Genomic DNA, 72,089 nt, shown 5'->3' on the forward strand with positions numbered 1-72,089 from the left:
TATTATTGAGTCATTTTTAAATGTTTCATGTCATTTATAAAACTTTTTCATGTCATTATTGGTATGTTTCATATCATTATTACTGACTTCTACATCATTTTTCAGGAAACTTGTTTCATTTACCCCAATTTCATTATCATTTCACAACTCTTTATATACCTTATTGTTATTTCACCAACTTATATCATTTATAAGAGAAATGATGTATTATTACTCCGGGTTCTTTTACCAAATACCCCTGACAAATCACTAAATTCACCATATACTCTCAATGTTTCAGATATTCACCATATACCAATGAGTTTTAGAAAACGTTCACCAAATACCCTTTTTCTAACTGACGTTAACTTACTGTTAGCTTTGTTTACCATTTTTCATTATTAACCCTAATCTAACCCTAACCGTAATCTAACCTCCACCCCAGCCCAGCCACCCCTCCCCTCCACCCCAGCCCAACCACCCCTCCCCTCCATCGTCGCTGCCCCCCACCCCCTCCCCATGCTAGCCCATTCCCACACCCCCGGGATTTCCCGCATCCCCCCACCCCTCCCCTTGCCAGCCCAGTCCCACACCATCGAGATTTCTCCCACCCTCGCAATTGGGCCCCTCGATTTTCGCGAAACACAACCTCTCCTCCCCCTCGATTTCCGCATTGACAATGAAGATTGTTACCGCGAAACTTACCGGAACTTTGCTCGACGAACCGCACTCGATTTCCTGTCCTTTAAGATTTTTACGGCAATTTCAATAATCCTAAAACCACAATACTACAAGAAAATAGGTTTTGGGCGCATGATTTTAAACTCAAGGGCAACAAAACTCAATTTTATGGCCCATTGTTGAAAACTAGGGTGACGAGCTAAATTTGTTGCCCCAGTGTACATTATTGGGCGACTAAAATTTTTGTTATTGCTCAATTTCATATTTGCGCGACAATTTAAGTTTGGGTTTCCCATTATCTTAATTAGGCGACAAAACGAAGTATTTCGTTGCCCTTGTTTAGTGATGGGCCAGTTCAAAATTTTGATTCGTTGCCCATACCCAAAACAAAATAGCGGAAAAAAAACTACTCCAAAAATTTCCCACAAAATCACGTACGTTTTTCCTCCTCTCACACCTTAAAGAATTTAACTGCTCCACTCTCTCAAATCACACTCTCTTCGGTTCAACCCTCATCTTCTCTTTTTCCAAGTGAATTGGTGACGCTTCCGGCGAGACCTTCGACTTTTGTCAGATGACGAGTTTAATTATGATGGCCAATTGAGTATCTCATGAATCAAACTGCGACGATTGACGTATCTGACTTTCCTCAGGCTTCTCAAAATTCTCAACCACCTCACGCTTCTCAGCATCTCGATGTTTCTCAGGTGATGAAAATTTTGGTTGATGGTCAATTGTTACCCTCTCTAGCTCTGCCCTAACTTTTTAAAATTATGTAGATGGTGATGTGGGTGGCTGCCGGAGATCAGCGGTGAGGCTAGCGGCAATTTCGGCGACAAGGTTGCTATCTTTTATTATTTACCCTAAGTCACGAATCAACCCCCTTCTTGTCAAGCAAAACAATTGTTTATTCTTGAATTATTGGTATGAAATTGTCTTATTTTCTTGAATTTCTTAGGTTTTTTTTGTTTTAAATAGGTTTTCCTATTAAAGGAATGGTGCCACATGATACTCTCACATGTATGTTTTCCTATTAATAGGTTTTTTGTTTTTTTATTTTTAATAGGTTTTTTCGTTTCAATGCAAAACTTACTAACACCTGCCTTCGAAGGTGTTTTACATGAGAATGTTCTAAAGCCTTTACAAGAGCTCAGTCTTTTTTTCAAGCAATTGTGTTATAAAACCTTAAAGGTAGAAGAACTAGAGAAAATCAAAAATGAATATAACAATCACCTTATGTAAGCTGGTGCGAATTCATTCCTACCTTCTTTGATACGATGATACATCTCCTGATTAACTTGGCTACTGAAGCTAGAATGGTCGGTCTTGTACATTATCGTTAGATGTATCGCTTTGAAAGGTCGGTTGTCAGTAGTTATGGTTATCATAGGATTATATACATGTAGTGTGTTTTACTAATATTTCTCTTTTAGGGCAAGGCGAACTTTCAAATCATTTGTGTGGAACAAAGCTCGCCCAGAAGCTTCAACTGCTAGCGGGTACATTGAAATGGAATGTCTGACATTTTGCTCAAGATATATGTATAAGATTGAGACGTTACACAATCGTCCAGATCGAGATGATGACATTAACCATCCTCAATCCTGTAACTTGTCCGTCTTCTCTAAAATAGGCAAGCCTTTAGGGAATGCAAGTCTAACAGAAATGACTGCTAAGGAGAGACGCGAAGCTCAACTTTATGTCATGTTTAATTGTGATGAAGCACAACCTTTCTTAACGTAAGTGTGATTCTATTTGTCGTGCATAATTTTCTTTTCATTAATATAACTAATTAGTTGCTTACATTCTAATATCTAGTGAGTATGAGCATGCACCGATTTCTCAAAGGATTAACCTTTGAAAGTGGTTTGAATATTGAATAAGTGAACACATTAGTTTTATTTTTTGTATCTTTTTTTGTTTCCGTGGTTAACTATGAATGATATGTAGATTTGAAATACAACCTAAACCATCAAAACATCAGAGCACATGAGGTCTGAACTACAAAAAACTGAAAGCCAGCTTCACAAGAGCTCAACACAGTCAACTAGCATATCTACTGAATAAGAAAATGTCATTGCTTCTAATTACAATTACAAACAGTGTTAAAATAATCTCCCTGACAAGAGACAAGTCAGTAGTGTTGTCCTACTAAAAGATTTTCCTATTTCTATACTTCCATATTGTGTAGACAGTCTCAGTGAATAGCATCACTAGCACTTGTTCTTCAACCTTCTTACTTCTAGCCTTGTTCTGCATTATCTTGCTAACTTCATCAAAATCTGCCAAATAGGCACTCTCTAACCTGCTACATCACCTGAGTCCAGATACCAACAGAGAAAATGCATTGGAAGTTTTGAACAGATTTATTTGTTGTAGTACATAGACAGCAAACTTGATTGCAGCCAGACATCCATCTACTAATTCTATTATTTGTAGAGCTAGTCATAAGATAAATTTACTTTTAGGACTAGCTTTATTGTTGCAAATAAGCTTTCTCCAACTGACAGCCTCAAAGTCTCCCTGAATAACTTTATATGCCTTCTTGATACTAAACTTGTCATTATGCACAACAGCCTCCCATCCACCTATCTCTTCTAGAGTAGTCGTGGTCTTGACAATCTTTCTTAGAATCCATGAAATGTTGTTAGTTATAGCAACATTTAGGAATGTAGCATGTTTCAGATAATAAGCATCAATCCATTTTACCCATAGCTTATCAACTTTTGAACTTAATAGCCCACAAGAGTTCAAGCAAGGCAGCTTAGTTCCACACTGCCATGTTAACAAGATTCCATCTTCCAACCACCTTGGGATAGAAAAAAGTATGCCAAGCTATTGGAGCTTTCTTAGACTCTAGCGTTTTCCCGGTCCAAAGAAATCTTCTACGCACCATTTCAACTGCTTTGATAAGCTTTTTGGACAAGGGAAAGATGTGAGCCCAATAATTCTGCATACTACTAAGGATACTTCTTATAAATGGCATCATACCAGCATAGCTTAACAGTGTGCTCTTAGTGTAATCTTGTCCACTAGAATTTTGCATTGTGAATAGTTCAGTTTCCTAGCTGCTAAAGGAACACCCAAGTATCTAAAAGGTTAAACACCCATTGGAAGAGACACAACAGAAGCAATATCAGTAGCTTCCTCCATCTTAAACCCTGCAAAATAGATACAACTTATTTCAATGCTAGCTTCAAGGCCTGAAGCTCTAGAAAATTTTCTAAAAGCCTCCATGATCTTAGTAACTAAGCTATTATCAGCTCTTGTAAACAGTAGCAGATCATCTGCAAACATGCGGTGTGTTAGCTTAATTCTTTCACATTTTGGATGAAAGTTGAAATCAGGATCTTCCTTTAGCTCATCAAGACATCTACTCAAGTACTCCATGCTAATTGCAAGTAGAAAGGGAGAAAGTGGGTCTCCCTGTCTGAGCCCTTTATTAGCTTGGAAAGGCTTAAAAGGGAGTCCATTCAGTTGCATTGAATAGGACACACTTTGAACACAGGCCATAATCCATCTCACCCATTGACTAGGAAACCCTAGTTCCATCATCATTGCTTCTAAAAATGGCCATTCAACATAATCATAAGCCTTCTTTATGTCCACTTTTATCACACATCTAGGATCAGCTCAGTTGCAAGCAGGATATTATCAGTTATATATCTCCCAAGAATGAACCCAGCTTGCGATGGATTGATAACCTCCTAGATCACTTGCCTAAGCCTGTTAGTGAGTACTTTGGTAATAATTTTATACATCATTGTGCAGCATGCAATAGGCCTGAAATCTTTACCATGAAGAGCCTGATCCACCTTTGGTATGAGTATAATAAGTGTGATGTTCATAGGCCTGTAAAGGTCTACCTTCTGAAGAAATTCTTGCTCTCCTTGGTAGACATTTATCTTTATTAAGCTCCATACTTTCTTAAAGAAGAGAGCATTGAAACCATCCACTGCTGGAGCCTTGCTATCATCAATATGGTTAAGAGTTGTATCAATTTCAGTTGCATTACTGGGGAAATTAAAGCCCTTCTTGCCTCCAAATTCAGCACACTACCCCTTCTCACTACAGTGAGATCAAGAGAAGGTAAACTACTAGCATAAAAGCCTAATAGCTTCTTATGAAAATCAACTAACTCCTGGTGAATCTCTTCAGGATTAGTAATATCTCCCTGCTTAGACTGCAATAGGTTAATGTTATTTTTTGCTTTTCTGATCTTTACTGCAGTAAAGAAAAACTTGGTATTACTATCTCCTTTAGTGAGCCAGTTAATTCTTGACTTTTGCTGCAATATACTCTCCTCAATCTTAGACCAATATCTCAATTTTTCAATGGTCTCTCTCTCCTTCAACTGAGTTTCTTCATAGTTTCTCACATTGTGAGAGAGTTGCACTTGGTCCAGTTGAGACCTAAGATCATTTACCTTCTTGTGAGCCTGTGAGAAATGCATAGAATGGAGAGCTTTTAACTCATGCTTTACATGCTTAAAATTTTCCCATATCATCTTCAACTTGCTACCCCTTTGGTTTCTTTGCCAGGCTTCTTTTATAATAGGGACGAATCTATCATCGGTGGTCATGATCCTCAGGCTGGTAATTTACCATGATATCTGGAAACAACATCAACATTTCATCATTTAGAAATGCCTTGTCAATTCTGCTGCAAATCCTATTATTCCCCTCACCCTTGTTGTTCTAAGAGTAATAAAGCCCACTACTTGGTGCTTCAATCAGATTAGCATCAAGTAGAAATTGAGTGAAGTTCTGTATTTCAGCTTCACTAACTTCAGCTCCATTTATTCTATCTGTAGTTCTAAGGATTGCATTAAATCACCAATATAAAATGGGCCCTGTTCTATTGTTCTTGATTTGCAAGAGATTTCCCCATAACTCCAACCTGTCTCTAGTGGTATGTAAACCATAGACAGCAACAAATATAAACACTTTATTACTCATCATAACTTGGAAAGCCATACATTGTTCTATAGCCTCTTGGCATGTTACATTTGTCTCCCCTAGTTTGCATCCAAACCATATCCTACCTCTTAGAGAGTGATCATAGTTACTACTCCAGCTCCAATGACTACCAAACTTCTTCTGTATGAGTTCCTTCTTTTGTCTTCTGTAATATCCCAAATTTTTATAACTATTTTATAAAATTAATTTTGTTATAATAAGATTTTATATATATATAATTCTGAAAAATAAAGTAAAATCATAATAAATCAGATTTTTTTTATGAAACTGTTTTTATGTATTAAATCAGATTTTTATAAAGAAATTTCGAAATCAAAATTTTGAAATTAAATCAGATTTTTATCTTTTGAAGAAAAAAAAAATCGGAATTTGATTTTCTTAGTAAATCAGATTTTTCGTCCAAAACGAAAAATAAGAGAAAAGAAAATTCTGAAATTATAATTTGAGTTGGTTTTGGAAAAGGATTAGATTTTTTGTAAATACTTATCTTTTAGTGAAACCCTAGATTTACATATATATATATATACCCCCAAAACACCAAAAAAATTCTCACATAATTCACTTTCTTCATCTCTTTGGTAAGTTCCAAATTTCAGATCTAAAAATCCAACATTGTTGTATTTCGAAGGTTTCAACCAGAAAATAAAAATATTTTTTTAAAAGAAAAAAAAAACCCCGACTCCGGCGAGTTGAGTTGGCCGGAGTACGATGCTGTTGATCTTCTTTTTCTTTTCTTCTTCCTTCTTCTTCTCTTTTCTCCTTTCTTCTTCTTCTTTCCTCTCTTCCTTTTGGTTCCTCGTGTGCACAGTAGAAGGAACTTTAGTTCCTTATTTTCTGAAATTCAACCTTTAAAAAAAAAAAAAAGAAAAGAAAAAGAAAGAAAAGGTGTATAGGTGTGCAGCAAGTCCACGTGTGCTGTACTTGCTTCACATCATACAAAATTTCCTTCCAATTGTGACTTACGTTTTTTTTAGTAAAAGGTTTTAAAATTTTTTTTCTTTTTCAACTGTAATTAGTTAACTTTGTTAGTTAATTATTTATTTTGTAACTTTGGTTAATTATTCTTCCGGGATATTATATCAGATATCTAACTTTAGGTAATATTATTTGTTGTAGACGGAAACTTCGTAGAAAGCGACTTTTAGTTGATATTGCTATACTTGGGAAGCGTTCGAGGTAATTCACAATGTCCATCAACAACTAGAATCCCGTTAGGAATTGTATGTGCTATGTGTAATACATGTGATTATATGATTTCATGTTTATATTAGATGTATATATGTGGCATAAATAGTACTACCTCTGTTTTTATTTAGTTGCAACATTTTGACTTTTACGCTTGCCAATGTACAATTTCAAATCGTTTTATCTCTAATTGTATGTAAGTAAAAATTATAAAAATTTGATATTATGAAAACTTACATCGAAATGAATCAAACAAGACCCCACATGACTATATTTTGTTTAACATATAAATCAATAAATGTGGTCAAATAAGAGAACATGAATAGTGCAATTTGTCAAACGTTGCAACTAAAAAAGAACGGAGGTAGTATTAGTATGTGTTATGACTAAAATTATTATTATTATATTTATAGTACCTATTATTCCTACGTATAATACATATGTATCCACAAGTGTTTTGTTATTACTTTTGGAATGTAGTGTACATATGTAATTACCAAGTTTAAGAAATTATATTAACATTGGTAATGTAACTTAAGGGGTAAAATTAGTGAGTTAATGATGTTTCGAACGGTATAAGTTGATATGGTGACTCTTTGAGGCTCTAATGATGGATATATTGGTTACTATGAATTATGGACGTTGTTATCATAATTATATTAAGTGGTTAAGTTGTGAAAATTATTTATTGAACTGAAGATGTTCCTGCTAATGTTAATGTGATGTTTGATGTGTCACAACTTTTAAAAATCTATTAATCACGTAAAGTGGAAATGAGGGAATTATCCTGTGGATTTGGATCCTCCATAGGTGATGAACAGTACTTGATTTTATTCTGTTACAACTCTTTATTGTCTTCCTCCTAATACTATTGGTGCGCATTGCGGATACCCATTAGATTAGTGAGGGGTGTGCACACTAGGGACGTTCTGCAAAACGATATTGGCCATTACTCTTAATTATCTGGGTGACGACCCATGTTGAAGTAGGTGGTTACTGGGATTAGTCCCGGCCTACTGACGTTCAATTCCCTTCTAATAAATAAAATTGTTGTGTATGACTCATATAAACTTGAATAATTGAAATGGTTAATCATATTATATACTTGTCTGTATTATGTTATACTTGTCTGATGTATTATATTTGTATGTATGTTAAAAAATTATTTTTAAAATATAACTATTATTATATTATTTTACGGGATGGAGTTGTAATTACTTAGCTTTCGCTAATTTTTGTGTTTTGTTTTTCTTTGTTCTTTCCTATTTATTTGTCAGGTTGGTGAAAGGGACTACGTTGCAGGAATGAGTGAATTTATAGTTTTTAAGTTCACCTAGTTTAATAACAGTACTGTCATTTGAGATTGTTTAGTTTTGGTTTGGTTTAAATTAGACAACTTAGTTTGGTTTATTTTGATACTTTGGTTTGTAGTTAATTATTTTTATTTCTAATAATTAGCCTTGCATTTATTTTGAACAATAGATGCGGCGGTAACACCCTAAAGGTTTGGTCAGATATTTTAATGAAAAGTGAATATTTTATAAAGTTTTAGAACCAAAGTTTTGGGGTGTTACAAATTGGTATCAGAGCTTAGGTTATAATAAATTAATATAAATTAGGAGTTAATAAAATTTGATAAATAATTACGAGTCTAAGGTTAAATAATATAGGTATTAATAAACATTAAAATAAATTGTGAGAGTGGGATCGAAAAGGGTTTATGTGCCTTAATGTGAAAACACTTATTTCAGTGCTTATTAATTGTTTCTTTTCGTTCTTGTATGTTTAGATGTTGTAACTACAAGAAAATGTTGCGTATAACCATAGGATTTAGAAATTTTATTTTAATAAGTTGTTACTAAGTTCTTTAGTAGTATTGGAAATTCTCTAAGTTCCTATATGTGTTTTTATTAGGAATTTATTACTTGACTATTTTATTTTGAGTTGAATAGAGTTTAAGTTCTTGTTGTAATTATTGCTTACTTGTCAAATTGATGTTATGTGGAAGCATGCAAAGGTTGTCTTGAAATGTTATGATGAAATATAGTTTGGTTGAGTCATGTAATTTTCTTATATGAAAGTTGTATTGAGTAAATAAAAGATGTGCAAGACCATGTATGGGTGAATAGATGTAGTAATACCAATGCTAATGTGCAGGAATTGTATGCAAACCTATCAAGTATACACTAGATCTCGTAGGAGGACTTTTGAACAAATGGCTGAAACCCCTGAACAACTACTTGAGAGATTGAGATCTCTGAACAACTTTCGCAACGTATGGGTTTAGTGTTACAAAACCAATTAGGGAATAATGGTGGAGAGGACCCACAAGCTGCTATGGCAAAGAAGTTAGCAACCCTTAAACCTCCAATCTTTGTAGGAAAGGAAGACCCCTTACTCTTAGAGAACTGGCTAAGAGACTTTGATAAGTTATTCACTGCTACTGGGACACCTGAAGCTCAAAAAGTAGACCAAGCTACCTTTTATTTGAGGGAGGATGCAGACACTTGGTGGGAGAGTCAAGGACCTATTGTTAGAGCTCAGGAAAACTTTAATTGGAATGCTTTTAAGGTTGCTATTAAGGATAGATTTTTCCCTGAACATATTAGGAGGCAGAAATACAATGAGTTCACTAGATTTAACCAGGGAGGTACTATGTCTGTGCAAGAGTATGCCCAAAAGTTCAATGAGTTAGCTAGATTTTGCCCTAATGTTGTGCCAGATGAGAGAGCTAAGGCTCAAAAGTTTGAGGATGGTTAGCATTTAGAATTCAGACCAGACTTGGGGGAGCAACTTCTGCAACTTTTCAGGAGCTTATGCTAAGGCTTCTAATATTGAGAGGATTTTGAGGCGTGAAGAGGAAGTTATGGGGAGGAATAAGAGAAAAGACCCACCTACAACCAAAATCCATGGAAATGACAAGAAACCTCGATATGGGGGTAACAATAATAATGGGGCAATAATCACACTAATGGTGGTGGTAATTATCAAGGGAATCGTAGCAACTACCAAGGTCAGGGGAGATCAAACCAGCAAGGATCCCGTACCCAGAACCCTACTTGTAGAAGTGTAACAAAAGCCACCCAGGATTTACCTGTCAAGGAGACCCAATAACTTGTTATGCTTGTGGAGAGAAAGGCATAAGGCTAATCAGTGTCCCAAGCGTCAGAATAATGGACAAAATGGAAACAATGGGGGAAATAGGAATGGTCATGGGCCTAATCAGAACCAGAAATAACAATAACCGTCCCTACAACAACAACAACTCCCAGGGTCAGACTTCGAATGCTCAAGGGGGGAACAATACTCAGCATAATGGTCAGAATAACAATCGAGCAAATGGAGGAAACAACAATCAGAACGGCAATGGAAATGGTGCTCGAGGCAACAATGGAAGAATCTATGTTATGAACCAGAATGAAGCAGACACCAACGCCAATGTTGTGACGGGTACTTTCCTCGTAAACTCTAACCCTGCTTACTTGCTTTTTGATTCTGGGGCGTCTCATTCTTTCATAGCTAGTTCATTTGTTGAAAAGTTAGGTCTAAAACCCTCAATCTTGTGTCAAACTTTCATTACAATACCTTCAGGAGAAGTAGTTCCTTGTAGTTCTCTATACCAAGACATACCCATTACCATATTAGGATCTGATTTGCCGCTGATCTTATTCAGTTTGACTACCCGACTTTGATGTAATATTGGGAATGGATTGGCTTGCTAAGTATAGAGCTAGGATAGAGTGTCATACTCAAAAGGTGTCTCTTAGGGGGCCAAAGGGAAATAGAATATCCTATCAAGGAATTGTTTCTAAACCTGGAGTCAGTATTGTGTCAGCCATGTCATTCAAAACCTATATTAGGAAGGGCTACCCCATATATTTGTGCCATGTGAAGGATGTGAGTGTGGAGGATGGAGAGATATCTCAAATACCTGTGGTGAGTGAGTTCCAAGATGTTTTTCCAGAAGAAATTCCAGGGATGCCGCCAGTGAGAGAAATGGATTTTAAGATTGACCTAGTGCCTGGAACTGGAGCTATTTCTAAGGCACCATATAGGATGGCACCTGCAGAGATGCAAGAGTTGAAAGTGCAATTGGAGGAATTATTGGAGAAAGGGTACATTAGGCCAAGTGTTTCACCTTGGGGAGCACCAGTGTTATTTGTTCGAAAGAAGGATGGAACCTTGAGGTTGTGTATTGATTACAGAGAGTTGAATAATGTCACAATAAAGAATAAGTACCCATTGCCTAGGATTGAGGATTTATTTGATCAACTTAAGGGTGCTGGAATTTTCTCTAAGATTGATTTGAGGTCTGGGTATCACCAATTGAGAATTTCGGAGGAAGATATACCAAAAACAGCTTTCGTACGAGGTATGGGCATTATGAGTTCACAGTGATGCCATTTGGACTTACTAATGCACCTGCAGCATTTATGGATCTTATGAATAGAACATTTCAGCCGTATTTAGATAGATTTGTGGTGGTGTTCATAGATGATATATTGGTGTATTCGAAGGAAAAAGAAGAGCATGAAGGTCATTTAAGGAAAGTTTTGGAGATACTTCGAGAGAAAAGGTTGTATGCTAAGTTATCAAAATGTGAGTTTTGGCTTGAGAAAGTTGCATTTTTAGGTCATGTGATTTCGAAGGAAGGTGTTGCTGTAGATCCATCAAAGATACAAGCAGTAACAGAATGGGTGAGACCTAGTAATGTGACTGAGATTAGAAGTTTCTTAGGACTTGCTGGCTACTATAGGAGGTTTGTGCAAGATTTCTCAAAAGTAGCTCAACCTTTGACAAATTTGATGAAGAAAACAACTCGATTTCAGTGGGATGAGAGGTGTGAGAAAGCTTTTCAGGAATTGAAGCAAAGACTTACTTCAGCACCAGTTTTGACTTACCATCTGGATTAGAAGGTTTTGAGGTGTATAGTGACGCTTCTAAGAATGGGTTAGGATGTGTATTGATGCAACATGGTAAGGTGGTAGCATATGCTTCGAGACAACTTAAGCCTTATGAACAGAATTACCCTACTCATGATTTAGAGTTAGCTGCTGTAGTATTCGCATTGAAGATTTGGAGCATTATTTGTATGGTGTGTCATGTAAGATTTTCACTGATCATAAAAGTCTGAAATATATATTTACTCAGAAGGAGTTGAACATGAGACAGAGGAGATGGCTTGAACTATTAAGGATTATGATTTAGAGATTTTGTATCATGAGGGTAAAGCGAATAAAGTTGCTGATGCATTGAGTAGGAAGACTAGTCATTCGATGAACATGATGGTGTTATCTGAGAGATTGTGTGAAGATTTCAGGAGCATGAGTTTAGAAGTCATGGAGCAAGGGCAAGTGGAAGCTCAATTGAATGCACTATGGTGCAACCCACCTTATTCGATGAGATTCGAGAGAAGCAAAGTAGTGATGAGTGGATGGTGAAGATAAAGAAAATGAAAGAAGATGGAGTTGTCATCGAGTTTGACATTGATGAAAATGGTGTTGTGAAGTACAAGGGAAGATGGTGTGTTCCTAAGGATGAGGAGTTAAAAAGAAAGATTTTGGAAGAAGCTCATAATACGCCATATTCTGTGCATCCTGGAGGAGATAAACTTTATAAGGATTTGAAGCAGCATTTTTGGTGGAAAAACATGAAACGTGAAGTGGCAGAGTTTGTTGCAAAGTGTTTGACGTGTCAGAAAGTGAAGATTCAGCATATGAGACCTGGTGGAATGATGCAACCTTTAGAAGTGCCGAGTTGGAAATGGGAGTCTATTTCAATGGATTTTGTGATGGGATTACCACTTACTAAGTCAGCTAAGAATGCCATATGGGTTATAGTGGATCGATTGACAAAGTCGGCCAGATTTATAGCAATGAAGGATACATGGAGTATGCAACAGTTGGCTAGTGCATATGTGCGAGAGGTTGTTAGACTGCATGGAGTACCAAAGGATATCGTTTCAGATAGAGACTCAGATTTTTGTCCAAGTTTTGGGAGAGGTTACAACAAGCCTTTGGGACATTGCTCAAATTTAGTACAGCTTTCCACCCTGCAACAGATGGACAGACAGAGAGAACAATTCAAACATTGGAGGATATGTTGAGAGCATGTGTGATAGACTTTGGAGGATCTTGGGATGATTATTTGCCAACTATAGAGTTTTCGTATAACAACAGTTATCACTCAAGCATAAAGATGGCACCGTATGAAGCATTGTATGGGCGAAAATGTAGGAGTCCTTTGTGTTGGAGTGACATAAGTGAGACGATGACTTTAGGGCCTGAGATGATTGAAGAAACAACGAAACAAGTTAGGCTTATTCAGGAGCACATGAGGGCAGCTCAAGATAGACAAAAGGCTTACGCAGATCAGAATAGAAGGGAGATGGAATTTGAGGTTGGGGAGAAGGCTTTGCTAAAAGTGTCACCAACAAAGGGGGTCATGAGATTTGGTAGGAAAGGAAAGTTGAGTCCACGTTACATTGGACCATATGAGATCTTGGAACGAATTGGGGAAGTAGCCTATAGATTAGCCTTACCAATGGAGTTAGCTAATGTCCATAACGTCTTTCATGTGTCTCAACTTCGAAAATATGTCCATGATCCTACCCATATCATTCAACCTGAAACCATTGAACTAGATGAACCTTATCCTTTGAGCAACGCCCAGTTAGGATTCTTGATACCAAAACGAGAAGTACCCGGAACAAGGCGGTAAAACTAGTCAAGGTGTCTTATGGTCAAGTCAAACTTCTGAAGAGGCTACTTGGGAAGCCGAAGATGATATGAAAAACCGATATCCCGAACTTTTCCAGCAGGTACGCTTGAGTTTCGGGGACGAAACTCTTTAAGGGGGTAGAATGTGATACTAACTTTTTGTTTGCATATTAGTAGCGAGCGATAACGTTAAAGTTCGAGGACGAACTTTCTTTTAAGGGAGAGTAGATGTAATATCCCAAATTTTTATAACTATTTTATAAAATTAATTTTGTTATAATAAGATTTATATATATATAAAATTCTGAAAAATAAAGTAAAATCATAATAAATCAGATTTTTTTATGAAACTGTTTTTATGTATTAAATCAGATTTTTATAAAGAAATTTCGAAATCAAAATTTTGAAATTAAATCAGATTTTTATCTTTTGAAGAAAAAAAAAATCGGAATTTGATTTTCTTAGTAAATCAGATTTTTCGTCCAAAACGAAAAATAGAGAGAAAAGAAAATTCTGAAATTATAATTTGAGTTGGTTTTGGAAAAGGATTAGATTTTTTATAAATACTTATCTTTTAGTGAAACCCTAGATTTACATATATATATATATACCCCAAAACACCAAAAAATTCTCACGTAATTCACTTTCTTCATCTCTTTGGTAAGTTCCAAATTTCAGATCTAAAAATCCACCATTGTTGTATTTCGAAGGTTTCAACCAGAAAATAAAAATATTTTTTTAAAAGAAAAAAAAAACCCGACTCCCGCGAGTTGAGTTGGCCGGAGTACGATGTTGTTGATCTTCTTTTTCTTTTCTTCTTCCTTCTTCTCTCTTTTCTCCTTTCTTCTTCTCTTCCTCTCTTCCTTTTGGTTCCTCGTGTGCACAGTAGAAGGAACTTTAGTTCCTTATTTTCTGAAATTCAACCTTTTAAAAAAAAAAAAAAAAAGAAAAAGAAAGAAAAGGTGTATAGGTGTGCAGCAAGTCCACGTGTGCCGTACTTGCTTCACATCATACAAATTTCCTTCCAATTGTGACTTACGTTTTTTTAGTAAAAGGTTTTAAATTTTTTTCCTTTTTTCAACGTAATTATTTAACTTTGTTAGTTAATTATTATATTTGTAACTTTGGTTAATTATTCTTTCCGGGATATTATATCAGATATCTAACTTTAGGTAATATTATTTGTTGTAGACGGAAACTTCGTAGAAAGCGACTTTTAGTTGATATTGCTATACTTGGGAAGCGTTCGAGGTAATTCACAATGTCCATCAACAACTAGAATCCCGTTAGGAATTGTATGTGCTATGTGTAATACATGTGATTATATGATTTCATGTTTATATTAGATGTATATATGTGGCATAAATAGTATTAGTATGTGTTATGACTAAAATTATTATTATTATATTTATAGTACCTATTATTCCTACGTATAATACATATGTATCACAAGTGTTTTGTTATTACTTTTGGAATGTAGTGTACATATGTAATCACCATGTTTAAGAAATTATATTAACATGGTATATGTAACTTAAGGGTAAAATTAGTGAGTTAATGATGTTTCGAACGGTATAAGTTGATATGGTGACTCTTTGAGGCTCTAATGATGGATATATTGGTTACTATGAATTATGGATGGTTATCATAATTATATTAAGTGGTTAAGTTGTGAAAATTATTTATTGAACTGAAGATGTTCCTGCTAATGTTAATGTGATGCTTGATGTGTCACAACTTTTAAAAATCTATTAATCACGTAAAGTGGAAACTGAGGGAATTATCCTGTGGATTTGGATCCTCCATAGGTGATGAACAGTACTTGATTTTATTCTGTTACAACTTTATTGTCTTCCTCCTAATACTATTGGTGCGCATTGCGGATACCCATTAGATTAGTGAGGGGTGTGCACACTAGGGACGTTCTGCAAAACGATATTGGCCATTACTCTTATTTATCTGGGTGACGACCCATGTTGAAGTAGGTGGTTACTGGGATTAGTCCGGCCTACTGACGTTCAATTCCCTTCTAATAAATAAAATTGTTGTGTATGACTCATATAAACTTGAATAATTGAAATGGTTAATCATATTATATACTTGTCTGTATTATGTTATACTTGTCTGCATTGTATTATATTTGTATGTATGTTATAAAAATTATTTTTAAAATATAACTATTATTATTATTATTTTACGGGATGGAGTTGTAATTACTTAGCTTTCGCTAATTTTTGTGTTTTTGTTTTCTTTGTTCTCCTCCTATTTATTTTGTCAGGTTGGTGAAAGGGACTACGTTGCAGGAATGAGTGAATTTATAGTTTTTAAGTTCACCTAGTTTAATAACAAGTACTGTCATTTGAGATTGTTTAGTTTGGTTTGGTTTAAATTAGACAACTTAGTTTGGTTATTTTGATACTTTGGTTTGTAAGTTAAATTTCTATTTTTTTCATTTCTAATAATTAGCCTTGCATTTATTTTGAACAATAGATGCGGCGGTAACACCCTAAAGGTTTGGTCAGATATTTTAATGAAAAGTGAATATTTTATAAAGTTTTAGAACCAAAGTTTTGGGGTGTTACATCTTCTCACTCTTGTTTCAAACAGTGCACAACATGCTGAATTTTGCTTCATTAAGAAGTTTTTAACTTCTTTTATTTTAATAGGGTTATTAAGACCCCTAACATTCCATCCTACCAAATTCATCATGATAAATAGGGGTTTGGTCCCCTAGCACCCCTAGGTCTACCTGAGTCATTACACCCATAAGTAACCATTCTAGCACTTTGTAAAGCCACCTTCTTCCCTTTAGATTTCCTAGTGACCACCTTCCAAGGCTCTTCGAATTCTTCAACTTGAGTAGGTGTGTTAACTGGAGTGACATCTAAGATAGGCTCTACTACCAAGGAAGGATCACCGGCATTGCTTAGATCTACTTCCATGGGAGGAGCACCATCTACAGATGTATTATTAACCACCTGAGCAACAACCTGTGAGACAGGCTCCACCAGAATAGGATCAATGCTTAATTCTCCCTAAATAGTTTGAGTTGTTACTTTAGGCACCCATTTTTGGACAGGCTTGCTTTGAATTTTCCTTTTAACTTCACAATTGTGCCCTATCTTCTGACATCTATTACAAAAGGCAGGAAGCCAGTCATATGTCACCTTTTGTGCAAACTTCTTTCCACTGGAATCTTCCACCATGATTTCATCATCAATAGTTTTAGTCACATCTATTTCTACCAGTATTCTAGATTGGAAACCCTTAGCACCTTGGTGGTACACTCATCAGCATAAATAGGAACACCCAAAACACTCCCAATTCTACTTAGAGAGTTATCACTCCAGCAGTTGAGAGGGAGATTTGGGAGTTTCACCTAAATAAGAACCACCTTAAGTATTTCATTATGGAAATCAAAGTTAGATTGTCCACTGTTTAACTATCATAGGTTTCCCATGCATAGAATAAGTGAGGGCATGAATATAACACTGAGTCCCTTTCTTCTCTATTACACATTTGAATCACAAAAAACCCCTCATCATGCCTGAATAAAGAAGGTGAACTGGTAATGCCCCATTGAGCTTTAACATATGCATTCATAGCTGTAATAGTCGAATTTTGACCCACAACATACATTATAATTGCATTTTCCCACTTGGCACTCATTTTCTCTACTTCATTTTTATCAAGTTTAGTTGTCATAGAGCCATCTATAATGGTAGGTGCTACAAAGCTTAATCCCATACCTTTTTCAGACATTCTATTCTGACCCGTGAATCCTTGCCATCGTTTTTGGGCTTCTTCGACATGGACAGAGGTATTCATCAATGGGGATTATATCGGATTCTCCTTAGTTACTGTTCCATTGTCCTACAATTTTGCGATCCTTCACGAATCTCTCCTCTAACTTCAGAACTGGATCTTGTAGACGACCATGGTTCCGGTGAACCTCCCACCGGAGCTGTCATCTTCTTCTTCCTCCCCATAGCACCAAGAGGTGCATGATAGCATACACTCCTAAACATGCACCTCTAGAGGGTTTTAGGAGGGTTCCTACTGATATTTCGAAGCTAGTCAAGATGAGGATATTCCTATAGTGAGAAATGTTGTTGAATATAACTTGGCTGAGGCTCACGTCGAAGAAATTTGTTGAGTGAAGTGGATGATGAACATGAGGTAGATGAAGATGATGAAGAGATCAAAGAAATTAAAGTGAGGATGACTTTTTCGGACACGGAAGATGAGCCTATCTTGCATGATTTTTACAATTCTTTTGAAGAAGAGGGGTCTCAAAGTGATAGTTCTAGTGATTCATCTACTAGCAATTGATTAATGGTTTTTTTATTATTGAGATACACTATAAAATCACGTTTTTAACCTTTAATTTTAATTTTCTTAAAGTAACCTTTAAGTGTACTTTATTATTAACAATTTAATGCTTTGAAATAGCGAAATTTTTTCTTCTTTTACAGTGTTTGAAGAGTTGCGATAGTAAGAGTTACGCCAATTCTAGGAGCAGCCAGATTAAGGAATAATATTAAAGTAAGCTATATTTCTTTTTGTTTAATTTACATTTGAGCAAATATCGAGATACCATATTTTTTGTAACCATTTGTGTTTTTTTCCAGTGAGTATTTTTGTTTGTTTGAGACATAAAAATATTAGCAGTTGATGATTGCAGATTATAGTTCAGGGTTTGGAGAATTTATGTTCGTGTGTTTATTTGTCTAAACTATAAGGAAAGATATAACTTGGATTTGTACACTGATACTAGAAAACACATTACTATATCAAAGCTTTTTGTATAATACGATGTTAAGAACAACAATACTAGAAAACATAATACTTGTTGCTTAAGCATATTAAGAACAACGATACTAGAACAACAATACTTCTAACTTGTGGTGCTTGTACTTTGATATCTATATGTATTTCTATTATTATATTTCAATAATAATACTTCAAATTGGTAAGCATCAGTTCATCTCCTTTCTCGTAAAAATGTGTTATGTTATATATCTTCTTTATCTTTTCATTTAAAGTCAACTAACTTTTTTTTAGGAAAATGTCAATCGTCCCAACATTATCCGAACAAAATCAACCTATTGATGAACCACCAAAGCTTACTTAGCGTGAGCAACGAAGACTTAATCAAGATGAGCTTCGATAAAAAATTTCCTGATCGTAAGAGATATGGGCCTACTAGGGGCATGAAATATTACACTAAAAGGCTAAGAAATTCTGAAGAAAAAGTCACAATCAGTTTCATGAATGAGTTCGACGTGTGATATGTGAAAAGGCATATGAATTTCTATGTGATTGTAGCAAGTGGGTAAAGGAGTTTTGTCCCGTGAATACTAAGTATGTCTATTTTTACTCAAATTTATTATTTATAGTGTTTCTTATGCGTAAAACACATCTCTAAGCTTTGTAATGAATGAAATTTTTTGATAGGAATTGAGCTAAAATGGACCCAGATAAGAAGCAAAGGTTATATGACAAGATCTTGGTCAGTCATTGAAGAATTATGTACACTTCTAACAATATTCCACTCGTAACATAGAATGATGCTTTCTTGAATTTTATTGGTTTATCATTTATGGTGTTAGGAAAACTATAATTTACCTAAAAAGGTTAGTGGAGAGGATATTGTTGAGTCATTGAGATTTCAATGTTCATCTTTATATAGACATTGGAGATTTAGGCTCAAGGAAAGATTCTATAAAGGCTACACAAAGTCACAAGCAAGACGCAATAGACCCTTAACTATTGATGAAGACCAATGGGATTGGTTGATTGTCAATCATTGGAGTACTTAAAAATAAGAGGTGAATTCCTTTCTCATGTTATCTGTTTACTTATTAAATTTGATATACTGATTACATTCATAATATGTGAGGTCTTAAAAAGCAACAGTTGGTTTGACGCATTCCCCCTTTTCAAAACAATTTACGATATTTGTGTTGGTAGCAAACTGTCGTCTGTCATAGTGCACTATAGTGACTTTCAAAAAGCAAATGTACACCCGAGTTCTCCTGAAGAGAAACCTACCAGTTGCAAAAATAATCTAACCGATCTTCTTTTTGCTGATGTGTTTCCTTGCGTGAATTTATAATAGTGGCATTTTTATGTTGTCAATAGAGCCTCTCTTATCATCATATACTTCGGTATCTCTACATATGAGTTATAACTAGTTATTGGCTCATCTATGCAATTTAACCTTGCGATACGTTGATTAGTATGTTGTTATGTGTTCATATGTTGGCATAATCATTGGAAGGCATTCACCCTTCTGATTGTTACCGTTCAGATTGAAGTTGATACATTTGTTCAGGTAGTGATGATTGATGATGTATTAAATTGAACTGCAGAACATTACTCTTCTGCACTTCCGTTGTCAGTTACTAATGACCTTATTTGCCTATTAGCAAGCATGTGTTGGAGAGTATATTGGTATTCATGCATAGCAGTTGTAACAGATTGAATTTGTAGGTTGGACGACTAGCAAATACTGTTAGAAGTTCTAACAAATGATGTCACATGTAGGTGTCTGGTATTAGGTGTAACCCTTTGATAAGAGCATTTGGGAAGTAGCATAAAATCAATATGCTCTCCAATTAGATACTTAAACATATCATGTCAGATATGCTGAATGGTTCATTATGTTGGCACAAATTGAAGAGTAACCGTATGATATAGTTAAAAATTACTTTGATGGCAGAGGTTTTGGATCAGCCTAATTTGGGTTTGGGTTGACAATCTCTTAACCTTACTCAAAATCTAAATGTTTTATTTCTGGCAGAACCATATGTCTAAGGTTCTTTCACTATTTCTTTTTTTCTGGCAAGTGTAATCATATTGCTCATTTTATGATTAATGCATAGTCTTGTACAAATGCATAGAGGGATTGATTTTTACATATGAGTTATATGAGTTAGTGGGCCTAGGCTATGTAAGGAAAATTTTAAGTTATCATTATATTTCAGTATCTCTACATATGAGTTATATGAGTAAAAATCAAATTAACCCAGTTCTTCTTATCCCTATGCAATGTGATCATATTGGTTTGATCTGTTATGCTTCCCCATCTTTCTTAAATTGTCTTTTAGCTATCTTATGTGAGATTTTCTTTCTTCCGAAAGGAGAGGAATATGTATTTTTTCACCCTTATACTATATCCACCTTGAACTCAGACACGATCTTTCCTGTTGGTTCGCTTCCTTTAGTTGTTTCCATCAACTAGTGTCCATTGTCCTATTATATGCACCTGAATCTGTACCTTAAGATTTAATCATTCATCTTAATATACTTCGTACTACATCCATTTACTAAGATTTTTTCCCAATTGATTACTTTCACATGAACTTGTAGCGTATGAGCAAAATTAATATGGAGAACAAGCTAAAGCTGACTGAAACACCAGCCAATGGTTCAAGATCTACAGTAAGAATGATGTATGACATGGTCCGTAATCTTCTTTGTCTGTAATTTTCGCTTTCCTTATTATATGATGTACCATATATATATTTCTTTTGGTTTATATGTAATCATTTGTTATATTATATGTAGATGAATGAGCCACCCGTTCTTCCGACACAAAATCTTGAAGGATCATCTGAATCCATTGAAATGGAACGAAAATCCATCTATGATAGATTATTTGACAAGACCAAAAAGTAAGGTTATTCAACTTTTTTTTTGTTAGTTTTCAGCATTGATCCTGCTAGTACTTCAGAACGACACCATCTTTTGAATCTAAAGTGTCGTGTACTTGAGAACGACGCCATCCCCCCCCTTGCTGCCCCCTACTGCCACATCCCCTGCAACCCCCCCTCCTTGATCCCCCCCCCCCCCCCGCATTGTTGCCATTATTGACTCATCAATGGTGTCATGGGAAGCTAATTCTAAAAAATTGTAAATTTCATGTGCTAGGCACCCCTACTGCCACCCCCCTCCTGCTCCCCCTGCTGCCCCCCTGCAGACCCCGCTGTTCCCCCTGCTGTCATTGTTGACTCGTGGATGATGCCATTGGTAATATTAAATGTAGTTATCATGTAGCTCAATAATCTGAATGATACTAGCTAATAATATCTGAAACAATCCATGTCTCCCTAATCTGCCTTTTCTTCATTTAATAGAGATGATAATAGCCAAGTCTTTATCTAAGAAGAGAATTATGGGAAGCTAATTCTAAAATTGCAAATTTCATGTGCTAGGCATAAAAATAAGGATGGGACTACTTGCTGGGAACATATTGCTAAACAAAATTGTGAAGAACTCTTAAAACTTCATGAAACTCAGATTCAAGAGCATGGTGAGGATATCCTCAATGTGAAAAATGCTTACATTAAAGCGTTAAAACGTAAATCTGGGTATGTGAGAGGACTTGGCCCTGAAGCTCGACCATTGAAAAAAGGTAGAACTGAAAAGAACAATGAACGATTGTCTATCCAAGTTGACACTCTTGCTGCATCAAATGGGGAACTTATAGTATCAAATGAGCAGTTTAAAGCATCTAATGAAGAGCTTAAAGCATTTAATGAAGAGTTCAAGGCATCCAATGAAGAGCTTAGAGCGGAATTTTCTAAAATGAACAAAGAAGCTATTGAACGTGAAAAGAAAATGAGAGAAGATATGCTGAAAATGTTTCTAGACATGAGGTATAGCTTTTTTTAGCTTTTTCATTATTTTACTCAGTATGTGAATGGAAAATTAAATATTTGTTTCTTTTTAAGTAGTGCCCTGCTTGTTATATAAGTTTAAATTATACTATTTTTGTAATTGGCTCAAGGAAACGTGTCGCTCGTCGGCATATGTACTGCCCTGCATCTGGTATTGCCCAGCTTGTTGTATCTGAAATAGTGCCCTATTTGTTATACAATTCACGGCCCATTGCTTATAAGTAATTCTTCATTTTCTGCATCTGGTATATTGCCCACGAGCTGAACTATTTGCAGATGGATTGGTTAGGCATTTTCTTTGGGTAAGTGTTATAATTTAAACATCTTCTGTTGATTTTGTGAGCCCAATACAGTGTGTTACTATTGACTATTTATAATTCGAGTAAAATCTATTTTTTGACGATAATTCAGTACATGCGCACCTTAGTCATACCATTTACTTCTGTTTTAGCTATCATTATACCATTTACCTCTATTTTATATGTTATTATACTATTTTGGCTCCTTTCCTTGAATCATCTGCTTTCATTTCTTTTGGATGATTCTTTTGGTTATCGAGTTGTTTTGACCTTTAACATATGATGGTTATGAATTATTTTGGACCTGTATTTCTTTTGGATGATTTTTACTTGAAGTTTTTGTTGCGATTGTGGTTAATACTCACTAGTAGAAAAACCACGATTTGCGTCTCTTGATGTGCGTCGCACAGACACGGAAGTGACGCAAAAAACCTATTTGCGTCGCATGACAAACAGAGTACGACCCAAAACATCAAAAACCATATCAGGAAACGAGCAATATGCGTCGCACCTTCAATAAGTGCGACGCATATAGCTCATGTGCGTCAGACACTTAGGTCCATCCGACGCACATTGCTGCGTCTAGGTGACAAAATTGAAACCTTATCTGCGTCGCACTTAACTTATGTACGTTGCAATAGGCTAATTTGCGTCGGATGTCAATTAAGGTGCGACGCATATAATTCCACTCAAAATAATGATTTGGGTTGATCTGCGTCGCATGGTAGGTATGTGCGACGCAGATAAGGGTTAAAAAATGCAGAAATTAATGAGTTGGGCTTACCTGCGTCACATGAGCTATCTGTGCGACGCGATTAGGCTTCATATTCTTATATTATCAAACCCTAACTTCTTTATCTAGCTTCAGCCGTTCTTCTCTCTCTCCCTCTCTCCCTCTCTCCCTCTCTCTTTCTCATACCACCATCTTCAACAACTTCATTCTTATTTTTCTCTTTTTCCTTCGCATGCAACAAATAACAACAAAAATGCAAAATAGAAAAGCTTAGCATAACACATAACATACCGCGAAGATGATAATATCGATCGAAAAGATTGTGGAGCTTTTGCACAAAGTTCGAAACCAGAAACAGTGAAGAGAAAATAAGGCCCTCACTTATGAAATCTCTCTCTCACCTCCATCCCCTTATCCTTCGAAACTGAAATGTAGATTCCTTATGGTCATCCTCATCTTATTTTTCTCATACCACCATCTTCGCATGCAACAAATAAGGCAAGTAAATGTCATGCTCATCCTCAGACAGCGAAGAACGCCATAGAATTGGTGGAGAAACGCCTAGCCAAAGACATGCCGCCTGGTTGCCAAGAAGGTGATTGAAAATCCAGATCTGGTGGTGTCGAACAAAACGGAAACCGAGGCTTTTCATTTCAGGTATTTTTTCAGTTTATGGTATTTTGTTGAAGTAAAAAATCACTACTACAAAACAGGGCAAAGATAACACCCCTAAATTAACACTTATTTTAGCAACTGTTACGTAAAGCCTAAATTTAACATTTTAACATCAGAACTGTTATCTTAACTTGTATTGATAATATATTCTTAACAATTATCTTAATATGTGTTATCTTTGCTATAAAATTAGTATGTGTTGTTCTATTATTAATATTAAAAAATATGTCAAAATAATTATATTATAGACCGTTTATTTGGCTAGAAATTAGGATCACTTTCTACACGTAAAACATAAAATAGAAACTGCAAACCCTTTTCTTTTACAAACCGTACTTTTCATTTTCTGTAACCACTTGCTCGCACCTCTGATTTCCCCTTCAGTTTCCAGCTCCGGCCCTCATCTCCGATGAGGCTTCGTCCCTCACAGTCTCAGTTTCATTCTAGAAGACAACGTGGATATATTCATCAAAATTCGCAACTTCATCCTGCCCAGTAATTCAGTAAATCGTTTTGGGAGAAATCGACAACCATATTTGCCATTCTTAACAACAATTTACAGGTAATTCTTAATTTTCAAGCCCTTATGTATTCCTAATGCATAAAGAAATTGATATTTGTGGATTTATTGTTCAAAATTTTGATAATTTAATCAATTTTCTAGTTTCTTAGATTGGTAATTTTGCTTTATTAGTGGTGGTCGATTAGGTGGAGAAAAAAACGAGACGAGAAAATTTCACTCCGTTTTCATACAAATATTACTAATGAATGATAGATGATATTAGTTAATACTGAACATTAAATTTCACTGTTTGTGGGTTGTTGTTTCTCGTGTTTTCCTCCCTTCTTTGTTGATGCTACTCTGGTGTTGTGTTGTTGTGGCGTCGTTGTTCGTCGCTGATGTTGTTGTGGCGTCGTTGGCACCGTTGTGTGCAGGTGGTGTTGTTTATCGTTGTTTCTTGAGGTGGTGTGCACCTTTTCTCTAACCTTCCAGTCAGTTTTAGATTGTTTAGTATTGATTGAATTATGATGTTGTGGTGGTGTTGTTCTTGTGGCTTTGTTGGTGTTGCTTTGCTTGTCGAAGCTCTAGTCAATTGCCTTAGGCATTGTTGCTGTTTTTTTTTTTTTTTTTTGACAGTGATTGTTGCTGTTGTTTTTATGTTATGTTCAGCTCCGTGATAATCCCTACTTGAGTTCTTTAATTTTAATTTCTCTTTGTCTCCACCTGCTTTGTATTGCTGATTGACTTTCATGACACAGGGACACTTGTTGAAGCTTTAAGGGACTTTGATGCTTGCAAGCCCTGAAGATGTGGCTACCATCCAAGCATTGAGGTTAAAAAGTTCCAAAAAGAGCAAGTTGACCCGAGATCATAATGCCTTTAGGAAGTTGCTAATAGTGTTGTCTAAAGCAGACAAAGTTTATGCATTGCATACTGGAGATGGACATGTTGTTTGGTCCGTTTTTTTGCCTAATTTGCGAAATTTCTTGAGCTGCCAATTATGTGTGAAAAGTATGTGATCTATCAGTCAATTAAGTTTGCTATCATTTAAAATTGATTGTTGTTTTTTTACTGTCATCACCAATTTCAGCTCATAAGAGTCCATAATCTTCTCTCTGTTCTTTTTTCTTCTATACATTCTTATTGCTAACGATTTGTTGTGATTTACCATTAATTGCAGGCTCCCATGAGGTACAAGCAACTCTGGATCACATTGAAATATGTGATAATCATGAAGAATGCGCTGCTCGCCATGAGCAGATCAAGCTGACAAAAGGTTTCGTAGCCAAGGAGCCAGTGAAAGGGCACATGGCGAGTTCTTCTTTCGAAAGTTTAAAATCTTTTGGTTAATAGACTTATATATCTTAGAGAATGAAAAAATGCTATGAACGAAAGGGGTTCATATTGATTTCAAAGTCTGAACTAGGCATTTCTTGCATGGGCAGTGATGCAGCTTTGCCAAGTTCGTGGTGGATATAAACAAATCGTGTTTAGATCAACAAAGTACAACTAGTATTGTATAGTAATATTCATATTATATTAAAATGGAAAGGTTGTATATTGAAATAAAAAATTATCATTATCTCAACATAACTTATAAATGTTTGTTATGAAAAATGTAGTACCAATAAGTTTTATTGTCCTCAGAAGCTTAGCTTCTGAATATACACTACATTTACTAATGACATAAACTTGTAATTGGCAGGTAAATGTTGTTAAAGGACTCAAGATGTACGAAAACATATTTACTGATCCAAAACTTTGCAAGCTGGATGGCTTTGTTCATGAACTCCTAGCTGCTGGTCAAAATGGAGAACTCCTAGGTGTGGCTTCTTTCCAAATCTTCAATACCTTTATAACTGATAGTATCAAAGTATGTAGGTCTTTATCTGGGTTTCTAAGTAGTTTTCGTTAATATGCAGGTGGTACATATGTTTTGTTTAACAAACAGATGAAGGCGAATAAAAGGGAGCAAATTCAGCTTGGTGTTCCAATATTTGGACAAATAAAAGATGACACTATGTGAGTGAATAAACTTGAAATTAGTCAAATTAAATGCTCTTTTACTCATTATTTTTAGATACTAATATGTGAGTGAATAAATTTGGACATCTAATACTTTCTTCGTTTTTTAGATACTACACTTTTTAAAAATAAGTGTTTCAAATTAGATGCATCATTCTCTTTTTTTGGAAAATAAATCCTTTCCATCTATCTTCGATTACTCCCACCGTCCCTTAATAGAGTGCCCATTTCTTTTTTGGACACTATTCAAAGGTAAAGAAAGCCCTCAAAAAATATTTCTAATATATAAGAAAAAACATAGTCATGTGGAGTTTTGTTTGATTCGTCTCATTACATACATTAAGAAAATCAAACTTTTATAATTTTTACTAATATGAAGTTAAAGATATTAACGATACAAAACGTGCATTGGAGATATGGGCACTCTATTTAGGGACGGAGGGAGTACATGAGTTTTCATTTTTCTTTATATCTAACTTTCCCTTTTCTAAAAATTACATAGAAGTCTGTAATTTTAAGAGTGTATCATATAAGAGAAATAGAGGAGTAATTAGATATTTAGATGATTTACATTGTTTATTTTGGGGGTGTATATTTTACATTTCTAGCTTACGAAATGCATGTTTGTAAGTTGACGTTTTATGGTTTTTTTTAATTTCTATATGATTACGAATCTTTCAGACTGTAGATTTGTATCCATGTTATATTATATAGATGAAGAGTAGTTTGGCTAAATTAGTTGAAAACACTTGATTATTATTTTATATCTGAATGATCTTGCTACAACTATGATAAATTAATTTGTGCATGATTGATTATAAAGTTTCATTACTTTTCATGTTTTTATATATGAATACTTATTTTGTAATTACGATACATTTATTGTAGTATTAACAAGGCATTGGTCCAACCTACTCTCAGGAGAAAGTTGATGAACTCAAGGAGTTGTGGATTACATATGTCGGAGATCAACACAAAGCACAAATGATGAATGAGTTCTAACTTTCCGCCTAATTTTTTAACTTAATCCACTTTTGGACATACATTATATTTTTGGATTTGGATATTGATATCATGTAGATGTGGCTATAGGATAGATTTGATCTTGTTTATGATTTAGATTAATATTGATATGTATATATAGTAGTTTTTTTTAGAAGTTTAGACTTATGAATATTAGTTGAATTATTTTGTGATATAAAGAATTTTTGAAGTTTGGAATATGATATTCAATTTATTTGTTGTAATATCTTATGGGTTGAGCCTTAATTATACAACAGATACATGTATTGTACTGTCTTGTAAAAAAAAGGAATTTTGTTGTACGACATTGTTGTGCTGCGTGCTGCAACGCCTACGGCCAATAATATATGTGTGAAATGATAATTTGATTATTTTTATAAAAAAAATATCATAGATAACAGTTATAGGTAATATATGTTATATATATCATAGGAAAACATAACAGTTATTCAAGATAAGTGTTAAATTTTTCTTCTTTCACTTTGTCATATAAATAGCAAACATAACACTTATTTACAAAATGTGTTATCTAGTGGCATAACGTGTATTAGAAATGACTGTTATGTTTTCTCTGGCAAACATAACACTTTCGTCAGGTGTTATGTTTACTTTACATTACATTGACTTGGATAACACCTCAAAACTGTTATGTAAAGCCTAATTTAACAGTTATCTTTGCCCTTTTTTGTAGTAGTGAATTGAACCGTCAAAAAATCAATTTCTGGTATTTTTTCAGTTTATCAACTCAATTAAAATGTATTGAATTTGCAGATCTGGTGGAGAAAGAGAAGAAATTGCAGACAAGCTTTTATATTTCGATCATTTTAGGATGTTTCTCTACTTGTTGTACGAGTGATTTGGATTTTTTGGTTAATTCATTTTATTTTGTATGATTTCTATAATTTTTCATTTTAGATTTTGGTTTATATTTTTTTATTACAGAACAATTGTATACGTTTTTCATTATGGATTTTTGTTCATGTTTTTCATTCTACTCTAATCAGAATAATCACATAATTGTTTGCAATTTCAATGTGGAATTGTTTTTTAATATAATTGCAGCTTTTAGAATGGTGAAAGCTATTTTTTTTTAAAGAAAAACCTACAATTTGCGTCGCATGTGGCGTAATGTGCGACGCAAATGGTAGGTTCTGGGTTGCTGGCCTCAGCCATCTGCGTCGCACATGGCTCATCATGTGACGCAAAGAGCATTGTCATGTGCGTCGCACCTCGAGACCCGTCCGACGCAAATAGCTCTTCAACTGCGTCGTTTCTGGGTCCGACGCAGATCATGTCTCTGTCATCTGCGTCGAGACCTTTGCCGTCGGACCCATGTCCGACGCAAATGGACGCCTCGCATCCGACGCAAATCGTCAATTCTGTACTAGTGACTTGTTATATTGGTGCACCTATATCTGGAGAGAGTAAATAGATCATTAATCCCTCCCCCACATTATTAATCATAGGGGTATCTAATTTAACGTTTTTGATTTTATCAAGAATAATGGGTCGTGAATATTTTCCGAAATTCGCAGAGGAAAGCTATGATAAGGCTTGGATTATGTGAATTTCATCGTAAAATATGGGTACTGCTAATTAGTTTTTTTAGATTTACTTTAAATCATTCAAGTTACATCGGATGTCAAATTTGAAGATTATTTTGTTGTACTCTATTATATATTATTTGCTATTCCACAAATACTTCTTCTATTATATCATACTTTTGTTTTTAATAGGTTCAACTAATATATATGAACAGGGAAAAAGCTTATAGATTACACGATAATAATAATTCGTAGTCCATACCAATTGGGGCTACACAATAGGGATTGCACATTGTGATTTCAATTTAGCACGAGATTGAAAATTCTGTACAACAATTCTTAGCCTAATGTATTTTGGGCGATGAAATTGGTGTTGCCGATAACATCATGCATGTAAGATTCCAAGACATAATGGGCGACAAAAAAGCCGTAATTGTTGCACAATGTTTGATAATATGAGCAAAGAAAGTTAAGTTGTTGCCAAAAAGTCAGTCAAGTATAGGCAACAATTTAAAAAACTCATTGCCCAACTGTTCCCTTAAATGTGCAACGGATAAGATTCTCGTAGCATAAAACCCATTATGGGCAACAAATGTAACTCGATGCCCAAGAATCAGTTTGTGCGACAATTATAATTTTCGACGCCCAAGTTACAATAGGTGTCACCATAAGCGGCAAAATCGAGGCGTCAATATCTCGTCGCCCAAACATTTGTGCAACGAAATTGGCTCATTAGGCAATGAAATTGGCTCATTAGGCAACGAAAATATATGTCGCCCAAAACCTATTTTCTTATAGTTAATTGAAGGGGAAATCAACTGGCTGCAGAAAATCGCGAGGTTGGGGAACTGGGCTGGTGGGGGGAGGGAGAGGGGGCTGCGGCAATGGAGGGAAAGGGGAGGGGTGCTGCGGTGGTGGAGCGGAGAGGAAGGGGGTTCTGCGCTGGCCTAAGGTAGAGGGGAGGGGTGGGGGCTACGCTGGGCTGGGGTGGAAGGGTGAGGAGGGTGTGTTAGGGGTTAAGGTTTATAATGGTAAATAAAGCTAACGGCAAGTTAACATCCGTTAGACTAAGGGGATTTGGTTAACGTTGTCGGAAACTCAGAGGTATATGGTGAATATCTGAAACATTAAGCGTATATGGTGAATTTCATGATTTGTCGTGGGTATTTGGTGAAAAAACTGCTATTACTCACTTGTATATCATTTTTCAGTAAACTTGTACCATTTCCCCCTATTCCGCTATCATTTGTCTACACTTTATCTACCTTATCATTATACAAATTGATATCATTTATAAGAAAAATGATATCATTATTATACCTTTTTATGTCACTTTTCAGCAAACTTTATATATTAGAAGTTCGATATCATTTTTCAGCAAACTTGTATAAATTGATATCATTTTTTAGAAATTAACATTGTTAATATTTTCAAATCAGACGACAAACATGTGTATTAGAAGTTTGAGAAGATGAGTGTCACGGGGCACATACATGTGAGAGTGTTATGTGGCACCTTACCTTTAATAGGAAGGGATAAAACATAAAACCAAAGGTCAATGCCGGAAAAGGTAGTCAACAATCATAATCCGGTAAAAGGTAGCTTCTTACAACATTTTTGTTTAAAAGGTAGTTTATGACAATATTTTTTTTTATGAAGTAGTTTATCACAAAAAAACATGTTTTATAAGTAGTTTCTCACAAATAATCCTTATTTTTATTGGCTTATTCATAGTTTTAAAATATTTAGGGTATATTTTAGTTTTTCGTGCTACATAATGGTTCACTATAATTCATTATTAGTGTGTGAGATAGAACTTTTAATTTTCAGAGTTAAGATTGTGTGATTGATGTAAGCGAACACAAATTCTTTCGTAGTACTCTTAAGAGTTCGCTTAAACCCTTTTCATTAATTGCTTGCGAGCATCAATGTTTATCTCTTTTATTTTCATTTGGGTCTTGTAGAATAATATCACTTCATTGGTTAGACGAAAATAAATTATCAATTGCAAGTTCAACTAGATTTTTTTTTCTTTGATTAGTATATTTAGCTCACAACAAAAGTAAAATGTCCCTAAATTTGACGATCTTGTATACAATATGGAAAAACATAGAGTGTTTAAAAAGATATTGTGAATAAAAAAAATAAGGGTTGAGATCTCTGGGTTATGTGCAGTAAAAAAAAAGGCAGCGTTTAACACTCCCTATTTTGCGATGGTAAGAGATATTATACCGATAACACTCTAACTTACAAACTAAGAGTTGCTAGTTAACATACCTAGCGGACAAACACACAAACTGCCAGTGCCACAAAAAAGACAAAATTAATTACTTTCAAGCCTACTCCTATCCACCTCTTTAACTTTTTTTCCTATAATTTGTACAATTAATTATCTTTGACCATGTATGAAATCTCCTAGACTACTCTATGTATAGGCATTCATTGCATCCTCCTAGACCGCCATATTCTTATTCTTCCAGATCATGTAGACAAGGCTAGAAAAAGAAGCTAGTACAACTTGCTTTCTGAATTTAGGGCCCATGTACTTGTTATTGATCCATCTACACGGTTGAGAAAAGCCCTTCTCTGCTAGTGGATCCCCAACCAATGCATCACCTCCTTAGCATAATGATTGCTAAAAGCACAATAAATAATTGGATGTTTAGGACTTGCTGACAGATCACGCATTAGTCATCAGCACAAACTCCCTTTTCCACCAATCTCACCCTTATTTTCAAGCGATTTTGCATAGCTAACCACATAATCATTCTATATTTTCGATGAGCGTATCTATTTCAAACGCTTTTATATTCAATTGAATTGAAGCATCCACATCAATCACACAAGTGTATTACTTTTTAGATGACAAACTGTTTTCCAAGACCGACTAGCCTAGTTGGAGCCACATAGATGCTCTAATACGGATCTTTAATATTGATATTGTGGACCAATTTAACCCATAAATTGTCGTTATTCTGAGCAATAACCTGTACCAACTTACTAAGCAGTTTTGCTGTAATTATGAGTCTCATACCATAGAAAGCTCTTACACGCACTATTCACCTCATGAAGGATACAAATAGGATTATAAACAACTACCCCTAGTGCACATATGGATACTTACTAGCACACTATTAAATAGTTAAGCTTAGTGCCTTTAGCTCTAGCGTCTGATCTACTTACCATCTTGCTAATTGAAACCTGGCAGTCTGTAGCTTTTAACTTTTAAGTAGAGATACGAAATTCCCAAATATCTGGAAGGTAGAGCTCAAATAGCAAAATCACTCACACCAAGTTCTCTTCTGATTTCGTGGTAAGACATACCAACATAATAAACCTCTTAATTGTGTTTGTTAAACTCCAATTCCGAGGCATTATATAACATCTGAAACCCTTGGAGCAACACATTATGGAGCTGAAGTCACCATTGTAAAAAAGAAGTAGGCCATCTGCAAAACATAAGTGCGAAAGCTTCATCTCCTTGCATCTATAATGGAACTTAAAGTTATCTTGGTCCCCCCCCCCCACATAATTAAGAATTCGTGATAGGTAGTCCATGCATAAAGCAAAAGAGGAGGAGATACATAGGGTCCCATTGCCTTAACCCACGCTGAGAACCAAAAATCTAGTAGGTGCTCCATTCAACATGATGGTGAACATGGAAGTCTCCACAAATATCATAATTTGTGGAACAAACATTGTGGAATTTCCACACCTTCTAGCATCTGATGCAAGAAGTCTTAGTTCGCAGTCGCATAAGCCTTCTTTAAATCCTGCTTCGTCATTCAATAAGCTCTTGTAGGCTATCTTTTTTTTATATATATGTTCACTATGTCCTAACACATCATGACATTATGCAGGATAATCCTATCAGAGACAAAAGCACCTTGACTAGATAACACAATATATAGCAAAATTCTATTAAGATTTTCACTAGCTAGTCAACTTAGTAATGCACTTATAAAGCACATAACAACATGTTATTGGCCTGGAATCAACAATAATGTCAGGGCATTTAACCTTGGATATATTAAGATTAAAGTGGTGACATTGATGACATTTAGCAGCTTCACCGTCTAAAAGAATTAAGAATGTATTCAAAGACCTCTTATCCAATGACATCCAAGTGTATGCTTGAAGAAACAGCTGCTAAAACATATGTTCTAGGGTCCTTCTCATTAGGAATGCTAAAAATTACCTCTCTTCACACCCTCTATAGTAAAGGATTTATGGACAATCTCCACATGAGATCATTATTGAGCTTCTTCCTTCTGTTAACAAGGTGGCCAACAAAGGTTGTTTCTAATCCTTGCAAGTAAACAATGCCTTGTGAAAGCTACGGAAAGCCTCTCCTATATGCCCCTTTTAATTCACATGTCTTTCATCCATGTCATGAATATCATGCACTTTATTCTGGTTCTTTCTGGTTTTAAGAGCTTGGTAGAAAAACTTAGTGTTTACATCCCCACATTCGAATAACTGTAACTTTACTTTTTGTTATAGGAAATAATGATGATTCTTTTATGCACCCCTATAATTCTCCAGAGCAAGCTTCTCTATATTAATCATCTCTTGATCATAAGGATGGTTGTGCATATCTTTTTGGGCTATATCAAGCTCATTTTTGCCTTAATAACAACTGCCTCCACATCCTCAAACCCTGCCTTATTCAACTCTTTTGGCACATTTTTGGAAGATTTTAACTTATGACTCACTCAAAACATAGCATAACCATGAACATGCTCACCCCAAACTTGCCTAACAACTTGAAGAAAAAAGGGATAGTGACAACACATGTTGTAGAATCTAGCTGGAGATTGTAACTAGTAACTAGTAACTAGTAAGGAATTAAGGAGAGTGACTCACATTAAACAACTGGCTACACATCCTAAAAACTGCCATATATATAAATATTAAGTACATTTTCTAAAATGATAATAACTAGTAAGCTAGTAATTTACTTATGAGATAATCACGTATATTCGGTATTATAAATATCTAATAGTTCTAGTATAGGAAATATATTTTACGCATAATCATATCTCTATGGACTACATTTAATATTTTCCTTATAAGATATGTTGAAGTTTTCCTATGTTAAGTTTTAAATCTACTTGTTTACAGATTCCTATGCCTATTTGGGCATTTCCATAACTGGGTATGTTCGGTGTCATTATGGTAAATTACATCTTGGAACACATTTCGCTAATCTAGTGCACCATGGAACCCCTAACCCCATATAGTTGTTAAAAATCAAACTTAATCACTTCGAAAGAATAGGAAAGAGGAATAGGTACGATTTCTTAGAGCAGAGATCCCATTTGAAAGAATCTTTCTCCTTGTTGTCTATTTGTTTGCATTTTGAGACCCAATATAATTCTTGCGAACCTTCTCTCGTTCTCTCTTTGCAAAACTAATAAGTTTGGAGGGAAAGAATATAATAAACTGGTTAATCACTTTTCCATTAATTCAGTATGAAATACTTGCTATCTATACGGTACAATTTCATGGTCTCCAAGATCAACTCAAATCCCTAACAAACATAATTTCCAAGAAACTAATTGATTTCTCACGCATAATATTTTTATTAAATGATATATATATATATATAAGTTATAACACATCCTAAATACAATAATGTTGATCACAAGAATAATTTCATCGAATTTCTTCACCAGCATATACCTTAACACTTTTCAAAATTCATTATATAACCCTTAATATTTTCAAAATCTATCGTGTACCCTTAATGATTAACAACCACCAATATTTTTAGTCATTAACCCTAAATCTGATACTAAGTCGTATTTGACCTCTATTTGAGTCATCAAAAATATATTGACCACCATTAAAACACAATCTATTGCCCCTTTTATCTCTCTCTTTCCATAACTCTCTTTCCCGTTCTTTGGTCATAGGAAGTGTTTCAATTTGATTTATTCAAGTAGACGGATTAAATATGGGTTAATTAGGGTTCGGTAATGAAATTAAGGGTTAATGACTAAAAAATTGATGGTTGTTAGTCATTAAGAGCACACGAGAGATTCTAAAGATATTAAGAAGTATATAGTAGATTTTGAAAAGTGCGAGGGTTTATGGTAAAAAATAAAAATTACTATGGGGTGTATGTTGAAAAAACTGTAATTTCATTAACGTGATAATTATCTCACACATAATGTATGTATCCTAAACACAATAATATTCTAATTAACTATTTTTCTAATATCTCCAATATCTCTAATAAAACCGTAATAAAATATCTCTCGATCTATCTTATCACTCACCGTATTTACAAACTAGTGTTTTTTCTCACACACCTAAAAGAGAGGGAGCATTGACCATCTTTTTTTGGGCCCCCCTCCAACTAGGGAATCCCTTGGTAAGAAGAATGACCCTACTCCACCAGCATTTCTCGCAGGTTAGCCAGCCTAACTACATAGATCAATGCTTGAGAATAGGAAAGGATATAAGAGAATCCCTACTACCAAGTACAAGTAGGTAGTAGGGTTGGAACTGAGCTCTCCACCCCCTCCACCAAACAAGCTTGGTTAACATAGTCATATCACTGAGTGTAGTAGGGGACTTGAACATATACTTACACAATAATATTCACAACAAAATAATTATTAGTCTAGTTGTAAGGTTTGTATTTCACAACATTGTCAAATCCAACTAGAGGCAATTTGGAGTGGTATTCTTTCACCTTTCTGTTTGTTCGTAAAGGGCCTTGTCTATATAAATGGACATAATTGAACTATGCAAGGTTCCGGTTCAGTAGGGCAAGGAAAAGTTCCATATATCATCAATGGAATTCGTTTGTGTGTTTGTTCCAACCTAAAAGTTGAAAACCAAATTCGCTCCTTAGTTTAGGCCCATTTCGTTATCGTTTTTTATTTTCAGTTTTTTTGAAAACTAAAAACCAAAAACTGAAAACCACAAAAAGTGGTTTTCACTTTTCAGTTGTCAGTTTTCAAGATCATCATGTTCCCAATAAATTTGACTAATTTTTTATTTATCATAGAATATATATCATATGACTTTGAATATCAAAAATCAAAAAATAGAAAACCACAGTAATACCGAACGAACCCTTAACAAATAATAAACACAAAAAAAAAGGAAACCAACCCAACCCAACCCAACCCAACCCCTGGACGTGTCCCTTCCTTTCATTCAGCCTGTTTCATAGACCTCTTTCTCTCTCTCTTTCCTCCCTTCCTCTTATTATTCTACACACTCCTCTCATCAACCCCTTTTTTTCTGTCTCTCTCTCTCCTCTTCCTCCATCTCCGAGGGCTCCGATTTCGAGGCCTCGAAATCCACCATTCTTCTCCTTTTTCCGATCTCTTTCTCCTTCTCCCATACCCTAAGATCTGTCAATTTTTTCATTTTCTCGTCAATTCGTCTTTTCCGCCGACCTAGCTCTTCAATACCTTTGCGACTGAATCTTGATTCGGAAACTTTTGGATTTCTCTCATGTGTCTGAATTTTATCGCCGATTTGTGATTAATCGTTGAGCTTACAAGGAGATTTGTTGTGGTTTCCGCGTTGTTTGTTGTTGATTAGGGTTTGGCGATTTCATCGGGTTTTTTTTTGCATGTTGTTACGTGATTTTATTGCGAGATTTGATTCGGTGTTATTCGTAGTTTTGTGAATGGAGATGGATTTTAATGGAGATTTGGTATCTCTTGACGCTGAACTCTTGCAGTTGCCTGAGGTTTCGCCTTTGGCTCTCAAATCTAATCCTTACCTTGCGCAAGAGTTATTTGAACAGTGGCTTTCGCTTCCTGAAACCAATCGCCTCGTAAGTTCTTTCCTTTTGTGTTTTTGGGATTTTTTGTTTTTGTTTTTGCTTGTTACGCTATTTTTTTTGCGTGAGATTATGATGTGTGCTGGCTTATTGTTTTTGTTTACTTATTTCTTGATTAATTCCGGAAATTGGATGCTTGGTAGATTTTGCTACTTTTATGAACATTACCAAGAGAGGAATTTATACCGAAACTTGGTTCCTACCGTATTGATTATTCGTTTTGAGGGCCGGCCTTGAGGGAAGTTGTGCTGCAGTATGAGAAACTGTCCGCTTGAATTATGGTTTGAATTGAGTTGGTTGTGGTCCAAGCATTATGGATGGTGGGAGTTGGTTCACCAATGCTCATTCTTTGTCCGCTATCTGTCAACTGAAGCTAGAAGCTGTTTGATTTTGATTTCCAGCTTATTTATGATTGTGTTTCCTGGGATTTTAGAATTTCCTTTTTTTTGGGGGAAAAGGTATATTTTTGTATGGTTGAGGTATTATATCGTATGAAGTGATTGCTGTATATCTTTGTGCAAGTGAGATATCTATTTTGGTGAATTGCTCCGCAATGCTACATTATTGGTGCGTTCTCTTCACCTAAAAATTATATGTTTGAGGGCTGATGAGGTGAATTTAGGGTTGATAAGATCCAATCAAGTCTAAATATAAGGTGAAATTAGGGATGATCAAGTTCAGGTGTGATAAGTTGAGGTGAAAAGTTTGCACCCTATATTTCCTTTCCCAATGTGGTGGATGGTCTAAATGGACTTTATTACGGTTCAGAATTAGGATATGTTAAATATCTTTGAAATTAATGTATTGGGAAATCGCTTGCTAAAGGATATTAAAATATGTTCTCATTGATATACGAGGTACTGTAGCTATATGCATACGCATCCCACAGCCTATTCTTCACTGTTTATGTCTTCTGACTCAGACTCGCAATTGGATCACGTCTCCATTGAGCAATCTTGACGTGTAAAGAGACATTATGAGCAGTTCTTGACGTGTAAAGAGACACATATATGAGCAGTACTTGATGTGTAAAGGGACAAGTAGCATCTTTAAGTGAAGGATTTTTTAATATGAGTGAGACTTTAAATGTGTTATCTCTAATTAAGGTATGATGGTTTTAGAAGAGGTGGGGCAGAATAATGCTCTTTTCTATTGTTGTTGCTAGTTTGGTAAATGAAACCCCTGGTTGCAGTAAATATACATGCTCAAAGGTATTTATTTGCTGCTTATTCGTCATCTCTCCATTAGAACGACGATTTGTCAGTGCCCTCTAGAAGGCATTAACTGATATGATCAGGGATTGGTGGGCTTCATTGTCAAATTGATGTCAGCTCCAGCTCTCTTGATCTTCCTCTTATAATTACTCAGATTTTTGCATCGAAAGAAGATGTGGCCTTTGACCAGCTGAAGCCAGATTTACACTGCAGGATTTTACGTCTTAATTGGGTTATTGAGATTGGAATTTCACGACAAGAATATATAAATCTGTTGGCATGCATCTCAGTTGCAGAAGTTAGCAGTTTCTTGTATGCTGGTATTTACAAGATCAGTGGAAGTCTTTTCTGTATAATGTTGTGTACAACCTTCTTTGTCCGGGCAAAGAGATTTTCTTGATGAAATTGGGAGTGATGAGCCTAAAATATCTGCTGCTGAGCAGGCCCCATTTGATAAACATGTTATAGTAATGCAATACAACTTCCGGGATGGTGCTAAAGAATGGACAGATGGTATAAGTTGAGTGAGGTGCTTGAATACAACCACATCTGTCTTCTCTTTTGCTATCAATCTTTTGAGTGCTGGGCCATACAGTGAAGAGAAGGTTCCTAATGGAAACTTTGCTGAATGTTGTTGCTTTTCTAATTGGTGCAGAGTGTCATTGTATTAATGTCTAGAGTACAATACAGATGTTACATCATCTTCTGTCCTTGTCCAGGGTTTCTTACTTCATGATGGAAGGTCGACAAATAACATAATCTTTAGGTTAGTATTTTGAGGTCAGAATTGTATTGGAAAATTGAAAGAGGCTTTGCTTTGTGATCTGAAAGGTTTCTTTTCACTTAACTTGGATGGTCTTTTGAGCCAGCTATATTATTTGGAGACAACAATCTGTGTCCTGAACGCTGCTTGTAGACAGCTGTATATGAATTACTTTAATACGGGGGTGTTCATTATCCAAGCAGAGTTCTTTAAAATCTAGGAAATGGTGATACTCATGTTGAGGCCACATATTTTGGACAAAGTTGCTCTAGGGTGGTGTGAAGAAGTGTGATCATGAAGATGGGAAAGGTCTGTTTGACTTACCCAGAAAAGTTGGAGGCTATGATGGTTTTGACATTGACACGAGTATTGGTGGTTCCTTAATAAGATTTTGATTTTTCTGTTATTTACAGTTGCAACATTTGCTTTGTGGAGGCCAACTGTTACAAATTAAAAGTAGATTATCATTTGTTATCTTGTTAGATTTATCAGGATGTGTATTTCTAGATATCATCTTTTTGTAATTTACACAATATATAGTTAAAAATATTGATGGCCAGAATTTTGCGTTAGATAGTGTGAACAAGCAACTATTGCAACTTTTTTTTTGTAGTAAGGAAAAGGGGGCTTATTATGAAGATGTATGGTTCTTGAAAAGTATGTTTCATATATGGCAAAATTGCATCTCTAAGTGTGTTGCTTCTGCTATACCACCAATGAGCTGATAAGGTTTTTGTTCGCAGAGAGATAATAGTTCACAATTTTCTGGCTTTTGCCTGTGATAATATTTTGAGCTGACATCTTTTTGAGCTTCTTTTCATACATTGTAGATGCTTTTTGCTGTCATATAAATCTAGCTCCTGTTCTTTTATGTGTGTGTAATCTGTCTTGTGAGTGCTTTTGCTTCTGTAGGGAAGCGTTTTCTGGAAAATGCCACTCTTTTGAATTTATTTGATAGTTTGTTTTGTTGCTTTTGTTATTCATCTTAATGTTTAGTTCGTTTGTGCAGACACTGATTTCGTACCTTCATATGTATCACTGAATCTGCAAAGTTAATTTGATTGCTTTTTTAGCTCTTAATTGCCTGATAGCATGATGCATGAATGTCAACTTTTTCAAATGTTTAACGTTTAGCAAATAAACCCTGGGCTAAATGCAGGTGAAATCACTAGTCAATGATGCGAAAGTTGGGAATCCTTTAAATGTCCCTGGCAATGCTTCTAGTACAAATGCTGCTGCTAGCAATTCAATACCATCCATGTTTCCTGCTGGGAGCGCGCCTCCACTTTCACCGAGAAGCTCATCTGGTTCACCTCGTATTATGAAACAGAAACCAGGTCCTTCTTCCCTAGGAAGTCCTCTTAAAGTATTGAGTGAGCCAGTGAAAGAGCTGATACCGCAGGTTATTTCTTTTCTCATAGTGTCCATTGCTTTTATCAGTTGGTGATTTTTTTCTATGTATATACCTTTCCATTTTTAAACCGGCATCTAACGTTTATTACTTTGATTTCTTTAATTATTTTGCAGTTCTATTTCCACAATGGCCGTCCAGCACCAAAGGAACTAAAGGAGCGTTGTTTGTTTAGAATAAATCAATTTTTTTACGGCCATACAGAGGGCCTGCCAATGAATGGTAAGAAACTGCTGTGTTATTTGGATTTGTAACAGTATTAAGCATTAACATGACAATATTGATTTGTTCCTCTACAGCAGAGTTTAAAGCTGTTACAAAAGAAATATGTAAGTTGCCATCTTTTTTCTCCACTGTCCTGTTCCAGAAGATTGATGTCAACAGCACAGGATTTATCACCAGGTATAAGATCTGAAAACATAATTGAGGTTATTGCACTAATTTTTGTTTATTTTTTGGTTGGTGTCTGGGTCACATTATTTATGATTTGTTTTGTTTGACCAGATAGTATGTGTTTTGTTGCCATTTAATATCTATGTTGCAGTCCCTTTCTTGCTCTCTTGTCTCTTTGTATTTCTTTTATGACTACAAATTTATTCTCCCTTACTCGTGGGTCAATTATTGTTGGACGTAACATGTCCCAGAAAGAAGAGAATTTTCTTTTTGCAAGTATGTGAGCCACATCCATGTTTGAGGCTGTAACCAGTTTTTGCTGATTGTGAGAACTAGTATTCCTGGAAATTGTAACTTCCTGAGTTGCCAGGTAATTACGTGTTTTTTTAGTGAGACTAATTTTACATGTAAAAGATTCTTGACTACAGTATTATCACCAAAAGTTGTGCTTCAGTATCATTAGTTCACTTTCTTGGATGGCTTGCTACTTGTAAATGATTTAATGAAAAATCGTGCCAGTAAAAACTAAAATGAAAAAACATCAAATTGTTCTTTTAGTTGGAAGATAATGAGAAAACATGGGATTGATATTTTCTTTGGCACCAAAATTCTTCATTCTTTTTTTTTTTTTTGCTGTTGAATTGCTAAAGTTTAAGTTCATGACATCTTGCGTTATATCTGTGTAGGGACGCATTTGTTGATTATTGGGTTAATGGAAATATGTTGACCATGGACATGGCGACGCAAATTTATACTATCATGAAGCAACCGGATCGTAAAGTTTTGACACAGGTGGATCTGATGCCTTTTTTCCCTTGAGATATTGAAGTTTGTTTGCTTTATTCATTCATCTTGTAGTTGATTCTTTACTTAATTGAAATTTGAGATGGCATACCATTCAGGTCCCAGAGTTTTAAATATTGATATTGGTTTGAGGACTCCAGGTTTCAGATTTGTGATTTTAGGTCGAGGGTTACAATTTCCTGAAAAAGTTTTGTTATTTATTCTTTGTTTATTGAATGTTTGTGCTCTGAGCTTGTTTTTTCATTGAATGAAACAATAGACCCCCCCTCTCTTGAGGAACTCTTGACCAATATCCAGGATTGAATCATCTGATAGGGGTGTAAGTTGTACTAATTGGCTATGACTTGGCCTAAGCTAAAATCTAACCTGAAATTTTTGTTTTGAAATTAAAATCCAGATTGAAATTTTAACTATGTCCAATTGTACAAACCAGAATAAGAACTTGCTAGTTTTGATCGACACTTATCCCACTTCTTTGCCCTGTTTATGCCCCCAATATTGGGCCTTATAAACCTTTTTTATAATGATATGCTAGATATTATGATAGAAATATTTCATCACCAAGCCCGTGATTTAGCTCAGAAACCACAATTAGCAGTTCTACTTCTTTTCCGTATTTAACATGTCCATCAAATTCACTGTTCTATTCACGAGTTGTTTGGGCCTAATGTTTTCTAGCCTAATTGTAATAATGCTTGATGATAGTTTAATATTTTTGGGCTCTGTGAATTATAATACCCCTATCCTAACCCAAACAAAAACCTAAAATCTGAACTTTTTAAAAATTTGAGTCCTAATCCAAACTGAGTAAAAATATCGAAATTAAATTTCTGTTTCAGTTTTGACTTTGGACATGGTTGAAATAGCTATCACCCCTATATTTGTCCAACTCATGGGTTCTTAATCCAGTACTGCCCCCAATTTAGTCAAGAGCATGGTATTAATATTTGGCTGCATCAATGTTTTGCGATCGCATTGTACAAATGTTTTGAGCTTATCGGGATATTAGGCTGCAACAGCCGTAAACCATCCGAATTGCTCATAGAAGTGGTTTTGCAACCGTTATTGCGACTACTACCAGATTCAAGATCTAAAATCATGGTCATTGCGGGTTCTCTTAAATTTGATATCTTGCTATTGCAGCCTTTTGTGGCCAAAATGGTTGAATGTCCTTGCTCTCTGCCTATTTTGATTTGCCTCCTTTTTGATAGTTGTGTCAGAGTGCAATTCGATGCTCCGTAATGTTTACAATACTCTAATCCGTGTTGAATTTTATCAACAAATGTATGTTAGCTAATGTCAAATACATATCAAAATTGAGAAATTTGACTTTTAATAATGAAAAAGTTGTCCTATGTTTCTTTTGTTTTGAGTTGTTTGCTTGCCCTTTGAGTAGGAGTAAAAAGTGCAATGGTATGGGTTAGAGCACACTTGAAAATAAGGAATGATAAAAGCAAAAAATGGTAAAGGAGAGAGAGCAGTGATATTAAGGGTTACGGATTTGGATTCTTTTAGTTAGATTAAACATGTAGCCTCTATGGAGAATATAATGCAAACATTTTTTTGTCAATTTTGTTTTTCGCATTTTACATACAATGATGCTTCATTATTAAACAGGGTTTCCAACAAAAAATTTCAAATCTTCTGTTTTCTAGTGTATATAGTGAAACTTTAGGGTCTTTAGTTAGTATCCCAGCTAGTTTCAGTTTTTGATTTTGATATCTCTAAAGTTATACAATATAAGTTATAATATAAACTTATCTTTAGTCATAGTTATGCTTATTGTAGTCATGAATTTTGGATACAACAATAACAATTGTCACAACCTTAATTTGAATGGGCTCAGGCTGTATGAGTCAAGACTTTATGTCCGGTTGTCGTCCATGTAGACCCTTTGGCTCTCTTCTCTTTTGTTAGGCGCTATATGTTTCCGCAAACCAAACTTTTTTAATTCGTTTCTGATGCTTTTTATTCAAGTCATCTTTGGCCCTCTTGGGATGTATGAATATTGGGCACTGATAAGATACAACAAGAAACTACATTTTTTTGTTTTTCGAAAGCTAAAAATTTAACTTGTAATGATAATTAATGAGTCCCTAGCTCCTGATACATTAATAATTTGATTGGAAGTTACTATCTTTACACTTCGGTTTCCTTGTTTTTTGACTAACATGCTTTATGGATTTTCATTTTAGGATGACTTCAAGCCTGTTCTTCGAGAACTTTTGGCAACTCATCCAGGATTAGAATTCTTGCAGAGTACGCCGGAGTTTCAAGAGAGATACGGTATGTCTATTTTTTGGCTCTGCTAGTAAATGCTGGCAATATTTTGTTGTAGAATTCAGACAGAATTTCGGAGATTCTGTTTTGTACATTTCCTTTTTGTAAGTTTTACTAGTATTATTGCACTTATGCATCTGTTACTGCTGTGGCTTTTCGTCTTGCTTCATGGAATGACAAACTAAAGTGGGAAAAGAAACCAAACTTTTTGGAATTTCCTGCTCTTGGATTTGCGTTTATGGTTGGGTAATGTTTGGCAGTTCCCTATTTCAATTGTTTTATATTGTAGAAAGAGCGAGATAGAGAGAAATTGCACTCTTAGTAAGCCTTTGCCAAGTCTCATGTGTTAGATTTGTGAATTTAGTTTGCTATTGTTTAATAAGATTTTTTAAAAGCCAATTTTGCTGTTCTCTTGAGGCTGAAAACGAGGTTATATATGCATATAGCTGATGTATGTGACCGTGCTTTGGTAGTTGGTACCCCGCTAGTTTTGGTTTGATCATGAATTCTTCTTTGTGAACCGTGTATTTCTACATAATATGTACCTTTGTGAGATGGGCTTGTGTATCCAGGTCATGGATAATGTGGAGGCCAAAAAGGTTTGGGCCATGTGTCACTCGAACATGACAAAATCGTCGACATATCGGTGTTGATGCGATCCGACACGGATTTGGGTATGAAATACCTGTCAGATCCGTCGATTTGCACTAGGATACCCCCAAAGTAGAAGAGGGAGAAGGAGAAACCCTAGATCTAGAAATTGACGACAAGATTCATCACAAAGAGAAATTAATTGATGGGGCTTTTACTTGTGGGGTGGAGGCGAGCCGAATGACGTTGAGTCTTGTGCCGGTTGTCTTCTCCGGCGATGGCAATCGACTTTTATCAGATGTGACATGGGGCTTTTCTCTCACGTATGACTTGTTGCTAACTTTTTATTCCATGGTACCCATATTTCTCAACTACCACATGAACCAAAAAGCGAAGCAATGCTTTATTTAAATAATAGGTGTACTATTTTTTTAAGGGGAGCATTACAGCTGTAGCACAATACAATTAAGAATAGTACATCTTTTATCCTTTCTCTCTCAAACAACTATACATGGTAAAGTGTAAACCATTGCCTTTTGTTTCTTTTTACTTTTTATTAGTGATAGACCTTTGAACTTCTAATCTGTATAAATATTATTTTTTAGTATGCAACCGCTGTTTCCCCGTACACTAGTCCAAATTTTGGTCGGTGTCCCTATATTCAAAAATTTTCAAAATTGACGTGTCGAACATTCGCATCCGGACCCGTATCGAACACTCGTACCCGTGTCCATGTAACATAAATCATACTTCCTCCGTTCCATAATAAGTGAAACGTAGGGATTGGGCACAAGATTTAATAAACATCACTTTCAAAAGACAAAAAGTCATAAAATACCCTTTTCATTATCAAAAGGAGGAGAGAGAAAAGCAAACTATACAAGTTTGTGATGGGTATTCTTGTCATTTTATAACTTTCTTTTTTCCATTTAAGGTATGTTTCACTTATTTTGAAACGTTCTAAAATAGTAAGTGTTTCACTTATTATGGAACGGAGGAAGTATGATATAAAAATATAAGATCGACATTTTTGTCTTGCCTCTAACTCTTAGGTAGAAGTTTTAGTAGTTTTAGTTTGCATGGTAAGTGAAGTTAGTAATCCTATAGTATATTCCAAACAATTATAACAAGTTTCTGCTACGGATGGCAAACTGTTTTAGTGTTTCAATCTCCGTAGTGTGTATGTTTATTGAACATATTATTTCTTTTCACGTAGATTTCTTTTATGTTCTAAGTTTGATCGCCAATTATTTGTGGAGTAGTTATTTTTCTTATGTATTTAGAAAATCCTGGTATGTTCATGAGTGTTAGGAAAATTATCTACGGCTGTTGTATGGTGTATCTAAAGTCTTTGTAGGCTTTGGATGCTTTCGTTAGTCTTTGAGCTTGAATCTTATATGCCTTCTTCCCTATTTAAAACTTTGTGGTCAACCTTATGACTTTCTTAGACCAATCTTTGACCATTGTTGCTTATCATTCTTCATTAAGGGGGCGTTTGGTTTGGGGTCTTTTGGAAAGGGTAAGGGTAAGGGTAAGGAAACCATGTAACGTGATTCCCTTATTTGTTGTTTGTTTGGTCAATTTAATGGTACCTTTTACCTTCTTCTTACTCCCAAAGTCCTCTATTTTCACTTACCCTTTTCTTTCACTCATCATTGACCATCTCCTTGACCGCCCAACGACCACTTAACCTAACCGCCACCACATCCCACCCGACCACCGTAACTCAACCCAACCATCGCAACCTGACCCCTTCACCCCAACGCACCCCAATCAAGCCACCAGCCACCAAGACCGTTAACCACCTATACCCCCACTCATCCGTAAGGCACAAACTCTAGAAGAATAAACGAAGAACGATGCAGGGAAGGGGCGGGGGATATGGCGACTGCGCAGGGAAGGGGCGGGGGAGGAGGCAATGTGCAGGGAAGGGGGGAGAAGCAACATGCATGTAAAGGGGAGGGGGAGAAGCGACGACAGGGTACGTAGGGCGGGGGATGGGCAGCGATGGCAGGCTACGATGGGGAGGGAAATGAGCAGCGACGGCAAGCTACGAAGGGGATGGGAATGGGCAGCGACGCGGCGGCGTTACTGGGATATGGAGAGGCGGTGGGGAAACAACAAGAGAGGGAGTAGTGGTGGTTTTATGGTGGAAGAATGGTTTTGTTCTCCTTTCTCCCTCTACCGCTTTCTTGATTTCATTCTCTTTACCCCATAGCAATAAAAATCCCCCTAATATAAATCATGAAAAGGTAACTTTGTCAGAGCTCTGTTTTATGATGAATCGACAACAGCTTAACATTATGCTTCCTCTTCTCTTTTTCCATATGCTTTTTTCATTTGACTTTGCACACTATTAACATACTCCACTTTGACCCTCTTGTATATACGTAAAGAAAAACGTACATGTTGGATCTTTTTTGATTTGTCTTGGAATATATTTTAAAATATGAACTTTTTGTATTTTTAACTTACATAATTAAAGCTATTAATGCGCAAAGTTGTGCTTTGGATAATATGCCAACTCCTTTGGATACAAGTAAAAAGACGGGTACAACTAAATCAAATATGTTTCCCTTTGAAAAGACAGTAAATCAAATAAGTAAACTACGAAGATCTATATGAAAAATAGTTAGTGGTTCCCTTTCTTTTTCTGTTTCCTTTTTAATGTGTATAACAGAGCTCTCTTATATATGTTGTTAATTTTTGATCTTTCCTTTCTACAATTGGACAGCGGAAACTGTAATATACAGAATTTTTTACTACATTAACAGAGCGGGAAATGGTCAACTAACCCTTAAGGAGCTGAAGCGGGGAAATTTAGTTGCTGCTATGCAACAAGCTGATGAAGAAGAGGATATCAACAAAGTTCTGAGGTACACTTGAGCTGAATTCAGGCGCAAAGTAACTTTTGCTGCAACTGTAGATGGCAGTATTATCTTTTCAAATTGGTGTTTTGGATTATTCTTTTTCTTTTTTTTAGGATGTCCTGTTTAATCGTGTACATCGTTCTTATGCACAAAGTGAGCTTTCTTAAGAAGTGCATGGTTCAGAAAGTTGAAACTTCTTTTCTGGCTGACGGTTCACGCTATAGGATATGTTAGGGTTATTAACCCAGATTCACATTGTTTTCCATGCATGTGTTCATCTTTCACTTGGTCTTGGCTTCCAAATAGAACATGTAAATAAAATCCTTTTGATATGTTTGCAACGTATGCTACTTAGCCTCGTGTACCAGTGTAGACATGGATGATTGGGTTTGGAGATATTTAGTATATTTTCTAATAGTTTGAATAGTGTTGTGTCTTTGTAATTGTCCTGCCTTTTTCCTTTTCTTTTTATATTTGGGAGGGGGGGAGGGGGGTTTGATGGAGATAGGTGTTATCTTAAGCCAAGTTATCTGGCCATATTTGTCTTTGATGTTAGCAATATATTCTCTCTCCAATAGATTTTGTTGGTACGTCTTGGTTGAATCCTTGTGTTTTCCTGTGGTTTGTTAGGCAGCTCTCTAACGTCTGTCCTCTCAATTTTTGTGATGTAGATATTTCTCCTATGAGCACTTCTATGTGATTTACTGCAAGTTCTGGGAGTTGGACACAGACCACGATTTCTTGATTGATAAAGAGAACCTTATTAGATATGGAAACCATGCTCTTACCTACAGGATTGTTGATAGGATATTTTCCCAGGTAAGATAATTTTTGTGTACTCTGGAGAGATAGCCTTTCCTCATTGAAGGTTTCTATCCTTGTAAAATTTTAATCTAGAAAAGAATTTCTTCCTATCAGGTTCCAAGAAAATTTACTAGTACCGTTGAAGGCAAGATGGGATACGAAGATTTTGTCTACTTCATACTGGCAGAGGAAGATAAATCATCAGAACCCAGTCTTGAATATTGGTATGTCTGGCAGAACATTCTTTTCCTGCATATATTATTGTTTGATTTTGCAGAATGTTTGGTGTGTCTAAAAGTGCACAGCGGAGGATGAGGTTGTGGATTATTAGTTAGCAGCTCCAGCTTCGACTCTGCTGTTGGGGTCCAAATACTCTTAGTGTTGGTGGGTGGCAGAAAGGGGATAAAGGATGATGTATTATGTATTTGGGCTGTCAACTTGGGTCTTGAGAGAGGGTAGCCTAGAGGAGTCTACTTGACCTAAAGCAGAAGTGCAGAACATTTCTAGATGTCTATGAATTTTTTTTTTTTTGCTGGCTTTAAGCATAATAACTACTACCTCTGTTTTTATTTAGTTGTAACATTCACCTTTTTGCACAAACTTTGAGAAATGAGAAAATAGAGTATAATTGACCCACTTGCCCCTGCTACTAGTACTGTAATTAAATGGGAGAGTAGGTGAAGTAAGGGTAATATAGTCAAATTATCCCAAAAGCTTTCCTAAAAAGGGAAATGTTGCAACTAATAAAAAACACCTAAAAGTAGAAATTGTTGCAACTAAATAAAAACAGAGGTAGTATTTATTAATTGCTATTTTTGTTAGTACATGAATTTAATTTTACAGATGCTGGAGCTTTTTTGATCCTTAGGTTCAAGTGCGTAGACTTGGATGGAAATGGAATCATTACTAGAAATGAAATGCAATTCTTTTATGAGGAGCAGTTGCATCGAATGGAGTGCATGGCTCAAGAACCCGTGCTTTTTGAAGATATATTATGTCAGATAATTGATATGATTGGACCGGAGGTTTGTTTTTTATGCAGTGATTGAAGTTATTCTTTTACTTGGAACTTGTCATATGCATGATAGCTCTGGGTTCTTTTTTTGAAGCTATGTCTATAACCTTCCATGTAACAAGTAGCAAGCTTTGGATGTCCACCGTGGAGATTAGATTCTGGATGTCCTGTTGTAAAGGAACTTCATTTGATTACTGGCTATTGCTGTGTGCCCTTCCGTATTGAGTGTCTTTGGGTTGAACAAATAAAGATAACATAATTGAAGGGAAAATTATCACACATAATCTACAATAAGTATAGTCATACAGGTTCAAATTCGTACAAAGAGGTTGGTGATTGTTAGGCTATCTAAGCCCATAGGTCGTTTATGCTTTCCTTTCTCCTAGATGCATGACTTTTGGTCCTTTATTGAACAAAAGCAGTACACTTATCGAAAAGATTATGTACCCTTGTCACATTAAGGGGTCATATTTAAGAAGTTGCCTTGTACATGGGATAAAAAGTAGATTATATGTTTATACAATTAAAGCTACAAAAGGAAAGTGGATGACTTAGTGGAGTTGGCTGAAGAAGAAAGCTAAATGTAGTGGCACACATAATCAGATGGAAAATTTCAGTTGATGTCTTTGATGGGATGTTGTGTGCTTTAGAGGTCTGAAATGGCGCTAAAAATGCTGTTCCCCATAGTTTGCATTTATCATTATCGCCTTTGCATGGTGCCCTTATATTTGACATTTTTCATGTTTCCTTTGCAGAACGAGAGTTATTTCACCATTCGTGATCTGAAAGGAAGTAAACTTTCAGGAAGTGTATTTAATATCCTCTTTAATCTAAATAAGTTTATGGCCTTTGAAACTCGTGACCCGTTCCTTATTCGTCAGGTATTCTAAAATGCTTAATTGCTTAGTATCTGCTATCTTTTGCTGGCTAGTTGGTGTAAATACTTGTGTTTTGAATAAACAGGAGAGGGAGAATCCAACCTTGACAGAGTGGGATCGCTTTGCACATAGAGAGTATATTAGACTTTCAATGGAAGAAGATGTTGAAGATGCTTCTAATGGAAGTGCAGAAGTTTGGGATGAATCTCTTGAGGCTCCCTTTTGAGTTAGACACGGTAATTGAACTTCTTGAATCTCTTTTCTGTTCAATCCTGATGATGTGTGCATATGCTGGTGGTTGTGTTGCCAACTTGCCATATCACAATCTGATGTCCATTAATATTGTTTAGTATCTAGCTCATCCATGGTTAGTGATTGGAGGATTTATATGAATTACCTTTTGTATAGTTGGAGTTCTATTTTTACTGTGCTTTCTTATAATTGGGGCCCCAGAGTGAGGATGAGAATGGAAGAAATGAAGTGTCTTGAGGAGGGTGTGGCCGTGTGGGGATGGCTTTTGATGGATAGCAATGAACTTCCTATAAATGTTGATTGATGCTCTTAACTATTGCATTCTCCATACTTACAGGCATGCTGGCCTTCCTTATGATATCGCTGTATTATGTTTAACTAGTATCATTAAAGCGTATTTCATGCTTTGATCTGTCGCAGTTGCTTCACCGCAAGATGCAAGTTCTTTCATAGAGCAGGCCATCGGATAAAATTCTGGTCAATTCAGTGGAGTTGGCCTAGCTGATGACACACATCTTCATCAGACACAGATGCCTAAGCTGGGCTGGTTGATGTATACCTTAAATATAAACGTCCTGAAGATTTTATCAGATAACAAGCAGTGCTTATTTTGTCGGCTCCACATCGGATTCCGTAGGCCTCTTTGGAGAAGGGGAACGGTTATCTGCTGACAGGTGATTTAGTAGAAAGCAGGAAATGGTAGTTTTAGAACATTTGGCAATTCTTTTGGGTCTCTGTAAGATGTCGTTTGGTCTTTTCTTTTTCCTTCTTTTTCTTTTTTATTTTCCATCTATTCTTTCAATTTAAATATTTTCCTTCTGTACTTGCGTCTTTTTAAGGAGCTTATTTAAATGTATTAAAGAAGTCGCATGTTATGGAAATATGGTTGGGTTTTTTTGATGGTTTATTTCTTGTGAAATTATGAGTGGTTCGTTCCACGTTCGGTCTCATCTTAAGGCGTATCTTCAGTGAGGGTAAGTTAGACCCGTATTAATTAATGTGGGTGTAATTGATTATGCGGAGCTTATTTAGGACTCTTAGGTGAATGAGGTCTGGTTTCTTCACCTAAAAGTACAAGTTTCAGGTTTGATTAGGGCTGATTAGGTCTAATAAGGTCCAATCAAGTTTAATAAGTTTAACTTAGATAAGTTCTGTTGAAAATAATGCGCCGAAAGGATTGAGATGTGACTGGCGAAAAATTGTCGGCTTCTCTCTGGAAATAGTAACCTGATGATCTTTATTGTAGTGAGATAATATGTAGTTTGTAAGGTAGATTAGGTGTTAGGAGTGAGCTCCTTTAGGTTTTGGGATAGAAATGGAATGATACCAACAAGAGAATAATGGCACTGATTATAAGCCGTTTTCTTATGTTAAAAAGTTTCCTAACTGAAAACTTATTTCCCAACAAGCAGTATATGTTGAGATCTTCAACAATATCGTTTATTTTCGTGCGCGCACTCTATGTTTTGTTGTCTTAAATTATTCAACCACTATACTACTATATAAAAATCCTAATTTTGTTTAGAAATTGTGCTGAACAGGTTTAAATATGTCATCTTCGTTTTAAGAACCTAACACTAACATGACCTATTCAATACGATGTGTTGTGGTATCGTGTCGGCTTTTGCCAGCTTTAAATGACTTGGGTCATCGGTGGGTTTAATAATAAAATACCCATACCTAATTTTTAAACACTAAAACCATGTCATTCTCGTATTCGAATCGTCTGATAATTCTAGACCCTTGTCTAGATTGATTGGATCTAACATGTCTCCCAAAATGTCCGCGCAAGACACGAGTTTGAAGAGTTCTTTAAATGGTGGGTAACTCTAAAAGCAAATTACGAGCTTTACGTGTATTAAGCACCCCAAAGTCAAAACAACTAGTTGGGTTTGGGCGATATCCCCGTCCTTTGATAAGATAAAAGGATTTATAGTTTGAAGTTGATATTTTGACGTAAATACAAGTAATTGTTCATTGGCAATAACATGACATTACAAAGTAAGATATTATAAGTTGGAAACTTTTTATGCAATTTTTTTTTGATAATTTTCTAAAGCAATGTCATGTTGGAGACTACGCGACATCACACACATGTGGCGACATGTAATGTTTGTCCATTGCATTTTTGTATTATATATACAATTTTATTCATTTCAAAGGAAATTTTCCCCATACTCCATTGATTTCTAGGCTCTGGCAAAAAACTAATTGTTAGGTCTGAACAATGTCCCTAATTATCTGGCAAGACGAAAAGATGTAATTATCTGGGTTAATTGGTAATTCACACGTAAAAGATGAGGTTATCCACATTGACCTGACTAGGGACATGCTTTTTCGACCAGCGATTCGGGCTTGACCAGATTTTTGGGTAAAATGGTGGGCAATGGACAACCCAAATTCAGAAAGTTAGGCTAAAATTTAGCACTGACTTAAAGTGGCCAAAAAATCCCGCTTCGTCCACCCTTAAAAGGCGGGTTTTGGCGCGAAAACTTGACTCGCGACTTGGTTGGGCCTTACATCACCTATGTAACACCCCAACAATTCTCAATTTTCCAAAATGCTTTTTGAATAGAGGTGATCAAGATTTGCTCGGCCTGCAATCCCGGTCCGGTCCGAGTTTTGGACGGGTTTTGGGCATGTTTTTTCGGCCCGACCGTTTTGGGCAAAAAATCTAGGCTACGGGCAACCTATATTTGAAAAAATCAGGTCAAAATTTTGGCCCAGCCCAGCCCGAAAAGCCCGCTAGAGCAGCCCCGAAATATTGGGCTTTGGCGCATATTTTTTTAGCCCGAAACGGGTCAATTTTTTTGGCCGAAGCCCGACCCGGCTCATGATCACTTCTATTTTTGAATATAAAACTTAGAGAATCATCAAAGTATTATCGACCGTTCGATAACATATCGGCTTATTCAAAATTTTGCAGTAGAAAACATAAAAAATAAACTTTAGAAATAAAACTTAGTCGACCAAAAAGTCTAACTCTAAAAGTCAAACCAACAAAGTCAACCTCAAAAGTCAAAGTCAACGTCAATAGTCAAAATCAAAATGAAAAGTATAAAGTCAAATAAAATATATAGTCAACACAAGCTCTCCAATATTGAACCCATGATGCATTATCTTCAAACCTGTAATGGACGATGCATTATTGATCCATAGAGACCGCTCACCAAAAGGGTCATCACATGATCAATAAGACATAGCCTTGATCAACATACACAAACAAGCATGAAATCAGCAAAGTTGAGTATTACATCATAAATAATTAATTAATCCTAACATGATACTAATAAATAATAACCAGGAATGAATAATAATATAATATCATCGTATACTACTTTTACAGAACTAAACTTCACAACTGATAAATTAATTAATTTAGATGGAATAGTTAATGGAACGAGTTGTCTAAACCAAAACCAGTCTTCAATCTAGAAGACGAAATACGGGTGCGACTCTGTATTCCCCTGACCAACGATATCAAGCAACCTTTAAAATAAAATTAGGACACGGTGATCAATCTGGTCCCAAGAAAAGCCATGGCTGCATCATATAATCCAACTCTTACTTGTCCAACACTTCAAACGTGCACAAGTGTAAAGCTATTGCTAGACCTGGGCATGGGCCGGGCCTGTTTACGGGCTCGGCCCGTGGGCTTAGGGAAATGGCGGGCCGGACCGGACCTGAAATTTCCAGATTTTGTCCATGGCCTCGCCTAGGCCCACGGGCCATGCTCGTGCCTCCTGCGGGCTCACCCATGTTTTTATGTTTTTTTTGGATATTTGACTGTTTTAGGCTAAAAAACAAAGGAAAGAAGCGTTCGGCCCACGGGTCGGCCCATGGGATATCTAGGCGGGCTCGTGCCGGTGCGGACCTGAAATAATTTTTTTGACCGTGACAGACCCGCGGCCCACGTAGTAGACAACGGGGCACCCGGCCAGACCCATGCCCACCTCTAGCTATTACTATTCACATTTCACTTTACCTGATTAAGCTCCAAGCATCTTAATTTCATCCTTATCAAATTGAATGTTGTGTTTAGAATACCAGGAAGTTCGTAGCATTATTTTAGATTCTTTGGTAATGGATATAACAGCATCTGTGATGTACTCATTATCGCGTAAGTTAATGATTATTCGAGATTGTCTTAGACCGTGGTGCTTAGATAAACGCATGTTTTGGGGTGTGAATTGGAAAACAATTATCTATACACTCCATACACAAACATTGATTCGACTCCATAAGATATTGATGTGGCTGATCATCGACGGGATATCTGTAGAATATTGAGTTAGGGTGAAAAGCTTGCCTTATCATTGATATCTTCACAATATATATAGGTTACAACAAAATAGGAAACCCAACTAGAATACAATGCTAGCTAAGTATACGGCCCATAATATATATATCGCTACACCCTCCCTCAAGTTGGAGCAGGGGAGGGATTGAAAATGCCCAACTTGGACAAGAGAAAATCAAACTGTGTTTTGCCAAGAGCCTTGGTGAAGATATCAGCAAGCTGAGCCTTAGTAGAGACATAAGAAGGCTCAATGAGACCATAAATAATTGCGTCATGCACAAAATGACAATCCACTTCAATATGCTTTGTGCGTTCATGGAAAACAGGATTCTAAGCTAAGTGAAGCGCAGATTGACTATCACAAAAAAGTGGAATGGACTTGGGATGATGAATACCCAAACTGAGAAGCAACCCCTTCAACCATTTTAATTCACACGTGATAGCAGCCATGGAGCGATATTCAGCTTCGGCAGACGATCAAGAAACAATATGTTATTTCTTCGTCTTCCAAGAAATCGGAGAATGACCGAGAAAAACGATCCAACCAGTGAGCGACCTACGAGTAACAGGGCAAGCGGCCCAATCAGAATCACACCAGCCTTGAAGAGAGAGCGCACTGTCAGATCGCAATAAAAGCCCCTGCCCAGGGGAGCCCTTGAGATAACGAACGACCCGCAAGGCAGCCTCCCAATGCTCCTGAAGAGGCTCCTGCATAAACTAAGAGAGAACATGAACTGAGTAGGCCAAATCAGGTCGCATGACGGCCAAGTAAATCAGACGACCTACAAGCCGACGACATGCGGCGGCATCAACAAGAGGAGAACCAGTGGCATGAGCAAGGCGATGGTTTTGTTCAATAGGAAAAGCAGAAGGCTTGGCACCCAACAAGCCGACCTCCGAAATAATGTCCAAAGTATACTTTCGTTGACACAAAAACAAGCCAGCAGAACTACGAGCAACCTCAATGCCAAGAAAGTATTTAAGAGGACCCAAATCCTTCATTTTGAAGCAATCACTCAAATAAGCCTTGAAAGTAGTGAGAGCAGCGGAATCATTCCCAGAAATAATCAAATCATCCACATAAACCAACACATTGATTTGAGTAGAGCCACGAGTGTAGGTGAAGAGAGAATAATCAGAATAGGATTGTAGAAAACCATAGCCTTTGAGAGCAGACACTAACTTAGCAAACCAACAGCGAGGAGCTTGTTTGAGACCGTAGAGAGACTTGCGAAGACGACATACCAGTTTAGGATTGGAACAACTGAAACCCAGAGGAAGCTTCATATAAACCTCTTCATGTAGATCACCATGAAGAAAAGCATTGTGAACATCTATTTGATGAAGCTCCCAATTTTTAGAAGCAGCAATAGCAAGAAAAGCACAAACCGTAGTCATCTTGGCCACAGGAGCGAAAGTCTCATTATAATCCACACCGGCCTCCTGATGATTCCCTAAAATAACCAAGCGAGACTTCAAGCGTTCCACAACACCAGTTGACAAGTACTTGGTGCGATAAACCCATTGACTCCCCAAAGCCCGCTTGCCGGGCGGTAATTCCACTAATGTCCAAGTGCCATTATCCTCCAAGGCACGAATCTCATCCTGCATAGAACTCTTCCAACCAGGATCCTTCAGAGCCTCCTTAAATGACATGGGGTCAAAGTTAGCAACAACAGTAGCAAGAACCTTTCGATAATTCACAGAAAAGTTTGAGCAATTTATATAATGAGCTATGGGATAAGGAGTACCTGAAGGAGTGGAAGGAGCTGGAGTAGCAGGAGATGGACTCGAAGTGACAACAAAGTGAGTGACATAATCGCGAAGTAAAACGGAGGGGACCTTATCCCGCTTGCCACGACCCAACTCAAGAGAAGAAGAACTAGGGGCTGTGTGGCCGAAGAAATAGAAGAATTGGGCCCAGTAGAGGGCTAGACCGAAACAGGAGAGAGGGGAGCTGGGTCTGTTTGAGGAATGGGCTCAGGAGGGTGGGGTTGAGCAGACGACACGGAAGAAAGGTCAGCGCTGTGCGTTGGGCTAGCGGAAGAGAGAGTGGGCTCAGGCCCAAGAGGAAGCGAATCATTTGTGGAGATGAGAGGTGGAGCTGGGCCAGAAGGTAATGGAGAGTCAAGCTGAGACATTTGTGGAGATGAGTTAGAGACAGAAATGGGCTGAGAAAGAGAATCATGGTGGAGAAAAACAATATCATCAAAATCAGAGTCACAAGGGCCAGGAGTAAGAGGAACAAGATCGTGAGGATCAATGTTCACATCAAGAGGGTCTTTGAATGGAAAAACTTCCTCAAAAAATTTTACATCACGGGAAACAAAGAATTCTTTTGTATCAAGATCAAAGAGTCGCCACCCCTTTTTACCAAAAGGATACCCAACAAACAAGCACTTTCGACTGCGACTGGCGAACTTGTCACCATTTGTTTTATGATTGTGAGCAAAGCAAAGACAACCAAAGATTTTAATAGCTTCATAAGCAGGGGTAAAGCCAAAGAGAACCTCAAAGGGAGACTTGTTTAACAAAGGAGAGGGGGTGCGATTTATGAGATGAGCAGCAGCAAGAACACTTTCCCCCCAAAAATAAATAGGCAAATGAGCTTGAAAACGCAGAGCCCGCCCCACATTCAAGATATGTTGATGTTTACGCTCTACCCTACCATTTTGTTGTGGAGTAGCAACACAAGAGGTTTGGAAGATAATGCCAGTGGTGGTAAAATATTCATGCAAGCAATTGAATTCAGTGCCATTATCAGATTGCATAATTTTAATAGTCTGAGAAAACTAACGCTCAACCATGGCAACAAAAGACATGAACATACGAAACACCTCAGTTTTAGTCTCCATTAAATAAACCCAAACAGCACGGGAATAATCATCAACAATAGTCAAAAAATAACGAGCTCCACAGGAGGAGACATGTCTATAAGAACCCCACAAATCACAATGAATCTTTTCAAAAATCCTACTAGCCCTATGCTCACTCAAAGGAAACTTGTCTCTAGAATGCTTAGCATGAAAACAGATTTCACATGCTTTATTCAAATTACCCTTATGACCACACAAAGGAGGAAGTAACTTCACCACACGTTCAGAAGGATACCCCATTTGGCGATGCCAAAGCTCCAAAGGAGAAGAAGCGGCCGAGAGAGAAACTTGTTGAATAGAGTCACCACTACTAAAGTAATAGAGTCCATCCCGTCTACGTCCTGTTCCAATCAGCTCCTTCGTTGGGTCCTGAATAGCACACATAAAAGAGTTAAATTGCACAATACAATTCATATCGTGAGATAATTGTGAAACCGAAAGTAAATTGCAACTAAAAGAGGGAACGAGAAGCACATCATGCAGAGTAATAGTGTCAGAGAGACGAACAGAGCCTTTCTGAGTGGAAATAACAGTAGCACCATTGGGAAGCCCCACGGGACAAGCACCAATATCCATAATATCAAACAACCAAGAAACCGCACCAGTGACATGATTAGTGGCACCAGTATCAATAATCCACGAATCAGATAAAAACTTACCATTCAAACGATCATCAGGAAGAGTGGTATTACCAAATAAGCCAGCAAGAGCTTTCCACTGATCAGCAGTAAAAAGCTGGGAGGTGCTAGAAGAGGTGGAGGCAGGCGCAACAACAGGAGCACTTTGAGCAACATTCGCCTTGACCACACCACGACCGCGTGGACCACTAGGGGGCCGAGAAGGCTTGGAGGCGTCCCCCTTGTCAGGATAACCAACCAATTCGAAGCAGTTTCGAGCTTCATGACCAAGTTTCTTGCAATGTGTGCAGGGCACGATGGACCAACAACGAGCAGCCTCATGGCCGGCCTTATTACAATGAGAGCAAATAGGTTTTTCAGACCTGCCACAGCCCCGACCCGTCTGCACAGCAAAACCCAACACATCGGGAGGCCTTGTCTCGGTAGCCCCACGAGCAAGACGAACACGTTCATCCTGCGAGACCAACTGATACGCCCGATCGAGCGAAGGAAGAGGGTCGGTGGACAAGATTGTGGTGCGTAGAGGCCCATAAAATTCTGTGTAAAGGCCCATGAGAAACTCATGGAGGCGTTGAGTCTCACGACGCGTAGCGTGCATGGAGTCGGCCGAGCATGCAGCACAACAAGTACAGTGGATTAAAGGCTCATGTTTGGCTAACTCTTCCCACAAACAATTTAGTTTCCCATAATATATAGACACAGACATTGTTTTTGTTTGTTCGCACCTTGCAATATCAAATTTCAGTTGGTGGATACGAGGTCCATTAATGGTGGAAAAACGAGTTTGAAGGTGTTTCCACAGCGTGGAAGCCTCACGAAACTTAGAGAGGGTGCGTCTTACCTTGGGATCAATCGTGTTGGTGAGCCATGAAATCAACATGGGGTTGACAGTGACCCAATCGGCGTCGGTGTATGGGGAAACAGGCCCGGTAATTGTGCCGTCTAAAAATCCGAACTTGCGGCGAGCTTCAAGTGCCATTTGGACGTCGGAGGACCAGTCATCATAGTTGTTATGGCGGAGTTTGGTCGGAGTAATAAAGTCACCGGGACGATCCCCGATACCAAGAAAAAAAGGCAAGTTAATATTGATAGGCGAAAGAACGTTTTGGTCCTTGTTTTGGGCGCCGGGACTGTCACCCATGGCTGCCGGTGATTAGAAAAAAAATAGGGTTGGCTCCGATACCATGTAGAATATTGAGTTAGGGTGAAAAGCTTTCCTTATCATTGATATCTTCACAATATATATAGGTTACAACAAAATAGGAAACCCAACTAGAATACAATGCTAGCTAAGTATATGGCCCATAATATATATATCGCTACAATATCATTAATGAAGCATCACTTGCTTATTCTTATTGGAAACAACGAACAAAGGACATGCACATCTGCCTTCTACTATTCTTTTTAGCCGCCTTCGACAAAGGAATCGGAAGAATCACATTGATATGCTTCGTGATAAGGACGGTAATTGGTTGGATAATCAACATGGTATTGAACATTTGATCATAAATCGTTTCAAATCCATTTATAAAGCCTCTCCAATGCCTGACTCTCATGATAGCCGCCATGGGGAAAACATTGATCTAGTGCTCAGAGAGCTTCATCTTCCTTTTCTCAATACCAGTGAGGCAAACATGCTATTAGCTCCATTCTCTGATGAAGAAATTCAGAACGCAATGTTTGATATTCAGAGCAATAAGTATCCTGGCTTAGACGATATTCCTTGTTATTTCACTAGGAACAATACAAGAGGGGGTGAATTGTATTTGTAGAAATAAACGTAACTTTCTGCGCAATTTTAAACTTAAACAAATAAACAAGCTAAAGGAACACAAGAGATTTTTACGAGGAAAAAACTTCTTGGACCAACAAGAAGAAACAACTTCGACCACTAGGGATTTTAAACTCAACTCTTTCACTAATTAGGCCAAACAACTTTGTTACAACCTAATTCTACTCACGAGCCACAACTTGAGCTCCTAAACTCAAGTTCCCGAACAATTGTTCCCTTAACAGTTGTTCCTCTCAACTTCACTTGAATTTTTCTCACTTTAACTTGCTTTACTCAAAGCTTCTCTCTTACAAAACTTCACTCAAAGTCCCCTTACCCCAAAAACCAAAATACAATTGATCGAATAAACTTAGTGGAATTAGAGTAAGAAGGCAAAGAACAAATGGCTATTATGAGAGAATGAAGACACTAACACTTTACTTAGTTAAACTCACTAAATCACTTAGTCAGACACACTTAATGGAACTTCATTAGATATTAGTTTTTATAGTGGTAGTAACTTAGAGCGTGGGATTAAAACATGTATTAGTGGTTTGAACCATTATCCCATGATGTTCCTTATCCAGAGGAACATGTTCCTCAATCATCCCATGATCTCCATGATCACTGTTAAACGTGGCAAAGAATTAAGTTACTGCTCATTAATTTTAGCAACCACTTTAAGCATTAACTCGAAAACTTGATTTAATTAAAAACATTTTAATTAATAAAACCGAAATAAAATCCTTTTACCAAAAATATTATCTTTAAAATATTTCCATAAAAATTGAAAAGAATTTTTATCATCTTTGGAAAAATAAAATCTTTTCCTTAAAAAGAATTTCCTTAAAATCAGATTTTGCCTTAAATAAAATGTTACCTAGATTCTAGGCATAATTTACTCAACTGACATAAATGCACCGTTGTAATGCTTCATCCTAAGTTTAGTTCCTTTTAATTTTTAGTTCCTTCAACTTATAAGTTCAGCGCCAGTTCGTCTGTTCCTTACAAAGGAACAAACGATCATTCTCATTCTAAATTGCCATAGTTCCTCACCATTCTTACTCTGTTCCTTTACAATGGACCTAGAAACAAAAAGCCTCTCTTTAGTCTTCTTGGTCCAATGCTGCTCCAGTACCAAGTATAGAAACATCTTCACTTAGTCTTCAAAATCCAAACTTGATTTCTTCCTTGACTTAGTATTCTCTTTGTTCATTTCATTAATAACTTGAAATTCACTCACTTAAACACTTTGTTAGTCCAATACTTAGTTTGTATCTTTGTTCCTTTGTCATCATCAAAACTAGGGTTCAACAATTTCCCCCCTTGTTGATGATGACAACAAAGATACAAGCTAAGGAAATAACAAATACCATAAGAGAATGAAAAAAGATAATATAATAAAGGCAGGATTTAAGAATCTTAATTTTGATTTTTCATTTACCTCTTGGATTAAGAAATCTAATTTTGATTTTTCATTTACCTCATTTTTTTTTAATTTTTATTTTGTAGTTTGTTCCGTAATCTTTTTCCCCCTTTGTCATCGTCAAAAAGAGCAAACTCTAGGTGATTTCATGACTATAGATCAATACCTTAAGACCATTAACAAGCAACAAAAAAAATGGTTAAGTTAGGATATTCAAAGGGTAGACTAGCTCAAATATTAATCACAGAATACAAGCCATTCCAAGTAAGAAATTATACACACAATTCACAAACGAAGACAAATATAGAAAAAGTCATGTAATTATAGCTCTTGTTCCTTAAAGTACAAAAAGAGACAAAGAAAGAAAAGAAACAAAAGCTAAGAAGTCTTGTTCCTTGAAGAGAAACAAGAACTAGACATTAGGAAGGGAAGGGAAGGGAAGGGAATGGTGTTCCTCAACAACTTCTTCCTCAACCACTTCTTCCAACTTCTTCATCACCTCTCCATGTTGCCCATCAAGATGCTACTTCAAACTTTTAATGGCTTGGGCCATTGTCTCCATGTGCTTTTGTTGTTCAATCACAGTAGCACTAAGGACTTTCATTAAACCCAACATCTTATCAGTTTTAGCATCTAAAGTCCAGTGAAGGTGATTGTAGAACTTAATCATATGTTGAGCAGGAAGACATACTTTGTTAACCCAGCCACACTAATCTGAAGGAACTTGTTCCTCTCCCTTAGAACTAGAGGCAGAAGATGGTTTAGGTGGAGGAACTGGGGTGCTTTCTTGTGAAGGTTCAGTTGTTCCTTGAAGAGAAACAGATGGGGGGTGGTAGTGTAAATGGAAGGAAGAAAAGGTGGTGGTGGAGGAAGGTCAGTAGAGGTGGAGGAGAAAGGGTTGGGTGCAGCCATCTCAACCTTTAACTGTTCAAAGCTAGAAGGAACAGAGAAGGATGAGGGAGAGATTGAAGAGATGTTAGTGAGGGGCACAAATATGTTTGAAGAGGGTGGAAGAGTTTGTTCCTTAGGTGAGTTGTGATCATGTTCCTCTACATCAGATAGGACTAAAGGAGAGTCCTTATTTGAAGGAACAAGGATAGTTTGAGCAATTTTCAATCTTGTGCTCTGTTTAACTCTTTTAGGAACAGGAGGGGTAGGCTTTTTATCAACAGTTTTGCGCCTCTTGGGTTTCTGTTCCTTTGGTTATGTGGGGGCAGAAACTTGTTCCTCCAGTATAACTTCTGCTGGTTCCTCTTCCACTGTCCTAGGCATTTTCCTCTTGTGAGAGGAACTAGGAGCAATTCTACCTTGAGTTTACACTCCCTTTTGCACAGAGAGATCCAAACCATGCCAAGTTTTTTCATTGAGAATATTACCTTGTTTTATTCCCAATGTTGGCCAACCAGTTGTTTTCACTTTAAAGTGAGTAAGAAGAGAAGTAATTAAAGCACCATAGCCAACAACACAATTATTTTCAATACAATGCGTGAGAAGTTGGATAAAGAGGGAAGGAAAGTTTATTTGAATGTGGTGATCAAGACAAAACATGTAACACATATCTAAGAGACCCACCTCATTCCTCTTCTCAGTTCGAGGAATGAGTGCTCTCCAAACCAGATTAAACATAATTTTGTGAATAGGAGAAAGAAGGTTGTGGTTTATTTTGTTTTAGCCAGCAGTTCCCCCAAAGATTCAACAATCTTATCTTGAGGGAAATTAGGAAAGGAGACAGTTCCTTTCCTCTTAAAATACACATCAGTTCCTTTGCAAGGAACTTCCCATATTTTTGCCTATGTTTCTTGAGAAAATTTTATTACCCCCAACTTCAGTAGTACATATTCCATTACTGTTGATGAAATTTGAACAAAATTCATCAATAGCTAAAGGAACTAAGGCATTGTTAAATGCGGTTTCATACAGGTATTCCATACCCTGTTCCTTTAGTATGTCGGTCAATTCGTGGAATATCACTTCCTTCGCCCACTCCAAATCTACACAAAAGCTAATACATACCTTGATTCACTTATTTCCACTCGTTTCTTGGAGGAAGAAGCAACAGTTCCTTTGGAAGGAACAAGTGTACGTAGTTTCTTCTTCCCCCTTAACTTGTTCCGGGGATTCTTCTTCATCATTTTCCCCAATTAGTTTTCTTCTTCTCACACTTCTTCTAGGTGACTCCAATTTTTGTTCTTTTACCACCATTGTTGTTTCTTGAGATTTTTCGATTTCTAGGAGTTTGGATGGAGAAAAGGGGTTTTCCATTTGAGAGGTTTTAGCGGTTTTTGTTTTTGGAAAAGGTATTTTTGGGGTTTTATGGCGTGTGAAGGGATGTGAAGGAGATGAATAATGGTGAAGTTGAAGCGACTAAGGAACATAGTTTTGGGATGAAAGAAAAAGAAGAAGATGCATGTAACAGTAATTAAGAAATTACACGCGTAAAATTAAAGGGATGAAAACAAAAATAAAAGATAAGAGAAATATAAAAGAGAATCATGGCTTGATTAGATCTGATTCCTATCTTTTTGAGATTTTCGGATTTTGATTTTTATGGATTTTTTTTAAATTTTTGGAAAGAAAATAAACTCTAAGAAACTTGTGCTATAGGAACAACTTATGCTAAATATCAACATTCTTCATATTATGCATGTTTCTTTAACTTGGAACAATAAGGGGAGTATTATGTGGCATTTGTGAGTTATTTTATTCCTTTGACACCATGTTTATGTTTTTAACATCTTAATTTGTAATGGTCTTAGCTAATCAATCACAATCACTTAATATCACATAGAGTAAGACAAATCTATTCAGACATGAGGGATTGGAATAGGAACAATTACTTAAGTTTTATTAGACCTAACTCAAGCCTTAATTTTTCATATCTATCTCTTTGTAGAGGCTTAGTTAGTATATATATCTGCAATTTGATTTTCAGTTTGACAAAACTCAAGTTAATCAAACCTTTTTACACATTTTCTTTTAGAAAGTGATGTCTGATATGTATATGCGTAACTCTTGAATAATGCACTGGATCTTTTGAAATACTAATGGCACTAGTATTATCACATAAATAGGAACACAATCAAAGTTTATTCCATAGTCACAAAGTTGTTTTATCCAAAGCATTTGAGAGCAACATGCAGAAGCAGCTACATATTTCGCTTCAGTAGTGGATAAAGCAAATGTGTTTTGTTTCTTGGTGCTCCAAGAAACTAGACTATGACTAAGAAATTGAACCATAGCTGAGGTGCTTTTCCTATTTACAAGATCTCCAGCATAATCAGCATATCCTCTTAACTCAAATGTATCACTTCATGGATAGAAAAGTCCAAGATCATCAGTTCCTTTAAGATATCTAAGAATTCTTTTCACGGCAGTTAGATGAGATTCCTTAGGATTTGCTTGAAATGTAGCACACAAACCAACTTGAAATCTAGCTCACAAACCAACACTAAAAGCTATGTCTGGACGACTAGCAGTTAGATATAAAAGTAAACCAATCATGCCTCTATATTTTGTTTGATCAACACTTGTTCCTATGGAATCTTCATCTAATCTAGTTGAAGTTCCCATAGGAGTGTGATTTATCTTTGAGTTTTCAAGGCCATATTTCTTTAGCAGTTCCTTTATGTTTTTTTGGTGAATAATTATTCCTTTTTCAGTTTGCTTAATCTGTAATCCAAGAAAGAAATTTAACTCATCCATCATACTCATTTTAAATTCATTACTCATGAGATTTGATAATTCTTTGCATAATGTTTCATTTGTTGCTCCGAAAATGACGTCATCAACATATATTTGAACAAGTAATATGTCAGTTCCTTTCAATTTTAGAAACAAAGTTTTATCCACCTTTCCTCTTTTAAAGTTGTTTTTTAAAAGGAACTTTGATAATCTCTTATACCATGATCTAGGCGCTTGCTTTAACTCATAAAGAGCCTTGTCAAGCTTGTAGACATGGATTGGGAGATCATTGCTTTCAAATCCAGGGGGTTGTTCGTTCAATATATACATCTTCATTTAAATAGCCATTTAGAAATGCACACTTAACATCCATTTGATATATTTTAAATCCCATATAAGCAGCAAATGCAATTAGAATTCTAATGGCTTCTAGTATAGCAACAGAGGCAAAGGTTTCTTCATAGTCAATTCCTTTGTTGGTTATAACCTTTTACTACAAGTCTAGCTTTGTTCCTAACAATTGTTACTCATTTAGTTTATTTCTAAACACCCATTTTAAGCCAATTACTTTTCTTTTTATTTAGAAGATGGAACTAGATGCCATACCTTTTTTCTTTCGAACTCATTTAATTCAGCTTGCATAGCAGTGATCCAATCAGAATCAGTTAGGGCTTCTTCATGATTTTGTGGTTCTATCATTGATAAGAACGCATGAAATGCACAAAAATTCCTTAATTGAGATCTAGTTTGCGTACCTTTGGATATGTCGCTTATTATGAGTTCCACTGGATGTGATTTTTGATGTCTCCAAGGTTTTGGTTGAAACTCCCTTATAGGAATAGGTTGTTCCTCTTGAGTTCTTTGAGTGGATGAGGAGCTCTGATAAGTTGTTCCTCTTTCAGCAATGGTTGACTCAGCTCCTTTAACTTGAGGAACAGGAACACCTCCTTCATCTTGAGGAACATGAACATCATTGTTTTGAATGTTTTCATTTTCTTCGTTCCTTTCCTCTTTTATTTCTTCTTCTTCAATTGAATCTGTATCTTTCTCATGTCGTCGTACCAAGCCTATCTCATAGTCATCAAATTGTTTGCTTGGATTAAATTTGTCAGATCCATAAAAAATTATGTGGACAGTTTCTTCAACACACATAGTTCTTTTATTGTAAACTATATAAGCCTTATTATGTGATGAATATCCTAAGAATATTGCTTCATCACTCCCAACATCAAATTTTCCAAGATTATCTTTCCCATTGTTATGAACAAAACATTTGCAACCAAATGTTCTGAAATGAGTGATATTAGGTTTCTTTCCATAATAAAGCTCATAAGGAGTTTTGTTAATGATAGGTCTCATCATGACACGATTTATTATGTGACAAGCAGTATTAATAGCTTCGGCCCAAAAGTTTCTTGGAAGTTCACTAGCAATTAGCATTGTCCTAGCCATTTCTTCCAAAGTTCTATTTTTCCTTTCTACAACCCCATTTTCTTGTGGTGTCCTAGGGGCAAAAAAATTATGATCTAGGCCATGATCTCTGCTTAAGTCATCAAATTTATAATTTTCAAATTCTTTACCATGATCGATCTAATATGCATCAATTTATGACCACTCAAATGTTGAACTCTTTTAGCAAAGACAAGGAACTCATCATAAGTCTCATCTTTATCGGAGAGAAAAATAATTCATGTATACCTAGAGTAATCATCAATAATAACTAAAACATACCTCTTTCCACTTCTACTTTGAATTCTCATAGGGCCACACAAGTCCATATGAACTAATTCTAATGGTTTTGTGGTGCTTACTACAGTTTTAGATTTGAAAGAGGATCTAAGATGCTTTCCTCGGGCACATGCATCACAAACTTGATTAATATGAAATTTTATAGATGGTAATCCCAAGACGAGATCTTTTGATCGAAGTTTGTCAAGTAATGAAAAGCTAGCATGTCCTAGACGCTTATGCCAAAGGAGTGAATCATCTTCAATTACACTAAGACACGTCAGATTGATTTTAGGAACAAGATCAAGATCCACAATCTATGTGTTCCCTTTCCTTCTTCCTTCCAAAATTACCTTCTTAGTTTTAATGTTAATGATCAAGCATTTTTTTCATTATTAAATTTGACAACATTTCCCTTGTCACAGAATTGGGAAATACTTAATAGATTATGTTTTAGACCTTCAACTAAAAATACATTTTCAATGGAATGTGATGGTGACTTACCAACCTTACCCATGCATGGCAACTATGTTACCTTTCTTATTGTCACCAAACGTCACACTTCCACCTTCATAGGTTGAGAGTGAGAGAAACTTAGATTTGTCTCCTGTCATATGCTTAGATTAACCACTATCAAGATACCAAGTGTTGTTCCCCCCTCACTCCAACCTCAACATTTTCTTTATCTCCTTTTTCATCGATGTTTTCCATGAGGCAAAGATTTGCAGTTTCTTTAGTTTGTTGTTCTTCTTCCTCTTTCGTCTCTGAATCTCCCCAAGCAGCTATCATTGCCTTTTGAACGTTCTCCTTAGAGAAGGGTGCTTTAGTTTCCTTATTCCTTTCAGCGAAGCATTCCTTGTTCCTTTCTTTGGTTTTATCATTTTCCCAAAGTGGACATTCCTTGATGAAGTGATTTATGCCACCACATTTATGACAAGCAGCTTAGAAAACTTTTTAGTTTTACCTTTGAAGTTCCCGTTGTTCATGTTCCTATACATCTTTCAATTCGGACCATGAGAGCCTCTTCCTCTTCTTCTGAGTCAGAGTCATCTTCATCACCTGCTTTGAGGGAAATGGATTTTGTTTTAGAGCTTTCACCATACTCAGTATCAAGGTGAAGCTCATGAGTCATAAGTGACCCCGCCAGCTGTTCCAAGTTGAACTTAGTGAAGTCTTTTGTTTTGTAAAGCAGTGACCTTAGCCATCCATCTATCCTTAGGAAGACTCCTAAGAACTTTTCGAACCTGTTCTTATGATGAAATAAACTTTCCAAGAGAAGCTAACTCATTAATAATGTTAGTAAAATGAGTAAACATCTCTTGTATGCTTTCCTTAGTCTTCATGGAGAACAGTTCATATTGATTCATTAGTAAATCAATTTTAGATCGTTTGACTTCATCAGTTCCTTCATTAGTTCCTTTTAGTAAATCCCATATTTGCTTTGCGGTTTTGCTTCCCATAATCCTATTGTGTTCATGGGGTCCAATTCCACAATGCAACCATTTAACAACCATGGCATTTACTTCCAATTTTTCAAAATCGGCTTTGTCATATTCAGAGAAGGGTTTTAGAATTACCTCATTTTTGTCATTAGTAGTTGTGACCTCGAACTTACCAACTTCAATGACTCTTCATACCTAGTAGTTTTCAGCCTTGATGAATATCTCCGTTCGGTTCTTCCAGTAGGAATAGGACTTCTCATTGAACATAGGAGGCCTTTGCGTGGAGTAACCTTCTTCAAGTTTCTCGGTGTTATTCATTGTTCCTTGGATCTTTTTCTCAATAGGGTTTCCTATATTTTGTGAGTTCTAGCTCTGATACCAATTGTTATTTCACTTGGAACAATACAAGAGGGGGGGTGAATTGTATTTGTAGAAGTAAACGTAACTTTTTGCGGAATTTTAAACTTAAACAAATAAACAAGCTAAAGGAACACAAGAGATTTTTACGTGGAAAAAATTTCTTGGGCCCAACAAGAAGAAACAACCTCGACCACTAGGGATTTTAACCTCAACTCATTCACTAATTAGGCCAAACAACTTTGTTACAACCTAATTCTAATCACGAGCCATGCCTTGAGTTCCTATACTCAAGTTCCTGACAACTGTCCCCTTAACAGTTGTTCCTCTCAACTTCACTTGAAGTTTTCTCACTTTAACTTGCTTTACTCAAAGCTTATCTCTTACAGAACTTCACTCAAAGTTCCCTTACCCCAAAAGCCAAAATACAATTGATCGAATAAGCTTAGTGGAATTAGAGTAAGAAAACAAAGAACAAATGACTATTATGAGAGAATAAAGGCACTAACACTTTACTTAGTTAAACTCACTAAATCACTTAGTCAGACACACTTAATGGAACTTCATTAGACATTAGGTTTTATAGTGGTAATGACTTAGAACGTGGGATGAAAACATGTATTAGTGGTTTGAACCATTATCATATGATGTTCCGTATCTAGAGGAACACATTCCTCAATTATCCCATGATCTCCATGATCACTATTAAACGTGGAGAGAATTAAGTTACCGCTCCTTAATTTTAGCAACCACTTTAAGCATTAACTCGAAAATCTAATTTAATTAATAAAACTGAAATAAAATCCTTTGACCAAAAATATTATCTTTAAAATATTTCCATAAAAACCGAAAAGAATTTTTATTATCTTTTGAAAAATAAAATCTTTTCCTTAAAAACATTTTCTTTAAAATCAGATTTTTCCCTAAATAAAACGGTTACCTAGAATCTAGGCATAATTTACTCAACTGACATAAATGTACCGTTGTAATGCTTCATCCTAAGTCTAGTTCCTTTTAATTTTTAGTTCCTTTAACTTATAAGTTCAGCGTCAGTTCGTCTGTTCCTTACAAAGGAACAAACGATCATTCTCATTCTAAATTGCCATAGTTCCTCACAATTCTTACTCGTTCCTTTACAATGGACCTAGAAACAAAAAGCCTCGCTTTAGTCTTCTTGGTCCAATGCTGCTCCAGTACCAAGTATAGAAACATCTTCACTTAATCTTCAAAATCCAAACCTGATTTCTTCCTTGACTTAGTATTCTCTTTGTTCCTTTCATTGATAACTTGAAATTCACTCACTTAAACACTTTATTAGTCCAATACTTAGTTTGTATCTTTGTTCCTTTGTCATCATCAAAACTAGGGTTCAACATTCTTGCTAAGTTTTTTAGGTTTTATTGGCCTTTTATTGGATGCCATGTTATTAATGCTGTCAACCCATTTTTCAATTCAAGTTGCCTTCTTAAGGAATGGAATCAATCATTACTGATTCTCATTCCTAAATGCAATCCGCCAGAAGAGGTAAATCATCTACACCCTATAAGTTTATGCAATGTCATTTATAAATGTATTTCTAAATGTATGGTCAAGAGAATGCAACCTCTCCTGCCTCGACTTATTTAAAAATTACCAAAATGCCTTTATACCGAGATGTCAGATGGATGACAACATTCTTAAACCCCATGAGTTGTTACATGTCATTAATAAACAACACTCCAGATCACATCATTTAGCAACTCTTAAACTTGATATGAACAAGGCTTATGATCGAGTCATTTGGCTTTTTATTCTAAAGATCCTTAATGCATATGGTTTTTCCAACAAAATGGGTAAATTTAGGTCATCAATGTGATTCAACTGTGTCATATCGGATACTTATTAATGGAGCTGCTACGCGACCTTTTGTTCCTCAATGTGGGTTGCCACATGGGACCATCTGTTGCCTTATTTATTTATGTTTTGTATGGATATATTATCTCGTAGGACTACTTTGGCTGTGGATATTGAAGCTTCCATGGAATTCAGACTCATCGACAAGGTCCTTATATCTCCCATCTTTTCTTTGCCAACGACTCACTATTTTTCTTCCGCGCTTTGGATGATGCTTGCCAGGCAATCAAGGATTTGATATACATGTTTTGCTCGATATCAGGGCAGCTCATGAACCTTCAAAAATATTTCATAAAGTTTAGCCCAAATTTTCCTATGGAAAAACAACACCATTATAAAAATCGTCTCTGAATGGACTTCAAATCTTCAATGGAAGTCTATCTTGGAGTCAAGTGGATATCCAAGCTACTAAACTCCAGCATTTCACCCCATTTGTCGATAAAATGTCCAAACAAGTTTCTAAATGGAGGCAACACAACCTTAGTAAAACTACAAAGCTTATATATCATCATCAACTCCATTCTAATTGCTTCCATGATGAACAACTTGGCTGTTTTTAGTATTCCATCTTATATTGCAAATAAGATTGACAATATGCTGACTAGACTCTTTTGGACTAATAACTAGGAAAAAGGCATTCTCTGGCGAAAACAAAGCATTATTCATTGTACTAAAGGTCTGGGAATCCGCAACATAGAGGATTTGAATGAAGCCTTATTGATGAAAAAAGCTCGGCGTATCTTAAATAAAGCATCCCTAATTGCTGATTTCCCAAGTCTCTATGATAAGATCAGGTTTTCGCGACAAAGTAGGTGTGCTAGGTAACAGAATATGTCTTGGGTTTTAAGGGGTTGGTTTTCCCCCTTTGGTATGGTTTTGGTTGTAAATTTGATGCGTCATTAATCTACTCTGTTAATTAGCAAAAATAAAAAACATTGTGTATGCAAAGTGGAGAATGGGCAAAACATTATGGCTACCTAAGACAAATGGGTCCAGGGTAGAGGTGATCATGGGCCGGGTCGCGGCCAAAAAAATTTGCCTAATGGTCGGGTCGGGCCGAGCCAAAATTCGGGCCGAATTTTTGTGTCCAAAGCCCGCTATTTCGGGCCTAAATTAGCGGGCTTTTGCGGGCCAAAAACAGGCCGGGCCAAAAAAATAGACTAAAAAGTCGTTTTTGGCTTGCATAAAGCCCGCCCAAAGACAAAAAAAATCCGAGCGGGCCGGGCCGGGTCGGGCCCGGCCCGGCCCGGCCCGCGGGCCCAAAAATTCTGCCCAAAACCCGGCCAAAAAGCGGGCCGGGCCAAAATGATCACCTCTAGTCCAGGGACAAACCCCCATTATGAAAGATGATATTTCTTTACTAGAAACGACTACTTTGTCGCGAATTCACAATAATTTTGTACCGATGAGTCCACGTATGATAGGAGAATTCTCATTCTTCCACAAGGCCAAGGGTGGGATTATAGGAGAATTCACAATAATTTTGTACCGATGAGTCCACGTATGATAGTTGGCATTACCAATGTTAAAGGATACTAGTGATGCCTTCTATTGGTCGTTCATAAAACCGGGAGATTTCTCTATGAAAACAATGTATCATCTTATTTTACAAAACCAACAACATGAAATTTGCAGCATGACAAATCCTAGGATGGATCATCTTTTTCGTCTCCTATGGAACTTGAACATCATGCCAAGATGGAAACTTTTTCTGTGAAGTTATGGCATAATAGCCTTGCGAGTTCAGTTAGTATTAAGCGATGGATTGGAGGGTCTGGAAATTATCCTATATGCCTCTAAAAGCTGAAGTTTGTCAACACCCTTTTAGAAATTGTCCCTAGCTTTGGAAGCTTGGCTAGTT

The 72,089-nt window shown here is 36.3% G+C and overlaps 2 protein-coding genes across 4 annotated transcripts; both read left to right on the plus strand.

The window, feature by feature from the left end:
- The first annotated feature begins 24,272 nt into the window (after window positions 1-24,272).
- LOC104897224 (RNA demethylase ALKBH10B-like) lies at window positions 24,273-27,708 on the plus strand. Its single transcript, XM_057394314.1, has 5 exons — window positions 24,273-24,496; window positions 25,617-25,747; window positions 26,142-26,259; window positions 26,359-26,458; window positions 27,383-27,708. The coding sequence occupies exons 2-5, from the start codon at window positions 25,745-25,747 to the stop codon at window positions 27,447-27,449; spliced, it is 288 nt and encodes a 95-aa protein (XP_057250297.1). The 5' UTR covers window positions 24,273-24,496; window positions 25,617-25,744; the 3' UTR covers window positions 27,450-27,708.
- Window positions 27,709-36,223: 8,515 nt separating this feature from the next.
- Window positions 36,224-51,020, plus strand: LOC104907681 (serine/threonine protein phosphatase 2A regulatory subunit B''beta). 3 transcript variants are annotated; one of them, XM_048643166.2, is made up of 13 exons: window positions 36,224-36,832; window positions 39,975-40,217; window positions 40,343-40,448; window positions 40,526-40,628; window positions 41,306-41,411; window positions 43,619-43,709; window positions 47,029-47,170; window positions 47,836-47,983; window positions 48,083-48,192; window positions 48,837-48,993; window positions 49,739-49,864; window positions 49,947-50,097; window positions 50,451-51,020. In XM_048643166.2, exons 1-12 carry the CDS (start codon window positions 36,683-36,685, stop codon window positions 50,085-50,087), a joined length of 1,623 nt encoding a protein of 540 aa, XP_048499123.1. In that variant the 5' UTR covers window positions 36,224-36,682; the 3' UTR covers window positions 50,088-50,097; window positions 50,451-51,020. The 3 variants fall into 3 exon arrangements, with proteins under 3 accessions (XP_048499123.1, XP_010694950.1, XP_010694949.1); XM_010696648.4 differs by having other exon boundaries at window positions 36,226-36,832; window positions 40,529-40,628; window positions 50,534-51,020; XM_010696647.4 differs by having other exon boundaries at window positions 36,227-36,832; window positions 50,534-51,020.
- Window positions 51,021-72,089: the final 21,069 nt, after the last annotated feature.

The sequence above is a fragment of the Beta vulgaris genome, chromosome 4, assembly GCF_026745355.1.
Source record: "Beta vulgaris subsp. vulgaris cultivar EL10 chromosome 4, EL10.2, whole genome shotgun sequence".
Classification (NCBI taxonomy): domain Eukaryota; kingdom Viridiplantae; phylum Streptophyta; class Magnoliopsida; order Caryophyllales; family Amaranthaceae; genus Beta; species Beta vulgaris.

What these genes read in the sequence shown, in the direction of transcription:
- LOC104897224 (XM_057394314.1), top strand. An exon ending in TCAAAATGGAGAACTCCTAG is followed by an intron (nt 26,260 to 26,358) that starts GTGTGGCTTCTT and finishes GTTAATATGCAG; the next exon opens with GTGGTACATATGTTTTGTTT. An exon ending in CAAATAAAAGATGACACTAT is followed by an intron (nt 26,459 to 27,382) that starts GTGAGTGAATAA and finishes ACCTACTCTCAG; the next exon opens with GAGAAAGTTGATGAACTCAA.
- LOC104907681 (XM_048643166.2), top strand. Translation starts at nt 36,683, where the DNA reads ATGGAGATGGATTTTAATGGAGATTTGGTATCTCTTGACGCTGAACTC. An exon ending in AGAGGGCCTGCCAATGAATG is followed by an intron (nt 40,449 to 40,525) that starts GTAAGAAACTGC and finishes GTTCCTCTACAG; the next exon opens with CAGAGTTTAAAGCTGTTACA. An exon ending in GGAGTTTCAAGAGAGATACG is followed by an intron (nt 43,710 to 47,028) that starts GTATGTCTATTT and finishes ACAATTGGACAG; the next exon opens with CGGAAACTGTAATATACAGA.